General features: G+C 38.4%; 2 protein-coding genes across 2 annotated transcripts in view; one reads left to right on the forward strand and one right to left on the reverse strand.

The window, feature by feature from the left end:
• Positions 1-7,744: 7,744 nt before the first annotated feature.
• Positions 7,745-41,195, forward strand: LOC119781902 (serine/threonine-protein kinase SBK1-like). Its single transcript, XM_038282522.1, has 4 exons — positions 7,745-7,920; positions 31,736-31,962; positions 36,210-36,412; positions 39,231-41,195. The coding sequence occupies exons 2-4, from the start codon at positions 31,791-31,793 to the stop codon at positions 40,032-40,034; spliced, it is 1,179 nt and encodes a 392-aa protein (XP_038138450.1). The 5' UTR covers positions 7,745-7,920; positions 31,736-31,790; the 3' UTR covers positions 40,035-41,195.
• Positions 41,196-61,892: 20,697 nt separating this feature from the next.
• The window catches only part of si:ch211-165g14.1 (transcription factor 20), a 10,047-nt gene continuing 5,071 nt past the window's right edge, over positions 61,893-66,868 (reverse strand). Inside the window, exons 3-6 of the mRNA XM_038282538.1 lie at positions 64,756-64,849; positions 64,622-64,671; positions 64,420-64,488; positions 61,893-62,538 (exon numbers count right to left, since the gene is read on the reverse strand). Coding sequence (XP_038138466.1) covers positions 64,447-64,488; positions 64,622-64,671; positions 64,756-64,849 — 186 coding nt within the window. The 3' untranslated portion in view covers positions 61,893-62,538; positions 64,420-64,446. The remainder of the gene's footprint in view (positions 62,539-64,419; positions 64,489-64,621; positions 64,672-64,755; positions 64,850-66,868) is intronic.

The following is a 66,868-nucleotide window of genomic DNA, read 5'->3' on the forward strand; positions in this document are numbered from 1 at the left end:
GGTGTTTTTAAATATTGAACATTTATTTTGAGTTTTCATCTTCCAAACAAAGCTAAGATGCTCTATATTTATGGAGTGGATTTTGTTTTATTACTGTCGCAAGCAAAGAACATGTTTGTACATGGAACTTTGAAAAAATATAAAACAATATCTTATGGGAAAATAACATTTGGAAAGGTTTTTTTTTTTTAAGGAAAGAATAAGTCTGATAAAACAGGTTATTCACAAAACCTTTTTCAAACATTATTTCTGTATTGTTTTATTGCACAAAACATTGTTTGCAGCAATAATGGAACAAAACTTACTCCATATGTTTAACCTATTGTTATCTGTTGATACTGTCATAGTTCTTAGTTTTACTTTGCTCCATGTTTTCTTGTTTTAGTGGTTTAATTCTTATTTTGTTGTGTTTTCTGGTTGTTTTCAGGTTTTTATTTGTTGCTCTCTGCTGCCCTCTTGTGTTCTCCTCTTTCTCTAGCTCTTTTCCTGCCTGCTCTGTCCACACCTGCTCCCAATCTGCTCGTTAATCCTCTTTGTTTCACCCTCTGTTCAGTTCCTCAGTGCTGGTTCCTCATCAAGCTTCCTCCTTGTGATATTCTTCCCCCCTGATGTCGCCATGTTTTCTGGTTGGTTTAACTTTTTTCTTGTTGGATTTATTTTTGGATTTGTGGATTCCTGCTTCGTTTGTCTGTTGACCTTTTCATTAAATCTACAAGAAACTCACCTCTGCCTCCCTGCCTCTGCATTTGGGTCCTTACACCACAACCAAATCCTGACAGATGCCACCTGTGTCAGCATCTCAGAAAGTTCAGCAGCTGTACATTTACTAAGCTGATGATCTTCCCCTTTTTATTTTTGTTAAAACTCACAACTGTATGCTCCAGAGGAGAAAACTCCGGTTTTATGTGAGTATACCATATGTGTGAGATGAATAATTATAATTTGGAAGCAGCAAATGTCACCTTAGTTTGGGTTTTATGTAAAAAATCTGTTTTATTGTTGTACACTTTTAAAACCTAATCAAGCTCTTTATTGGATCACTTTCAGATCTTAATTCCTTTTGCATTAAATATAAAATTTAAAGCAATTTATAATTACACCCATTTGTACTTCAGTGATGTTTTTTTTTTAAATATAATTTCATGACCTAAATGAGACTTAATCCTGTTCTTGTACTTTAATACTACACTTGCTCCCCCTCTGTGTCTCCTTTCACACCTGTTCTCCTGTAATTACTTAGATCTAGGACATGTGTCCCAGGAGAGAAGCAGGGATAAACAGGTTTTTCAGTTCCTGTCCCAGACAGAATGAGGACCACTGTGTCTGAAACAGTTGAGACAAACATGCGCATAATTACCCCTGGAAGGAAATCTGCTGCTATGGACGAACACAAAAGAACACAAATCAATGTGCTGGTTATCAGCATTCCTTTTACGTCCCCGTCTCGTCCGAGACTCCTTCGTCTGCCTGCAGAATAGCAATCTGCTTTTGGTGACGCAGCCGCTGACTCAGTGAGCCATGAAATAAAATGATGGTCTGAGTTCAGGTTACAGAGGCAGGCGGCAGGTGAAGACGGTAGCAGAATAATCAATCCTGAGCTGGTCGATGCTGCTGCCCTTTATGCTCTCTGTGATCCAGAGGAATGATTGCATAAAGATATTTACACATTCTATAGGGTTTGTATCTATATGCACCCACACTGACACTGAATGAACAAAAAAAGAAAAATGCACAGAATGCAGCATTTCATTTTGTTTCCTGAGTATTCTTGAAGATTGATGTTGTTACAGTACATTTCTGGACTGGATCAGAACCTTGGCTCACCAGGAAACTGGAAAACTCCTGATATTTTGTAATAATTGTATAGCAGAAGATCTGCACAAAGAAAGGCAAGGTGAGTTTGTTTATACAAAACATTTAATTAGCAAAACAATTCAGACTAAAGTACATGGATAAAGAAACATAAAGCAAACAGAGGAACATACCTTGCTGCGGTCGGTAATTAAATAATTATATAAATGAACATGAATAATTAGAGAGAATAAAACGTATTAATTAAAACGATGATTATAAAAACATCCATCCATCCATCCATCCATCCATCCATCCATCCATCCATCCATCCATCCATCCATCCATCTTTTACATACTGGGCTTTGTTTTCCCCCCATGCTGCATTCAGAGACATTAAACTCTATTGGAAAAGTAAATGTAGGCTTCTGAAAAGTTTTCCTACTGTATATGCAACTCTGAATTAACTTACTCAAAGCTTTGGGATCTTAGAACAAAAACACACTTTTCACAAGTTTAGGAATGACATATTTTGATTTAGAAGTTTACCTGCTCACAGATACAAAATTGTTGTAAAATGTAATTGTTTAGTGCTGCAGAGTGCAAAAGTTTAGCTTATTCCCCTTCACAGGTTGATGATTTTGTTGATGGGGTTGCTAGTTCTCTGCGTATTGCCTTAGACAACGCAGCTCCTTTGAAAATGAAAACCGTTAAAAATAGAAAGCTTGCTCCTTGGTTTAATGCAGAGCTGCGTACTTTGAAGCAAAATGCTAGGAAACTGGAGAGAAAATATCGCTCCACAGGCCTGCGAGAGTCCTTCCTAGTCTGGAAAAATGGTTTACTGCTGTATAAGAGGACCCTTTGTAAAGCAAGAGCAGCATACTTCTCCTCATTAATAGAGGAGAATAAGAATAATCCTAGATTTCTTTTTAATACAGTTGCCAAACTCACCCAGAGCCATAGCTCTGTTGAACCGTCCATTCCACCTGCTCTTAGCAGCAATGACTTTATGGGATTCTTTATAAATAAGATTGATCTTATTAAAAATAAGATCATAAGCACTCCTCTATCCGCGATTGTACCTGAGGTAGTCATGGAATCTGAACTGGGTTTAGACTGCTTTGATCCAGTTGAACTCTCTGAATTAGCAAAATTATTGTCTTCATCTAAGCCTTCAACTTGTATGTTAGATCCAGTTCCAACCAGGTTATTTAAGGAGGTATTCCCTTTGATCTCCTCCTCCATTTTAGATGTGATTAATCTATCTCTGTTACAGGGATATGTACCTAAAGCTTTTAAGGTTGCTGTAATTAAACCTCTGCTTAAGAAACCGTCTCTTGACCCAGATGACTTGGTCAATTATAGACCTATATCCAATCTTCCTTTCTTATCCAAAATTCTTGAGAAAGTAGTTGCCAAACAAGTTTGCGATCACTTCCACCATAATGAACTTTTTGAAGAGTTTCAGTCTGGCTTTAGAGCTCATCATAGCACTGAAACAGCTCTGGTGAAAGTCACTAATGATATTCTCATGGCCTCAGATAATGGACTTGTATCTGTGCTCGTCCTGTTGGATCTTAGTGCTGCATTTGATACAGTTGACCATAATATTCTTTTAGAAAGACTTGAATATTTTGTTGGAATTAAAGGAACAGCACTAGACTGGTTTAAATCTTATCTATCTGATCGAATTCAGTTTGTTCATGTTAATGATAGATCTTCAACACGCTCAAAGGTTACCTGTGGAGTACCACAGGGATCAGTGCTAGGACCAATTCTCTTTACTTTATACATGCTCCCAATTGGTAGAATTATTAGACAGCATGGGATTAATTTCCACTGTTATGCTGATGATACCCAGCTATATCTGTCTATAAATCCAGATGAAGCTAACCCATTACATAGATTACAGGCATGTCTTGAAGACATAAAAACCTGGATGACTCTTAACTTTCTGCTTCTGAATGCAGACAAAACAGAAGTTATAGTCTTTGGACCAGAGTCTCTGAAAAAGAAACTGATTAGCCAGTCACTTCATTTGGATGGGATTAAACTGATTTCAGATAATAAAGTAAAAAATCTTGGTGTTGTTTTTGATCAGGACCTGTCATTTAAATCCCATATCAAAGAGGTTTCTAGAATTTCCTTCTTTCATCTGAGGAACATTGCAAAAATTAGAAATATCCTGTCCAGGGGTGATGCTGAGAAACTAGTCCATGCATTTGTTACTTCAAGGCTGGACTATTGTAATTCTTTACTATCAGGAAGTCCACAAACTGTAGTTAAAAGCCTTCAGCTGATCCAAAATGCTGCAGCCAGAGTTCTAATGAAAATTAAAAAGAGAGATCATATCTCGCCTATCCTGGCTTCTCTTCATTGGCTTCCTGTTAAATCAAGAATAGAATTTAAAATCCTCCTTCTCACATATAAAGCCTTAAATGGCCAAGCTCCATCTTATATCAGAGATCTGATTGTTCCTTATGTTCCTAACAGAGCACTTCGCTCTCAATCTGCAAGTTTACTAGTGGTTCCTAGAATTTCTAAAAGTAGAATGGGAGGCAGATCTTTTAGTTATCAGGCTCCTCTCCTGTGGAACCAACTACCAGTTTTAGTCCGTGAGGCAGACACCCTGTCTACTTTTAAGGCTAGGCTTAAAACTTTCCTTTTTGATAAAGCTTATAGTTAGAGTGGCTCAGGTTATCCTGAGCTATCTCTATAGTTATGCTGCTATAGGCTTAGACTTTTGGAGGACATAGGGACCCCCATTTCATCATTCTGCTTCATTCTCTCTCTGTTCTCCTATTCTGCAGAATCTGTTAGTTCAATCTCTAACCTTCTGCTCTCTCTGCTTTTCCTCAGAGTAGCTTTGCCTCGTCTGTTCCTGTTTGGCTGTGACGTCATCCTGGAAAGAAACATCAGCTGTGCTGCTTCTATCAACACCCTTGTTTATAGATGTTGGAGATCGGCCTGTTTTCCAGTGTGGTCCTGTTTCTCTGACCGTGACTGAGTGGATGTGCTCTCTTCGTCCTCTGGCATGGGAGCTGCCTTGGAGCTCGTCTGCCTGGCTGTGTGTTTCCTGGACGGGGCCGCCTTTTACAGCTGCTTTTTGTATCTCTGCTTCTGTCTCCTTGAACCCCAGTCGGCCTCGGCAGATGGCCGCTCACACTGAGCCTGGTTCTGCTGGAGGTTTCTTCCTGTTAAAAGGGAGTTTTTCCTCTCCACTGTCGCTACAAGCATGCTTAGTGTGGGGGATTGTATTTGAGTCAATGAGTCAATGCAATCAACTGGTTTTCCTTAGATAGAAAACTTTGTATCAATTTGATCTGGTTGAACTGTAAAGTGCCTTGAGATGACATGTGTTGTGAATTTGGCGCTATATAAATAAACTGAATTGAATTGAATTGAATTTAGTCATATTTAGAAATGAACCTGTTTTGCTTCCATAAATAAACTGTTGTACGAAAGAATCAAAGTGTAGGTATCAGACATTTAACTTTAAACATACTGTATATCCAAAACCAGTTCACATTCTGAGAGTGTTTTCCGTCGTCAACATTTTCACATCTAATGTTGTTTTTTTGCATGACTACAATCAATTCAGAGATCACTGTGTTGAAAATAGGCTCTAAATAAAGCAAAAAAACATTTGTTTTCTACCAGAGTGAGACTCTGGGGATTCTGCTTGCTCGGCTTTGTGCTCATATTTTTATTTCCCATCCTTTTCTCGACACAACATTCACAAATCAGATCGCTTTAACGACGAATGGAAACAAACGGATCGATCAGGAAAGGAAAACACTAATCTTTTCATACTTCAATATAGAAAATGATCATCTATGGACAACATATCATTATTTTTAATAAAAATAGCAACAAATGCAGCATGTTATGTGTTTTTTTTCTCAAGAAAGCAACAATTCACATTATGGGGATCTTAGAAAGGGAATAGTTTATGACAGTGTTTTTTTTTGTTTGTTTTTTGTTCACTTTGCATGAAAACTCATAAAATACTATATGTGTTGTAAAGTAATGACTTTAGGGGAAACAAACTCTTTTAAATTCACTTTAATGATTCTGTAATGAGCAGTGTTACTTTTGTGCTACAAGGAAATTGATTACATTTAGTTGGAAACAACCAAAAACAGTTTTCAGACTTTTCAGCCAATAATAGATTTTACTCTAGTGCGTTCCCAGAGGAGGTTTAAGGTCAAAACTCTTTTTGATTCCATAGAGAGAGAGATTTGGCTTCTCTCTATGGATGAATAATTTCTTAAATTACCTCTTTAAAAGACACAATTTCTGAACTTGGCAAATGAACTTGTTTTTTTTTTTTTTGTTTTTTTTTTTATAGCTTTATCCATCTGTGTTATGGTTTTTGTTTTCTTGTAAATTTTATTTTTTATTTATTTATTTTTTTGGTCCTGTGTATGACTTTGGTTGCTTGGAGGTGTATATATGGTTTATAAATTAATTAAAGGTTATTGATTGAAAATGCCAGTGGCAGTTCTAGACCAAATGTACCACGGGGCCAGGAGGGGGCCAGCGTGTTTTCACGGGGGCACAGAAAAGCATGAAATAAAAAAACAGGGCAAGGGGTTTAAATATATTTGCATGAAGTAAAATTTATTTTCAATTAGGTTTAATTAAAATTATATTTTATTAGGTCAATATACTTTCAGAATTTAGGAATTGTACATGTTTTTGACTTAATTTAAGTTAAAATGACCTATAAAATGTCTATAAAATCAGAATAAGAAATAAAGAAAATAAGAAAAGACAATAAATTCAGTTGTCAAAATTATTGCATTTTTTTTATTTGTTTTAAAAACATAATTTAGCAGATGAAAACTGGGATCCTATCTCAATACCACTGAATCTATCACCTTATTGTTTTTAGATAATTAGAAAAACATAATTTGTAAAGAAAAAAAATTAAATAGATCCAAAGGACCTGTCAGTAACCATGTCTATTCCAGCGCATCATAAGAATTTTTTTGAGTATTATGTCTTCAGTGCAGGGGCCATAACAGGGGCCAGGACTTGATCTACATCGGCACTGGCCCCCCATTGGCCCCTGTCTAGAACCGCCCATGGAAAATACTGTATAAAAAATGTTTTACTGTCATTTCTACTACTATTACCCAGTTGTAGCAAATCCTTACTAATCTCCCTAAAGGTTTTAATTATGCCTAAAGAATATTTGTGGGGATCAAACCTATGGAAGCAAATCGTTACCATATTTAAAACGAAAAGGCATTTCCAGAAATGCTTTTTCCTTTTAAGAATGTGGCTGCATTATTTGACTCATAAATGAAATGAGTAATCAATCATCATATTTGCATTTTAACTTTCTTCTTTAAGACTGCTGAAAGAAAGACATTTCTGGAAATGCTTTTTCATTTTCAAATTTTACATTTCAATTTGAATTTTGGTATGTATTTGCTGGGGTACATTTTGAAAAATAAATCTCAAATGTCTTTTTCTTTTTCATTTTAATTAAGTAAAAGGATGAGCAGTGTTAAAGAAGAAAATGAAAATGCAAACAGGATTATTGATTACTAATTTAATTTATGAGTCAAACAATGAAGCCACATTCTTAAAATGAAAAAGCATTTCTGAAAATGCTTTTTCATTTTAAATATGGTAACGATTTGCTTCCATACAAACCAGGTTCTTGCAACCTTCGCAGAGCACAAGTGCACTGCTCTAAAGACATGGCAAATAATCTTCAATTAAATAAATAATAAAATGTGTCAATAAAAAATTTTAATATTTGAAGATTTAAGAATATTCGTAAAATTGGATTTCCTTGTGTTAAGAAGCTCCTGATCCTAGTTTCATGTTGAAATAATAAATTCCTGATCGGTGTTTAAAGCGTCCTGCTATCAGAGGAGCGCACCGCCGCTCTGCATTCTGATTGGCTGTTCAGAGTCGGTGGGCGGGTCCGCTGGGGGACAATAGAGAGCGGCTCCTGGGAGGCTGATCTGCGGTCAGACAGTCGGTTCTCCGCTGAGGTCTCAGCCCCGATCAGCCGAAGCTGCAGCGGCTGCAGGAAGGAGCATCGTCCCCGGTCAGAGGAGCAGCAGAGAGCCGCTTGGATGGACTGACAGCCGCAGCCTGAACTGAAAGGTAGAATCAGATGTTTTTCCTCCTTTATTTACAGCTGATTAAAATGCTCCTCTGTGTCTGCAGCTGGGCTTTAAAGGACCTGCAGCTCAGGTTCTGCTTTATTTGATGCATCTCTGTCTCTCTGGGTCTTTGTGCTGCTCCAAAGCAAAGCCTCACTAAACTGATGTTTACAACCCTCCATTGTTTGGGGTCAAAGCAAAAATCCCGATTTAATCTATTTTTTCAATAATATAAATCCAATTTTGACATTAAACCATTTTGTAGCAGGAATGTAAAAGTTTGTGATGCCCCAGGTGATAAAGGAGAACAATAGATCTGCTGTAGCTCCTCCATCAGAGGCTGGATTCATGATTCTGCCCTGGAATATTCAACCAATCAACATCTATACACCTGAACTTCCCTTCTCTGCTTTCCAGAGACATGCACAGGTGCATGCAGTCCATCACTTGGAGCGGACATAATGCATGCTTTGTGTCTGCACAGCTCAGCTCTTTGTGCAGCAGTTTGTGTCTGTCTGCACACAGTGTGACAGTACTCAGCATTACACCCACCAAATGTGCAGGAATGCTCCGGTCTCACTAGATTCAGTATTTGACCAATAAGCTCAAGTTTCAGCCTTTCAGATACCACAGCTGGACGTTCTATGGGAATATAAAAGTAACTTTATTAAGATAAATATATTTGAATTTATTACAATTAAATTTATCCTAACATCTGCTGTATCAGAGCAGAATTAAAGTTTCATAAAACAGTATTTTAATGAATCTTTGTTCACTTTTCACTGTAGCTCAGCTGTAAGCTGTCCAGGCATTTTAGATTTTAATCTGAATATAATCAAATACAGCAATAATCCCCGAAAGAAAGATTAATAGTCATTTCATTTATTGGCAGCTATGAATCTGAGATTTTAGCTTTTTAATATTTAGGCAAATTTTTAGCACAGGTCTTTAAAGGGTCATAAAAGTGAGTGCTCTTCCTCTCTTGAACGACTGGCGCCCTGATTGGTGAGGCATAGACATTTTCCTCTGGAAAAATTTCTTTTTTTAACAGATATTTGATCATGTAAACAAAACAAAAAAACAAATGACTTTCGAGTAAAATAAAGGAGGTGAATGTGTTTTTATTTTTATTTTGTTTGTGCACATTTTGCAGAGATTAAATTTAAATTGTCAGCCTTTCTGGCTAGAATTTCATATAAAGAGCAGCTTCTGAATAACTGATCTGATGTATTACTCTTATATTTTCACACTTTACTGTAAGCTACACTTTTTATTAATTTCAGGCTCTAAATGTTGGGTTTTTTAGGCTTCTTTTGCTGTAAATCATGTCTTTGAGTTCATTTCTTTTACAATGTCATCACTTAGGTTTTGGACCTTTCTTTCCGTTCATCATGCCACCTTTAATCTCTTAGACACCATATATTCCCTTGGAAATAACCGATTCCTCCCTTCGGCTCAGCAGGCAGAGCAGGAAGTGTCAGAGCAGAAGAAAGAGAGTGAGATTAAAGCAAACAAAAAGGTCTACCGTCGCCTGCTGTAGTGGGGTGAGGGGGTTCACAGTGGCAGCGGCGGCTTGGCTTTAAAGCCGAGCATCCAGTGATGTGCTGCCACAAAGCCTCTGTTTGCACGCGCTGCGGGCCGAGCTGGTGGAAGCCGACTGCCTTGATGTGCTTCACAGCTCTGTGAGCGCCTGGTGTTGCCCGCTGGGTCGCCCTGCCGGGTGGGGCTAAGATTTCCATGGGAAAGATCTCCTGTGGTGGGAATAATCTCCTCTGGTTTCAGGGAATGAAATGACATTCTCACATTGGGGGATCAGCTTTAGTAAAAGATGGATCAAAAAGGGAAAACATGGAAAGCACATATATCCATCCATCTATGCATCCATTTTCTGACAGGCTTTATCCCAGCTGGGGTCGTGAGGGGTGCTGGTTCCTATCTCCAGCTGTTAATGGGCGAGAGGCGGGGTCCACCCTGGACAGGTTGCCAGTCCACCGCAGGGCAACACAGAGACAACCATTCACAGTAGAATTTAAAGAAGCCAATTAACCTAACAGTCACGTTTTTTAACCGTGGAAGGAAACCAGAGTACCCTGAGAGAACCCACACATGCTCAGGGAGAACATGCAAACTCCATGCAGAAAGACCTGGGCTGGGAATCGAACATAGAGCCTTCTTGCTGCAAGGCAGCAGTGCTATCCACTGAGCAGCCCAGCACATACAGTATATCATGAGAACATTTCCTTGAGTCGATTATTTTTTTGTTTTTGTTTTACTGGATTTGAAATGAATCGAAACTTCTTGTTCTGTCAGAACAATTTCTGCTGCTGGAGATCCACAATCCCCCTGGGTTAAATATCTTCTAACAGCTAAACTTAATTAGCCTTCAAATCATTGACCTTTTAATCCAAATGATCCCCTATTATAAGGAGTTTAGCTCTTTATGTTTTAAATGTTGATCTCAGTATTGAGGTAACTCAGACATCTACTTTGTCTTCAGGGTTTATTTGAAATATAGTAGAAATGATGGAAAATTGCTTACAGCAGCATGAAGTTTGTGGTATAATCAGCGTTTCCCACTGACTTAGTTGATTCTTTAGATTTTACTCACTGTTTGTTGAGGTTTAGGTACAAAATCCAGTCACTTGGTTGATTAAAGAGTCTGGATAATCATTCAAGAAAGCACACTGACGCCACTGGTGATAAAATCTCCCAAACTGTTGCAAAATTATCACTGCTTCAAGGTTTTTTTCCATCGATGGAGTTCCAGTGCTAAACCAGGGCCAATGCTGGTGTCTTACTTGGAAATAATCAAAGCGCTGCTTGTTTTGCACATGCTATCTGCTTTTAGCTGTGCATCGAAGCAGACTGCCTGCTCGACTGGAGCAGATGTCAGCAGTTTACACTTAGTTTTTCTGTCAGGTTGCAGGTTTCCTCACTTTAGTCAAAAACACAGCAGGTACACAAGTGATGAAAGCGATAGAGAAAAATGTGTTAGAATAGAGCTCCAGGTTATAACGAGATCTATAAGAGAAATATTTTTGTTTTTTCAGGGAGTATTCATCTTTGGACGGATGCTTGTAAATTAAAAAATAGATGCAGTTTGAAGTCATAGGGAAGCCATATTTAAATGTCAAATACTGTAATTCTAGCTTTATCGTGTACATAAATGTACTCTTTATCAGACTATATTGTCCCAAAAGTTAGAAAATTTCTATTTTTAAAAAAATCCTGTGTTATTTTTTTCATTATTCTATGCAGGCCAGGTAGTTAAACGCAAATATACATAATATATATAATGACATACATAAATTCTTCCAATCGTATCAACGGTCATCCGTCAATGTAATTTTTCTGGTCATAGCATCTTGACTCATATTTCGCAGCTGATATACACAACAGTTGAAATAAGAATCATTTACTTTACCATTGAGTCCCAGTGTTCGATACCTGGATCGGATATCGACTCCAATATCGAAATTCTCATCAAAATCAGGGCCAAATGGGTATTTTAGTTGATTTTTTTACAAGTCTGGTTAATTTTAATCAATTCTGCTTCATGAGCAGCAGAAAACCAATGGTTATCACTGTTCTACATAGAACGGTGTTTACCCACCCCCCTCCTGGGGATTCCTCGCTTAACTGCATATTGGACCTGTCCAGTTAACAACACACCTACTTTCTCTTATCAGAGAAGGCGGGCATACACTGTATGAATTTTTGGCCTCATCTCATGAGAGATTTTTTTGCTTCTTTTTTTTTTGGTTCAGCCTCAGCATGTGTCGTGTAACATACAGCAGGTAACGAGGGGCAATTAGCCTCTCACGACCGCCTCAAACATGTTTGAATTTCATTCGGCCCTTGTGAGATATTTGCTAGCAAATCCAGCTGTTGAAGCAAAGCTGTGAGCTTTATTTACCAGAACCTCGCGCTCTGTACATGTAAAAGCAGGGAGAACTCTTCTGCTTCTTCTAGACTTACGAGTCTGACCAGAGCCATCTCTCAGGGCTGAGTCTGACATGTGGGTTTTGGACGTACAGTGTTACATCTCATCAGAACATCGGGCCGTATCTAACATACAGCCCGATGTTCTGATACGCCATGAGCTGTGAACTTTTAAACCCCGTGGTTTCATTATACAGTTTAAGCTGGAGAAAAGTTAGAAAATATGGTACCGTGTATGCCTGCGCTAAGCAATGTGAGGCAGAACGCAAATGTTTCTGCACAAAGCTGAGACTAAGTGGCTCTTTTATCAGCTAATCTGCACAGTGACAGCAACCGTTCTTTTTTAAATTGTAAAAAATTGACTGTGAGGGGTCTCTGACTTTATTCAGACTTCCTAAAGAGGAGCGGCTTGATACCATAAGTCACACCTTGAAACGGGCGGCAACCACATGGGGGGGGGAGGCCGCATCGTGGAGACGGCGCATCTTTCTTCTAGGTTGGAAAAGTAGCATGAGAAAACTTAGATTTAGTGACAGACTAATACTCTGAAGAACCAAAATAAAATGACTTTGGAAGGCTTGAAAAGTTCATGGTAAAGATCTTTAAACATTGACATCAAAAGACCAGAACTGCTCTGCTTTCTTCAACTGAACCCTTTAGTGTAAAAACAGAAAGAAAATCCAATCAGCAAGCTTCTGCTGGGCAAGCTGTGACTTTCTTCTTTGCAGGAATTGAAGGAGATCCATTCCAGGTTTTTTTCCATTCCTGTTTTGGCTTATAAATCCTCATAGTGGAAATACACTGGAAAAACGATCTAGAAATAATTTTTTAAAAGTCTTAAATGATGTGTATTTACCCTTAATTTGAGTAGGAAATGCCAATGGAATGAGTATTTCTACTCTTAAAATAAGATTAGATAACAGGTACTTGAAATAAGACAATGCAATTGTGTTTTCTTATTTTAAGTGTAAATTGTCTTGCTCCATTGGTAAAATGTCTCTTTTACCTCCTCAATCCAAGAACAAATACACTTAGTTTAAGAAAAAATTACTTATCTAGATTTTGTTTTGTTTTTTCAGTGTACAGAAGTGAAAGCTTGAGAGTCTGTCTTTGAAACCATCAAAGCTAAAGGATCCAAAGTCCAGTGATCCAGATTATCCTGAACAGAAATGCTGAAAGGAAATTCCTCGGCTTTTGTTTACATTGTGATAACACAAAGACTTTAGTGATAAGAAATTTGCTTTTAAAGACATCGAAAGTCGGACATTGATTGTAAAGTGACGGCAAAGAGCGTTACTTTGAAGATCTCCCAGAAAAGGGTCAGTATGATTCCTTTCAGTCGATTATCGCGGGTTTTAGAAAGATAAACATCATATGTTGCATTAACTACTGGATCTTTAGGATCTTTAAAAAGTATTTGTTTGACCCTATATGTGTGTTAGTGTCTGCTAACAGTAATAAAAAAATGATTTTTTTTTTTTTTTTTTTTTTTTTTGTTCACCATTTGCTGCTTTATACACAGAAAATGCTGATTGCCAAACACAAAAATGAAACATTTCAATCATAGTTTGAACCGGAGGTATTTTTTTGACAGAGAAAACCTGGTTGCTTGTGTCTTATTTTCTTGTGGAGATGTTTCCTGTTGTTTGATGAAGATTTAAATCGCCACATTGTGTTTTTCAAAGCAGGAATTGAACCATATACTGTCAGAAGTGTTATATTATTTTTTATTTTAATACCATTTTGTTTAACATGTTTGCATTCTTTGACATTTTGAGGAAACAGCCAGATTTAATGAGCTTATTAAGCTAAATTCTCAGTAAAAACAGAAAGATGCTTCTTCTTTATACGGATTTCCAATTGACTTCCAAGGCTTTCTTTCTATTCATGTACAACAAAAGCCAATGTGACCCAGTGGCTCAGGTGGTCAGTTTAAAATCGACCCAGCACCATATTGAATCCCTCAAATGGATCTCTTTTTTCATTTTTTTATTAAATCAATATAAATGAGAACACAGGATACATTTACAAAGATAACATACCAACCCAAAAGCCTCCTTCCCATACTCCCTCCCCTCACACTCATTCATTCACCCGTTCATTCGTCCACAAATTACATTTTCAGAATAAACCTTTGAGAACTTCCCATCGGTTTTTTATATTTTCTGGCTTCGTTGTCGGTTTCATACGGAAGAGGATTAGGGCCACTGGAAAAAAAAAATGTTAACTGATTTTTAAATTTTATTTCAGTTTAACATAGGATAACATTAGAATTCTGAATTTAATCTCAGAATTCTGACTTTAATCACAGAATTCAGACTTTAATCACAGAATTCTGACTTTTTTTCTCAGAATTCTGACTTTTTTCTCAGAATTCTGAATTTGATCTCACAATTCTGACTTTAATCACAGAATTCAGACTTTTTTCTCAGAATTCAGACTTTTTTCTCAGAATTCTGAGAAAAAAGTCTGAATTCTGAGAAAAAAGAATCACAGAATTCAGACTTTTTTCTCAGAATTCTGACTTTTTTCTCAGAATTCCGACTTTAATCACAGAATTCCGACTTTAATCACAGAATTCTGACTTTAATCACAGAATTCCGACTTTAATCACAGAATTCTGACTTTAATCACAGAATTCCGACTTTAATCACAGAATTCCGACTTTAATCACAGAATTCTGACTTTAATCACAGAATTCTGACTTTAATCACAGAATTCTGACTTTAATCTCAGAATTCTGACTTTTCCCATACTATACTGAAATAAAATTAAAAAAATCAGTTAACTTTTTTTTTTCAGTGGCCCTAATCCTCTTCCGTAGTTTCAACCATATGACTTTCTAAAATTAAATAATGCTGAATAAATGTTTTAAAGAAATTAATACCAAGTGAAAATCTATTTTTGGCTTTAAAGATAAACCTTTTACCAGGTACAAAGATTAAATTAACTAAGTCGTGACTGTTGATAAACTCTCCCAGTAAAACAGAAACCACATCAAGCTTCATAGACACACCAATCCTTAAACACATTTTTTCAACTTCCACCCAAAATAGAGAATTAATATGATAATACCAAAACAAATGCAGGGTGGATTCAGGCTCCTGACAACAGAAACGGCAATCATCTGACTCTGTCATATTCCATAGCTTTAACATTTTTCCAGTGGGTAAGAAGTGTATATGATTATAATTTGAAAATAACAATTTTCAGTAGTTTTATATATTAATTTAAATATTTTATCCCACGGCAGCAGACAGTCAAAATAGTCCTCCAATTTATATATGTTTCTATTTATTTCAATTCCCTTTTGCCAATTAAAGTTTCTTATTGGAGGTTTACAAACATATAGTTTAGTAGTTCCATTGTTAATTATTTATTTCCATTTTTTTCCCAATTACTCCAGTGAGTTGGTTAAAAGAAAAGTTTAAACAACCATCACCATATATAATTCTTAATTCCTCACACTCCATAATTTTACAGTTTTCATTAATAATGTCATTTCAAACATGCTTTTCCAAAAGAAAGGCGCTCCATCTATTAGTATATTTGAATTCATCCATATTATTTGCTGCAAAATGTCATCTCTTTTTTCTGGTACATAGAATTGAAAACAATTTTTCCTTTATAAACCCTGCGATGTTTCCCAGCAGACTCTCTACATATGGAAAATGGGAGGGGAATTACTTGTAAATAAGGATACAATTTCTTATGATATAATATATGTTTTTTGTCCAATAGGACAAATGGCTCTTAATCTGAAAGGATTCAGCAGATATTCTTTAAATCCTGACGATGCTGAGGAACTTTCAGATATCTTTTATGCTGACCTCAATATCAACTTTCAGTAATGAGTTATGGTCTGATTTCATTCTCGCCGTTGTTTTGATGAGCTCTCGACGTGGCTGTTAATTGACTTTCTCAGCTGCAGACGACAGAGTTATAATAAAGAACAAATTAATATTCATGCACTCTTTCTGCACAGGAATTTGACTTCAAATTGAGGCACAAATGAAACATTAATGTGAGTAGAGAATAAAAATTAACTGCTTTCAAAAAAGATGGCACCTCCAGCTTTGAAGATAATTGTTCAACAGATTATCTCTAAATGGCAAAGCCTCAGCCCATCTAATCATCACTGATTAAACTGTCATTTTCTGCTGATCATTACATTTATGGGGCTGATTATACTGTGAAACTGTGATCGGTTTATGAAAAAGTATAAATGATTACAACAAAGGATAACAAAGTGGATCAAACTGTGGATGTTTAGCAAAGATTTATAAACACAACAGGTTTGAATAGACTCTCTAGTTGCTTCCTGTTGAGCTGAAAATACCTGCTAACTGTGAAAATTAAAATAAGGATTAAATGAGTCTAACTGTAAAAGTTTAGAAGTGGTTTATGTAAGATTTTATTATGCCTTTATTTTCAGGTTTGAAACCATAAACCTGTGTAGTATTACCATGCTTTACAGCGTTTGCATGTGTAGGCAGACCCTTTATGATGCTTTTTCTATTTCATTTATATCAAAGAGGCATAGTCATTTTCTATGTCTATAAAAAAAGACCAAAACCCATGATAATGATGAATTAAGGTTATATACACCACCAGCAAAGCTAAACATCCTGATGAAGGCAAAAGCCAAGTTTAAATTATTAAAGGCACACTATGCAACATTTTTCAGTTAATTAATGTGTTCCATAACTTTATGGATGATTAAATGATTCATTTCAGGTTGAACAAAGGTATTCTCGGCCGCCCTGGTGGTCTGTGGGGGAAATACTGCACTTGCAATTGCAGGAGCACCGACCCGCACCCACAGGCTCAGAAGTCTCGCGAGAGTCAGTCTTGCTTTACGGCGAGAACTGCTACACCCCCCAGTTAAAAGCATTCTCGTTGCTAGCACAGTGGCGATCTTTGTGAAGTTATGCTACGTTCACGCAGCAAAAGCAGCAAAATCGCGTCTGCTGCTTCATTTTTGCTGCTTGTACCAGTTAGTTCTGACGCGCGGCTGAAGCAGCTTTGCTGCTCTGGCTGCGCGGTGCAAAAGTGTGTCTGACGCGCGTTGGGCGGAGCTTCACTATCCTTTCTCTGCCTTGCAGCTATATTTGCTGTGATCATTTGGAATAAAGTAGTTTTAATATGTGTTTAAATGAGAAAATACACCTGAAAACGTAATCAGTGCAGTCAGTTCATCCAGATTATAATCCTGCCTTCAATATTTTTTCTGTCGGAGCCGCTCAGACCCCCACATACCAGCGGTGCGCCGACAGAAGGAATCCCATTCAGCAGCAGCCTCTGGCCGGGTCGCCTCCTCGCAGTTCACCGCGGCAGCTGGTAGGTGTTTTTCATCTAAATAATCCAAACTGCATATTCTGCCGGCAGATTTCTGCATTTTAAGTTAATTTAGGCGTCAATAAACTGTTTAAGAGGAGTGATCATCAGCGCTGTGTCTCTCTCCCTGCGTCAGATGCTTAAACGCGCCCGACGCGCTGCGCCTGCTGCTCAAAACGCGCCGCGGGACCTTTTGCTGCGCCTTGACGCGCGTCAACCATTGACTTTGCATGTAAACTCGCTGCTTCTGTCGCGCCAGCTGCGGTGTGAACGCAGCATTAGTCATTCGTTGCGTTCGCCTGTCTGCTAAGCTCAAAACAACCGCGCCTGGCTTGACGGAGAAACCTGGAGAACAGCTGTGCATATTTACGACAGTGCACTTTTACTTTCGCCCTCTGGGGGGAGCCTCGCTGGAAAATCAACACCGGTTGCATAGTGTACCTTTAAAGTCAAACATAGTGGTGGTAGTGTGATGGCTGGGGCTGCTATGCTGTTTCAGGAACAGGACAACTTCTGAAATGAATTGATGAAACCATAAAATCTGCGTTCTAAATCATGCCCCAGATATGGTATATGATCATTTATAAGAGTATTCTGCGTCTGCTCCCCTCATACCTCTGAGTATATTCAACCAAGAGTGGCTGGACTGTATTCTCTACGTTCTCAAGAGTCTTTGCTTCTGTCTGTACCTAGTGTCCGCACTGAAGCTGGAAAGACAGCTTTTCAGTACTCTGCCCCCACAGCATGGAACAATCTTCAGAAAGACTGGAAAATGAAGGATTTGATTCCAATCGGACATTTTAAACGATTGCTCAAAGGTTCGGAAATGAGATCTATGGTTTGTAACTGTTTTATGAATTTCTAATTATAGACAGATGTAATTGTAAACTGTAATGTAATTTGAAATGTAATCTCTTGCCGCTGTCTTGGCCAGGACTCCCTTGAAAAAGAGATTGTTAATCTCAATGGGACTTTTCCTGGTTAAATAAAGGAGGGAAAAAAAAATAAAAAAATGAAGGACAATCAGCCCCTAACTCGTGATCAGTCGTGAGTTTCTGTTGTCAAGATCAAGCACCCCTGGGTTATGCAGCAGGGTAAGAATCCAAAGAAAACCAGGAAGTCCACCTGAAAATGAAAGACTGGGAATGTTTCAGATGTTTTGGCCTAATCAAAGTTTTAACTATAAAAATGATGTTGGTGGCTGGGATTGACCTTGCTAAAGCTTTAGTGGGGGGAGTGGCGCCCTAGTGATTAGGGCATAGATCTTGGAATCCTGTAGCCTCGTGAGACCATCCTGATCTCGCGAGCTTTCAAGGTTTCACTCGCAGATCAGTCTGGAGACTCTCCGTTGAAGAAAATGTGGAGCCGTTCACCAAACGAACGTCCAATCAGCGTTGGCTTTGAGGCGGGTTGAGGTGTGACGCAACGAGAAGCGCGACAGTTCAGTCTAAAGAACATGGCGGCTTCAGCCGATGAAACTAGCGTTAGCGTGGCTATCGAGCAAGTTTTATTGGAATTACAGAGTATTTCTTCACTGAAAGAAGAGCAAAACACTGCTCTGGAGGCTTTTCTCAGAGGAAAAGATGTTTTTGCTCTTCTCCCGACTGGTTTCAGCAAGAGTTTGATCTATCAATTGGCTCCTCTTCGTCGTCGCTCTGTTAGTACGTCATATGCTTCGTTGATCTGATTGGTTTATTTGGCCCGTCTATCACCAACATAGGCCAATCAGCTAACCAGTATTTTCGCCCCTTCCCACATTTACTTCAACGGAAGGTTTCCAGATGGATATGCGGAGCAAATCCATCTGGCGGAGTCAGGTTAGGAATCCTGATGTTCTGAGTTCGAGCCCCACTTCCACTGACTGCCCCTCTGGGTCTCTGAGCAAAGACCCTTAACCTCTGATTTTGTCCCCTCATTTTTTCCTCTGGATGGGTTAAATGCAGAGGTAAATTTCTCTAATATGAGATCAATAAAGTTCAGTTAATTATAATTAAGCTTTAATAACATTATTGCTAATTGAGAATAATTCAGCAAAGCAGAGTGAGCCATAATTCACCCACAGTAACATGAGATACATTTATTGAATATTCTAAAACATTGAATTGTGAACAAAGAACTGAAAACTACATTAATATGTAAGGCGAATATACTCTTTCATGACATTTATTTCCATTAGATCCACGATCTTTTCATTATTTGTAATGTTTTCTGTTCCTTTCAGCCTTGATGGTTGTTAAACAATGTTATTTCTTTGGCGTTAACTGTTTGTTAGATGCCCTTTAAATCCTTGGAATGTTTTATCTGAGGCTGAACTCATTTTATGGATTTCAAACTGAACTGATCAGAGAAGAAAATCAAACAGACATCAAAATGCTTTTGCCTCTCTGTAACATATCCTTTTCTTGTTGGTTTTATCATGTAATTTTACAATCGTCAGTGTTTGAACAACAGTCACTACGGGTTTTACCTTGTTGGCTGTAGGCTGGTTGACGTCTTTCTTTGAAATGCGTTTGATAGAAGTTAAGATTTTTGCAGCAATTTGAGATAATTACAGAAAATTCAACAACAACCTTTTCTTCTCTGATAACAAATCATACCTGGGGAAGGTATGCAAATCAACAGATTGTTGATGCAAATTAACAGATTTGCATACTGTCTAACATTAACAGCGTTTGTTTTTTTCAGTTGGTTGATATAATGACCAGGCGTTTTTAGAGGATTTATCAGGTGCGGCGTTTTACAAGCCTGATCACAAAAGCGGCAGCTGGTGCTGCTCTTATTTCAAGCTGCAGGGGACCGTTGCTCAGCACATTTGTCACATTTTAGCCGCATCCCATCACATTCTCATCTACCTGGAATTGATCACAGCTCTTGCTGATGTTGCTTTTCTGAGAGAAAACAGTTTAGGGTTGTATCCTTGCAGCGGTCAGGGGCCATAAATACACTAAAACCCTGTAATATGAGCACAAAATATGTAGAAGTCAGTTTTGCTTGTTTATAAAAAGAATAGAAAAAGATATTTTACAATTAACAGTTTCGTGAAAAGAAATATATGCAATTTAAAAATGTTGTTGCATATCTGATTGTTTCATCCTTTCCAAAAAGATTTATTATAGAAGTTCTTATAAAATTAAGGTAATAAAGTTAAAAGATTTGTTTCAATCTTAACCTTTGTTTCCTTCTAATCATGTAGAGGGAAGGGGCATTAAACAATAGGGAGGAAATGATTGTTTCTTATAATGATTTGAACTGAGCTTAAACAGGAAAGGTTTGGTCTGATTAAGGCTTCATCCAAACAAAGACAAAACGCTCATTTTATCAGGAACTTGAGCCAAGTATGAATTTACTTTATATGAAAAATGTTCAATGATGCCAGAACTGATGTTGGTGCTTTGATTGAAACAGGCTAGAACAGGAATTGAGCACCCAGCACCGTATAACGACACTGTTATTATCGTTTTCTAAAGTGTGGAGCGTGAATGTTTTCTTGTGATCGAATCGTGTCGGTTTAGGGCTCAGTCGGAATACTTTAGCGAAAATGCGTCAGACGTAGTCTAGAAAAATGCCATCTGAATAGTGCTAGCTGTTAGGAAGGAGCTAGGAGGAGGAAGCAGAGGGCTTCCTAGCGCAGTTTGGAGCTCCTTTCCTACCCTGGGTAATTTTCTTACTGTTGATCGCATGAAAGGTGAAGGGATAGGAGCTAGGATCAGGAGGTAGGAGATACGAATTTAGGTTTTTGTATCGACCTAAAAATGCAGAGAGGCAGTAACCATGGAAACAGTTTTGAAATATGTTCATTCTGGGACCTGGCTTCAAAATGCTGCCTTTGTGTGCGTGATATTGGGTTGTGCTGGTGAAGATTCTCAGTCATCAAGGTCATAGTTCCTCAAAAAAAAAGTTAAGAAACAGTCCACTGGACTTGGTTTCCATGTTTGAGGATGTTTCCCATCCAGGAGGTCCCATCCATCAATTCAAAATATCAGAATAGCCCATAAACTTGTTTTGGCTTAGAAAACATGCAAATTGAACCAGAGGAACGGGTCCACCCCTTTGGAATGGGGAGTTGTTTTGGGTTCTTTGTTAGCCTGCAATAGCTGATACTGGATTATGCCTCTGAAAGGGGGGGGTAGAGGGGTTAGATCAAGTATTTCTGCGTTTAGGCCTCGTATTCGCCTGGATGAAGCCTTAGCATCAGAAAACAACAAACTACACTGGAAAAACGATCTAGTACGATCTAGATCAAGTAAAAATTTCTCAAATTATGTGTATTTACCCTTTTTTGAGTAGGTTAATGAGATGATTTGCCAAATGAATTAGTATTTTTACTCTTAAAATAAGATATTTAGATAAAATGCACTTGAAATAAGATAATGCAATTGCGTTTTCTTATTTTAAATGTAAATTGTCTTTATCCATTGGCAAAATGTCTCTTTTACCTTCTCAATTCAAGAACAAATGCACTTATTTTTAGAAAAAATGACTCATCTAGGTTTTGATTTTTTCCAATGTAAAGGTTATTATGTATTCAGGTGTAAATGTGAAGTGGTGCAAAGAGATTTGAGTGAATTAAAAGCAGCACAAAAAAGAAAAATCATAACAATCAATAGAAAGGTTTCTTACTTTAATAAGCTGCAAATTTCAGCTGTAAGCATTGAAACAAAGAAGCACAGAGGCGTGGGTGGCCTGATAAGCTAGACTGAGCTATTGGTCTTTGTTGCCTCCTGTCAACAAGTCCTCTCACTGTCAGATACCCCCCCAAGTATACCTCCTGTGGCACACAGCAGACAGGTAGCAGTATCTGGGAATTACACATGGAAGAAAGCTAGCAGTGACACAAAACAGGCTGGATGAGTTCCAGCTGTGAAGTATTTAAAATGGAACGTTTCACCAAGAAACCAGACAGCTAGGCGGTCTCATCTCCCTCCTCGGGAAGCTCCATGACGTTCTCAGGGGAGCAGCAGTGGCACCGTTGCCCTTAGAAGAAGCGCTGGGAGCTGCGATGAACAGAAGATGGATTCTAATTAGCGCTGGCTGTGACTTCTCTTATCTCCATGCTCTTTGATATGACAGCAGCTGAGAGCACATATGAAGCGAATGCTTGCACTCAGGAGCGGCGCTAAACCCAGTTAGAGGCGTGCTCTCTGCGTTCATGTCAAAGCTTCCTTCTAGTAGGTTAAAAAGAGTCAAACAAGGTGGAAATAGACAGACGGTGGCATCGCTTACAGAAAACTCGGGCAGGTAAATTACCTCTAAGTGCAGCATTTTCACACCTTTAAAACCAAACCTATACTGCAGATTAAAAATTTATATTTAGATATTACTCCAGTTTCCACATTTACTGCACAACTAAATAAATAAGTTGTCAACTTGCACTATTTGTTTTAGTCCTATTCTGTTTAAATGGTTTCAGTAGCTCCTTAATGATGCTTTCAACCTGATTGAAATGAATGATGATCTCTGCTTGTAATGAGAGCAACCAATCAGAGCCAAACGGAGCCTGATTGGTGTCAATTGGTTTTATCTCAACAGTTAAAGAGGAGAAATGACATGATCCACATGTGTTCATTATGCCTCGCAATCAACTTAAAGAGCCTGACATGGGGGGGGGGGGGGGGGGGGGGGGGGATTCACACAACTAATATAACTCCTCTGCTCCACTGTGAGAAGTAGTGATAAACTTGTATGTCTGGATAGAAACCAGTGACTAAGGATTGTAGAATATTTGAGATTCTGCTAGGATTGAAAACAACCTGATAAAAAAATAATAGCTATGGTTTGTGAAAACGTTGCTGGTCTTTAAAGGTACAGTATTCACTGTTGGTAACTCTTCAGCTAGAAAAGATGCTGTTAGCTGTCCTTGATTGCATCGTCACCGAATTTGCATATTTGGTCATGCGTTTTGGAAGTTAGAGCTACAGCACACAGACCAGACAAAAGGGGAGGGGCTTATTAAGTTAAAATTAGTTAAGCAAAGTTCGCTTTAGAGGGATGAGTCCAGTCATGATCTTCAGAGTGGCTACAGAGAAAATGTGTTCCCCCCCAAGAATAGAATAGAATAGAATAGAACAGAAAACCCCTTTATTGTCCCACAATGAGGAAATTCTGGTGTTTACACTTAGTTTTTGCCACGTTATTGAGCTGCTGGTCAGCAGAGTTAAGGAAGCGAGCCGGTAGCCTGCATATAGTTGGAGGGGCTCAGAGAGGTAAGGGTGTGCCAATCCAGAGCCATATAGGTATGATAGTTCTGACAACGCAATTGGTGACAATGGGCAACATTTTAAAGAGCAAGTTAGCCACTCTAGCATTGCAGTGTCATTAGTAAACTCTGCTAAACTACAGGAAAATAGACAACAGACAATAGAAAACTTTCCTTAAACATCCCATCATGCACCTTGCTTCTAGTTAGTGTTAAGTAATAATAAAGAATGTTTTAGACAGTTAATGTGTGTATGCACAGTTATCCATACAGTAGTAAAATGCATGCAATAAATACAAATGTAAAAAGGTAAGTATTTTTAAGATTAAATCCATTTATATTCAATACCCATTATGTTTATAGAAATTATATTTAGGTTTCTCTGCTCGTCTTTGATCACGTAAGCAAAAAAGTCACATCTATAACCATTACATTTGAGTTAACTTATACACTGCTGAAATTTTTTTTTTAAGTAAGTCATTTTTTTCTGAAAATAAGTAAGTTTTCAGAAAAATTTTTAAATGTTTATTTCCATCTCTTATTTCAAGTGCATAATATCTAATTATCTTATTTTAAGGGTAAAAATGCTCATTCCATTGGCTCCACCCCCACTGTGGTGGAGGTTTGACAGGATGACCCAAATGCAGACACAAAAGCTGAAGATTTGCAGATTTTAATAACAAATAGGGTAACAGAAGCACAAATCCAAAACTACTGAAAACCAGGAATACTCACAACAAGGGGGCAAAGATATGACGACAAATCAGCAAAGAGTGACTAAACAGGAGGAGATTAAATGGGAGAGAGAAACAAAGACCAGGCTAATTAGCAGATTGGGAGCAGGTGTGAACAGAGGAGGCAAGAAGGGAGCTAGAGAAAAGTAGACTGACATAAGAGAAAATACTCAACTCAAATACTATTAAAAATAACTAGAACACAAAAAAGGAAATAAGACCAATAAAAACTCAGAGATAAAACTTTAACAGAACCAAAACCATGAAAAATATGGAGTAAAACCTCTCAATCAATAAGCTTTTTCTTAAGGGTTCTGTATTTTGTGAAAGACTGTTCCGCAAAGCGTCTACCGCTGGCAGAACAATCTTTACGCTCATTTTATCGATTTATCCTTTTTACGATCTTTTATCCTTTAAACAGATAAAAAAGCTTTAAAATGGATCTCAAAATGCACAGAAAATCAGTGGAGTGAAATGTAAATAGAGCTGATTAGGGTTGAAACAGTCAGATTAATCAATAAATGAGATAATCAACTATTTCAGTAATCGATTAATTGTTAATTGGTGTATAGAGACTGTAAAACATGCCTTTAGCTGACGGAGCAACCCACTTAGAGCAGCAAATATATCAAAATAGTAAAAAATATGTAAACATTTTTTATTTAAGATTTAAAAAAAACTTTTTCGATTGTCAATATGCTCTAACCAGAACTCCTCAAGTGGAAAAGTTTTAGTTTACCCTTGTTTAATTTAGTAAAAAAATCTTCTTTAAGGAAACTTTGGTTGTCCAGTTATTAACTGATTAAGTGAAAAAACAATCGACAGATTAATCGATTTGCAAAATAATTGTTTGTTGCAGCCCTAGATCTGATGTTCTCAGACTCTTTTTAGTTAATAGCTGTGCTGCAGCATTTTTGAACAGTCACTAATCCCTAAATATAATCCATAATCTTGTTTGGATTCAATAAAAGGATATATTTACTGTTTCAACATGTACCTTAGTAATAAGGACTTTATTTTAGCTAACTGCCTCAGATGAATTTCAAACCTGCCCCAATTTGACTCCATCTATTTCAACTAATAGCTTTATAATTATCGTTCCAACAAACTGAGCCCAATTCTCAAGATTTATAGAAGCTTTAATCAAATACAAAAAAAAAAACATCTATCCTGTTTATAATGAAGTAGAAAGTAACATAAATTGCAGGAGTCTCTAGGTTTGAATGTCTAGTCTTTCAGAATGGAGGTCCATCAGAATTTAGTTTGAACATAATGTGCAGCAGGTATACATGCAAAAATAGTTCATGGTTATTTATCCAAAGATTAAAACCTTTTTTTATGATCTGCAGTCTATTATTTAGAAGCTTTCATGATTAAAGACCTTTTTATACAAGGAGATATAAAGACCTCTTAGTTTATGTGAAAATGTGTAAAACCTCATTAGAGATGGAGGGCTTTGATATTAGCGAGGCTTCATCTCTTTATTCGCTTGCTCGCTCTTTCATTTATTGTGTTGGTGATAGGGGTGCTTTGAACTTGGATGCAGAGTGTGCTGACTCATTAAAGAGCTTGAATTTGAATTAAAAAACATTCACAAATGCTGCATCCACAATGAGACGGTGGAGTGTGTTTGTTCATCATGGTGCAGGTGCTCCTTTTCCGTTTATTTCATCAAACACTAGCAGGCTGCCTGGTCCACACTGTTACATGGATGTTGATCTGATCAAAACCAGTTGGCTCCTATGGATTCAGCTGACTCCCCATTTATGTCTGCTTTTTTTTTCTTCTTATATTTCCATGCAACATCATATCTTCACTTGTCTATATTATATATTTTTTATATTCTGATATTTATCATCCACATATAATAAGTAGTGATACTGGGTTGTTTCTTAATTTTTCCATTCAATTGTGCTTAAAGGGTAGCCTCGTGAGACCATCCTGATCTCGCGAGCTTTCAAGGTTTCACTCGCAGATCAGTCTGGCTACTTTCCGTTAAAGAAAATTTGGAGCCGTTCACCAAACGAACGTCCAATCAGCGTTGGCTTTGAGGCGGGTTGAGGTGTGACGCAACGAGAAGCGCGACAGTTCAGTCTAAGGAACATGGCGGCTTCAGCCGATGAAACTAGCGTTAGCGTGGCTATCGAGCAAGTTTTATTGGAATTACAGAGTATTTCTTCACTGAAAGAAGAGCAAAACACTGCTCTGGAGGCTTTTCTCAGAGGAAAAGATGTTTTTGCTCTTCTCCCGACTGGTTTGGGCAAGAGTTTGATCTATCAATTGGCTTTTGCCTGGCTTGTGGTTGTGTTTTTGTCGTCGCTCTGTTAGTACATCATATGCTTCGTTGATCTGATTGGTATATTTGGCCCGTCTATCACCAACATAGGCCAATCAGCTAACCAGTATTTTCGCCCCTTCCCAAAATTACTTCAACGGAGGTTTCCAGATGGATATGCGGAGCAAATCCATCTGGCGGAGTCAGGTTACTTAAAGGGATCCAGAGCTAGTGGAACATCCATCCATCCATCCATCATCCATCCATCATCCATCCATCATCCATCCATCATCCATCCATCATCCATCCATATCTGTTACTCTTATCCCTGCTGGGGTCACAAGTGGTGCTAGGCAAGGCAAGGCAAATTTATTTGTATAGCACAATTCAGTACAAAGACAATGCGAAGTGCTTTACATGATTAAAATATAGGGAAATAAAACAGAATCAAAGCAAGTAGGAAAAAAAAAAAAAATAAATGAAATAAAATGGTGCTAAAGCCTATCTCTAGCTGTCAATGGGCAAGAGGCGGGATACAACCTGGACAGGTGACCAGTCTATCGCAGGGCAACACAGAGACAAACAGGACAAACAACCATTCACACACATCTAAGGAGAATTTAGAGAAGCAAACGTCTTTTACATATATTACGTAAGTGTGCATCTGTTGCAGTTATTTGTCTATTTACTGGACAAAAAGACAGGGTTCTGTTTATTGCTCAATTTAATGTATCCTTGCTCTGGATATGTTGTTTGTTTTTTATTGACTCTAATAGCCTTTATATTTTCCAATCTATTTTTCAAACTTTTCTGATGTTTCCTCTACTCATAATACTTCTGTTTATTGTAAATACTATTTTTATCTCTGCAAACTTACCTTAGTTTATTATTCTGCCTTCCCCTATACAGATTTTTTTTTACCATTTAATTGTTTTTCATTAATTGACAAGAATCAATTATAATTGCTCCGGTTTATTTCTTCTTCTTGTGGACAGTGGTTCTTTGGTTTGAAAGAATCTACTCTAACAGCTCTGTTTTGTATTCTATTACACCTTATGTTCAAAATGTAGGTTATTAGTAACCTGCTGCTTTCTCCTTTTCATGTCACATAAAAAGCAACTAGGTTGAGAGCTAATGATGCTTAAAAAAGTCCCCGAGCAGAAACGAAGGTGTTTAGTTATTGTTAGCTGTAATTAATTGCTGCTCTTAGGTTGGCATGTGGTTTTTTTTTCTATAAAAACAGCCACTTAAAATCAATTTACTTCTGTTTTAGACGAACAGAGACTAAAAGAGTTCAGCTCAAGAAACTGTTGAGCATTATCGCTACAAGGGGGAATGTTTGGTGCTTTTTTGGCTCAAACAATCAAGCAAAAATAGAAAAGCACCATTTCATCTGAGTGAAATCAGAAAACCGAATTAACAACAGTGATGTCCCAGCATGTTTTAAATAAACGGTTAAATAACTACAGTACAGAATCTCAACTTAACAGCAGCATCCTCGCCAAAGTCGCAGCTTTGGTGTTACGGTACTTCCTCCACCTCGAACATACTGCACATGGCTGTTCTGTTGGATGGTTTTCACACTTTACTCGAGTTCCACACATTTGCAAACCAGCCCTGCAGGCCGAAGCTGTTGCCACGGCAGGCAACGGTGGACTTAATGCACAGGACGTGGCCAGCATCCTGTCTCCTCGAACACCCTGTCATTCTTGTTAATGAGCGCCGCATGAAATCCGCTGCGCCATCAGGGCTGTGAAATCTCTCCAGTCATTCAGAGGCTGCTCAGCAGATGAGTGGAGCCTGTCTTGCTCTTCTAGCTGAAGGAGGAGGAGGAAAGTGAGACGATCTGCTGATTGTGTATGGAAATGGGAGTGATGGAGTAGAAAAACACCGGCTCTGAGTTAGACAGTGAAAGCTGAAGATCACTAATCAACAGCAAGGGTCTGCTATGCAAATATCCAAACTTTCCAACCTTGGAATTGGGTCTTAACAACGTCCCTCATGACAAAGCTTTTTATAGTCTGTGATTTTCATCCCTCAGCATCATGATGTAAGAGCATAGCTGGTTCTTGCTGTAAGGCTCACTAGGCAGATATAATAATCACTAGATTATTCTATCTGTATCAGACTATAGGATAATTCTGCATTGTCTTTATGAGAGGATTTAAAAAATTTCAGCTATGACCCTGAAAAATGATAACGCCACCGACTGCAGAACCCGCAAAAAGATATATAATTACTTTACTCTTATAGATATATATCAGGGCTCGATATTAACGATCGCCCGGGTCAAGTAGTTTTTATTTTTGGGAGAGTACAAATTTTATTGCATTTGCCCGCTGGGCAAGTGCAATGATCGCAAAAAAAATATATTTATCACTTAAAATTACTTTAAAATCAACGGTATTCGCTGAAATCCGGCGCGAATCAGACAAATTTTTTTCGACTTGGCAGGCTAAAAAACAACAAGGCTATTTTACCCTCCACCCATTTCAACCTAAAAAATTACTGAATTACAAAAAACATTTTAAATACAAACATGTTTCATTGATATACAGGTGCTGGTCATAAAATTAGAATATCATGAAAAAGTAGATTGATTTCAGTAATTCCATTTAAAAAGTGAAACTTGTATATTATATTCATACATTACATACAAACTCATATATTTCAGATGTTTATTTTGTTTAATTTTGATGATTACAAATGACAACAAATGAAAATCTCAAATTCATCATATCAGAAAATTAGAATATTGTGAAAAGGTTCAAAATTGATGGCCCCTGGTGCCACACTCTAATCAGCTAATTAACTCAAACCACCTGCAAAAGCCTTTAAATGGTCTTTCAGTCTAGTTCTATAGGCTACACAATCATGGGGAAGACTGCTGACTTGACAGTTGTCCAAAAGACGACCATCGACACCTTGCACAAGGAGGGCAAGACACAAAAGGTCATCGCTAAAGAGGCTGGCTGTTCACAGAGCTCAGTGTCCAAGCACATTAATAGAGAGGCGAAGGGAAGGAAAAGATGTGGTCGAAAAAAGTGTACAAGCAAGAGAGATAACCGCACCCTGGAGAGGATTGTGAAACAAAACCCCTTCAAAAATGTGGGGGAGATTCACAAAGAGTGGACTGCAGCTGGAGTGAGTGCTTCAAGAACCACCACACACAGACGTATGAAAGACATGGGTTTCTGCTGTCGCATTCCTTGTGTCAAGCCACTCTTGAACCACAGACAGCGTCAGAAGCGTCTTGCCTGGGCTAAAGAGAAACAGGACTGGACTGCTGGTGAGTGGTCCAAAGTCATGTTCTCTGATGAAAGTAAATTTTGCATTTCCTTTGGAAATCAAGGTCCCAGAGTCTGGAGGAAAAGAAGAGAGGCACTTCATCCACGTTGCTTGAAGTCCAGTGTAAAGTTTCCACAGTCAGTGATGGTTTGGGGTGCCATGTCATCTGCTGGTGTTGGTCCATTGTGTTTTCTGAGGTCCAGGGTCAACGCAGCCACATACCAGGAAGTTTTAGAGCACTTCATGCTTCCTGCAGCTGACCAACTTTTTGGAGATGCAGATTTCATTTTCCAACAGGACTTGGCACCTGCACACAGTGCCAAAGCTACCAGTACCTGGTTGAAGGACCATGGTATCCCTGTTCTTAATTGGCCAGCAAACTCTCCTGACCTTAACCCCATAGAAAATCTATGGGGTATTGTGAAGAAGAAGATGCAATACACCAGACCCAACAATTCAGAAGAGCTAAAAGCCACTATTAGAGCAACCTGGACTATCATAACACCTGAGCAGTGCCACAGACTGATCGACTCCATGCCACGCCGCATTGCTGCAGTAATACAGGCCAAAGGAGGCCCAACTAAATACTGAGTGCTGTACATGCTCATACTTTTCATGTTCATACTTTTCAGTTGGCCAACATTTCTATAAATCCTTTGTTTTTATTGGTCTTCAGTAATATTCTAATTTTCTGATATGATGAATTTGAGATTTTCATTTGTTGTCATTTGTAATCATCAAAATTAAACAAAATAAACATCTGAAATATATGAGTTTGTATGTAATGTATGAATATAATATACAAGTTTCACTTTTTAAATGGAATTACTGAAATCAATCTACTTTTTCATGATATTCTAATTTTATGACCAGCACCTGTATATACAAAAATGAATATTAGGAACTAGGGATGCACGATATAATCGGCCCCCTATCGGTATCGGCCTTAAAACTGAATATCGGACATCGGCCACCCCACCGATATTTAACCCGATATTTGATCAGCTTCTGAGTTTCTAAAGTCTAAAAAAATATATATATACTACTTCTTCTTCTTCCTCAAAAACTTCTTTTTTACAGACTTCTAAAGACATTTAAAAACACCATATCAATCTCTTTTACTAATGAAATATTGCTATATGTCAACGTTATGCTACGAAATCCCCCGAAAATTCAAGAAATGTTGCCATATTTTTATATGTTGATATATTGACGCGGTATCGATCTATTTTACTAACAAAATCTCACAAGAATTTGCAAAATATCACAAGAGTTTGTAACAGAACTATGAAATTTCACGAGATTTTGAAAGTAAAATATATCCCAATATCGTGCATCCCTATTAGGAACTATATTTATCAAACATTATACTGAGCAAGTAAAAATTGTTTCTGGGCAAATGAAATGTGAAAGTCACTTGCCCAAAGACCAAGTGGTAAAAACCCTTAACGTCAACCTCTGTAAATTATTATATATATTTTTTTTAAATGACATTTCATTCATTGTAAATGTATTTTTCATTATTTAATTGTGCATTATATGATTTTAATTGTATATTTAAATGTTTCAATCAATCTAACTAGAATTTACAAAAGTGAAAATTTAAAAGGTTCATTTATTTATTCAGTTACTAAACAGGCTGGGTGAGCAGGCTGGAAATATTTTTGTGTTTTTTTGATTTTAGTATTAAACTGAAGTAGAGAAGCATTTCAAAATAAAAGTGTTTAAACTAAAGACAGTTGGGTTATTTTCTATGCTTGAAGCAAAGTGTTTCTTTATCTTTTACTTTGGTTAAAATTGTTATTCCCTCAAAATATATGTACTTAAAACATTTCTATGAGCACAAGAGTTGGTAAATTATCTTTCTTTAAAGGGAACAACATAAGTCTCTAGAATTGCAGAGAGATCCATGGTTGGTATTTTCAGCTTTCTCATTAATGACGTGTTTATTGTAGACATCCAAGGCTTTGTGTGAATAAAATGCGGGTGGATACAGTTCCTAACAGTCAACCTAACTTTCCTTCCTGCTCTTCCTGTCCCACAGGACATCTGTCTCCAGACTAACTTCCCAACCCATCCTGCCCCGACGCCCAGCCACAATGAATTCGTCGCCGCACAGCTCCCACCCCTCTGTCGACATCCTGGAGGAGCTCCAGTTGATCGCTGCACAGAACCTGGAAAAACTGGACATCAACAAATACTATGAGGTCATCCGTGAGCTGGGCAAGGGCACCTACGGGAAGGTGGATCTGGTCATCCACAGAATCCGAGGTAAAGACCAGAGCTGCAGCCCGCAGAAAGCTAAATATTTTCAGCTTTTTCAGTTTATGTTTTCCAACCAAGACCAAGTGAACTAAAAGCCTCCATTGCTGCCTCTCTTAACCTGAAAGAAAATAAAAAATTATACAGATCGGATCATATCTTGTGTAGAGGTTTGTTTAATAAAATTAATTTTAAAAAACTGATTTCAAAATGAAATACTGAATAATATGTGTAACATTTCCTTACCTCCAGAAATTTATTTACCCATGAAATGAAATATTCTGCAAGACTGAAGGTTTAGGTTTTACCATTCCATTCAAAATGAAGATTTGTTATTATTTTATTTATAAGAATTAAAGACTTTGGTTACAAGCCAATTATTTATTCTGACAGTTGAACATGAGCTACATCGGTGGTCTATGATTTAACAGTTTGGTATTTAGTCTGACTTTACCCAACCTCATAATGTTAAAGGCCAAAATGGAGCCCATCTGCTCCGAACCTTTTACGATTCTTGTTAATGAAGCACGAAGGTGAAGCTTCCCTGTCAGTTTTTAATTGGCTTCAGCCTGTAATGGAGATGAAAATTGGTATTTTTCGAGTCACTAAAATGCTCACTTGACAGATGTATTAAAATAAGGAAGAACAAACCTGTGTGGTCTGCTGTCAAAGGAGCGCAGCTTTAATTATCCAACATCCAGAATCTATAAATTAAATCCAGTCAGTTTTGGTAAAAATGGGCTGACAGCCCTAATTTCTGACCTTAAATGAGTTGTTTCATTCACATTTGCTTTAGTCTTCCTTGTTTAAAAGAATCTTTAGCAACAGACTATTGCAGATTTGTAGGAAATTAAAGATACTTTTATTTAAAAAACAAAAAACCTGATTATCTAATCTTCATATGATAGGTGTAAATAAATACACAACCACCAACATTATGAAGTTACAAAGCATTTGCATTTTATTTTGCAGACCCTTTCGGGAATTAAACCTTCACTCCTCATCTCTCGATTTTAATTTAAATGACCTTTGAAATTAACATTTGTGGAAAAATACTCCCAACAGAGTCCCACAACAAGCTTTTCCTGAATTAATTTGTCCTGATTTATGCTTTAGTAGCAACAGGCTCGCAAAAGGTCTTAGAAATTAATTCAGCATTATTATGAAATATCACAGTAGAAGTTTTAATATATGTGAGAAAAGGTAATCAGTAAAACATTGAAATTATCATCTGTGGTATCATGGTTACATAAATTATAAACATGATCATACGCTGCTAAAACATATGAAGGAAACATTGTTTTATTAAAACATAAAAGCATACATATATACTATATGTGACATAAAGTGTTGAATGGTTCTGACCCACATCTTAGCGGAACAGGTTTTAATTATTTTACTGTATGAGTGGGGTGTCCGGACATCTGCTGAAAACTTTAAAGTCGTAGGGAAGTCATATTTAAATTTCAAATCATTCTGGCTTAAACATGTATATAAATGTTCTCTTTATCAGACCATATTGTCCCAAAAGTTAGAAAATTTCTATCTTAAAAAAAAAATCCTGTCTTAAAATCTGTTTAGTTTTTTTTTCCATTATTTTATGTAGGCCAGTTAGTTAAATGTCAGCCTGTACACCTAAATTCATTTTTTCAAAATCATATTTGTTTTAGTTCTAGTGCGCCTAGTGGCTAAAAGTTATTAAATTCAATTTAATTCAGTTTATTTCTACAGCGCCAATTCACAACACATCTCATCTAAGGCTCTTTACAGTTCACCAGATCATACAGTCAAATTGATTAAAAGTTTTCTATCTAAGGAAACCGAGTTGATTGCATTGACTCATTGACTCGAATACAATCCCTCACACTAAGCATGCTTGTAGCGACAGTGGAGAGGAAAAACTCCCTTTTAACAGGAAGAAACCTCCAGCAGAACCAGGCTCAGTGTGAGCGGCCTTCTGGAGAGGCTGACTGGGGTTAGCATTACTTCAAAAGACAATATAAAGTGATGAGACAAAAACTGCTTATAAATGGAATTTTTCAGTGTTATGCTGATGACGAAATACAATTTGTGCCTGTTAATCTTTTAATGAAAGGCCCCTTTATTCCACATATTAAGGTATTTTCTTTCTTAAGTTGCTTTCATGGGATAGATGTCCCACCAAAAGAGCCCTATATCAGACTTTGCAAAACTCAGAGTGTATGTTATGTTTCTGGTGTGATAACTGGACCAGGGTTCCTACAGCATAAGGCAAGTTAAATTCAAGACTTTTTAAGACTTTTTAATGCCACTTGAAATAAAAATTTAAGACCAAATTCACAAGAAACACAAGAAAAACCTGCTTGCGACAACTTAACCCAAAGGTTTATTCTAACATAAACCACTGCACTAATGTTTCAAATGTTGAAAAGCTTCCAATACAGGAAGAAAGCTAAAAACACACAAATGACAGATATATTTTAACAATTATTTAACTGAATTCACAAACCTTGTTTTAGCAGGGAACAAAACAAATCAGTTTTAAAGCCCCAACATAACCAGTGCTAAGTCTTTTTAGCAGCTATTTTTCGTTGTATGGTTTTCTTAGTATGTTTGATTTGGTGATGAGTGGAGGCGTTGCAGAGACAAGGGTGGAACTAAACTGAGAAATACCGGCTGTTTCTCTCTAACTCCATTTTGACGCTTTGTGTTTCGTGCTTCGCATGTGCGACTCCACTGCCTTAATTCCCATCGTTCCGAGCTTGAATGACTTCTTTTACAAAATCCACTGAGCCTCATGGATGTTCCCTGGTTTTAGCCATGGAGAAAACTCTTGGCTGGAGACAATTTTGGTTACATTTACACTTGCACATATTTTCCAGACAAAAAGTTAAGAGTGCATCTCCCAAATGTCCCGGCTGCAACAACGCCTTTATTGGTTCCGCTATCGGGACGGAACCAATAATGGCGAGACTTTTTTTTTTAATAACAAAAAAAAATTGTCAATTTTAACATTTTATTTAGATTACAAAAATAAATCATAATAAAAATAATAATGTTTTATAAAATTAAGACCTACGAAACTCTTATTTAAGACATTTTAATACTAATTAAGGCCTTAGTTTTATTTTGAAGAATTGAATGCCTTTTATAAATTTTTAAGGACCGGCGGGAACCCTGTGGACAAATGTTGAGCTTTTAAAAAAAGGTTGTAGGAGAATTTCTCCTCCCTGTATAAAGAAAAAGGTTCGAGAAGCATAGGACTGCGGGAACTTCAGGAACACCAAAGTAGAGATGTTTAGTGGTAATTAATGGCACAATGTCTGAAAAACCGAACAAAACAAATTAGTTCAAACACATAGTCGTTGTTCCAAAGCATGGCAGTGGAGGGCTGATGATCACAGGAGCTTTTTTTATAGCCACATGATTTGGTTTTTTGCATTCATTGACTGAATCATATGTCATCTCCAAGCCAAACTCTTTTAGACTCAAGTTATGTGAGGTGGTCTGTTGTCAGCTGCAGTCTGGCCCAGACTGGTTCAAAACACAGCAGCAGTAAACATCCAACAGCATGACTGAAAAAAGGTCAGATGTTACAGTAGCCAAGCCAGCTTCCAGACATGAACCTGATTGAATCGCTGTATTAGGTAGGACTATTAAGTCTTTCATAATCTCAGCAGGAACAGATTGCCTCTGTTGACCTTTGCTGAGTGTCTGAACCGTGTAAAATCCACAGTTCGTTTTTCAGAGCTGAGCAGGTGGTAATAGAGAGGTCCCTGATGACACACTAACTGTTGGTGCAGGGAAATTATAGGTCAGCAAGGCACTTCTCCAAGTTATTGTCTGCGATTGTTTTTCCACCATGGTCGTTTTTTCTCACTGCTTTTCCTGTCAGCTGCAGCGAGGAGAAGACGGTGCAAATCAATGCACCTAACTCCATTATGCTGCCTGATATTGCTAAAAGTTAAATGATTTCTTTCTCTTTGGTTTTTCTAATCCTACCCACAGCCGTCCTTTAGGACACTTAAAAACATCACATGACCCCCCCAATGTGAGAACAGATCACATCCTGGACCATTTGAGGATTTTAAATACACTCAGTGTAAATCTCCAGCAAATAAACATCAGGATTTAAGAGTGTGTTTGGATTTTTAATTATTCATCAAGATTTTAATTACTTTCCTTGCAAGCAATTAGGCAGCTGTGACATAAATCCCTGAGTGCTTTCACAGAGCCGAAATCAGCAGCTTACATAACTGTCCTGTCCTGGTTTCCAGGCACAAAAATGGCGCTGAAGTTCCTGAGGAAGAAGACCACCAAGCTGAAGAGCTTCCTGAGAGAGTACAGCGTCTCCCTCTACCTGTCGCCCTGTCCCTTCATCATCAACATGTACGGCATCGCCTTCGAGACGGATGACTTCTACATCTTTGCTCAGGAGTACGCACCGGGAGGGGATCTGTTCGACATTATACCACCACAGGTGAGAGCTGCTGCTCACATTTTTACAAACCGAAAAATCACAACTATCTGAGAATGATTGGTGTTCCAAAAAGTATTTTTTTTGACATATGATTCAAATATCTAACTCCTACCAAAATTAAAAATATCTTAAAATGCAATATTTAGCAGGAATTAGAAAGTCCTGTAAACTATCCTGATTTAGATCTAGGTGTTCAGGCCAAAAATAGACAACTAAGGCCCCGTCCACACGAAGTCGAACCCTGGCCTAAACGCACAAATTTTTCACCAAACCAGCCTCTCATCCAAACGAAGCCGGCGTTTCGGGGGTCTGTAAACGATCTTTTTTTTATTCAGCCTTCAGAGTGGGAAGATTTCGAAACGCCGTTTTCGCGTTTCCATCTTTACGCTCTAACCGCATATTTTTTTTTACACGCATGCGTCATAGCGTCGCCTCTAAACACGCATGCGCGACACATCACAACAACAATGGCGCCGTTGCTGCTAATGCTACTCACCCTGCTGTCGGGCTTACAACACAATCTTCTTCTTCTGGAATATCTCCAGGAAGAACAGAGCAATATAGACGACATAGTTCAGCACCTGAATTTGACTGAACCACGAAAATAGACCCGCAGGGCAACCATGTATAAATATTAGTGCGCATGCCCAACATTTCGTCGCTTATTTTTGCTTTGGCACCACAGCGCCACTTACAGACCTGGCATACATTTTGCAGCGTTTTCATGCATTCGTGTGGACGCTCACATTTATTTTACGTCTCCCTCTTTACGGCAAACGTTTTGGAAAATATCAGCGTTTCGTGTTCGTTTTGACTTCGTGTGGACGGGGCCTAAAAATCAAGCTTTTGATAGCCATTGCATTGACCTAAAAGTATGGCTAATTAACCCTTTTTTCTCTTAGACACTTTTGTCACTCATAAAGTTTGGGATTAAGTTCTCTCTTTCTAATGGTTCAGTTTTTGCAGATCTTCTAATTAGTCTCTTGGGTTGAAGATCCAACACGTTTCGGAAAATAATGTCCAGACGTTTACCCAGATCCTAAAACTTTGTTAGGGATGTTGAAAAGAGACACTGTTATTTTCATATTTGGCAGCCCAATGCTCTCGAAAGGGATGGGTTAAATGCAGTTAAATTTCTCCGATACGAAAGGCCTGAGTTTAGGGTTTCCATCAGAGGATATGCATAATCAAGTAGCGACTGTTCGAAAGATTTTAAACCAAAACTATGGTGAAACACACATTGAATGTCATTAATGTCTCTGTTAAGACTAAAGCTAAATCCAAATTGCTCAAATCAGTAACGCTAGAACAGAAATGTATCAATGGTGGCCATATTAAATTCTAACTGAATAGTGGTCACAGTTAGGAACTAGCTAGGACAAAGAAGCAGTCTCCTTCCTCGCGCCGATGCAGTTAACATAAGGAGCTACTTGCGTCTTTAGCCGCCATTAGGAGAAATAGGCTTTTACAGCATGTATACCCTGTGCGGTTTTCCCCCTGTTCTAGCCGGCTCCAGGATGGGCATGTTCAGCACAAGCTGTAACACCACACTACACGAGGAAGGAGAAAACACTCCCATTTACAACGTTATCAACATGAGCTAAATCCAGGGATGTCTCTAGATTTTTACAGTTGAGAACCCGTGTCAGCAAGAGCTGCTGCTCGCTCGCCATGCTTTCCGCGCAGTTCTGTCCACATAGTTAAAAATGTTCCTAGGTGCTCCTCACAGAGGGGCATGAAGGCCCAAAATGACGCGATTTGGCCGTGTGGACCTCGTCAAGCATAAATAAAGCTTAAAGCTAAAGGCTGTCTGGATTCAGCAGTCTGGAGCTCCTTATTGACCCTGAATAATGTTCTTCAGGTTGACCCTGCAAAATGTTAAAGGATAGGAATTAGGAACAGGATGTAGGAGCTACAATTTGAGGTATTTGGATTTCGTGTAAGTCTAGTTAGTTATATATATATATATATATATATATATATATATATATATATATATATATATATATAGATATATATATATATATATATATATATATATATATATATATATATATATAGATATATATATATATATAGATATATATTAGGGATGCAGCGGTTTATGAAAACCGTCCAAATCGTTCGGTTCGACTGTCTCGGTTCGGTTCGCGTGTGTTGCGTTCGGTTCATGCGCTGGTCCTTTTTCTCATAGGCGAAGCGTTTACACTCCAGAGCAGAAGGTGGCGGTACTGCGACTAAAGCCAACCACCAGTAGTAAACAAGAAGAAGAAGAAGCGAAGCAGCGTAGCCGGGTGTAGCAGAAAAAAATCAGTTGTTGTGGAGAATTGTGTGGGTATGGCGAGTGGGAAAGAACAGGAGTTGGAAGACGTGCCAGCAGCACTTTATAGGTCTGCTGTATGGGACCACTTTGCATTTAGAGTGACCTACGATGACGGCGGAAAGAAAGTTGCGGATAAAAGTGCAACAGTGTGCAAGCATTGTGTTGTTTATGCTAACAGCAACACGACCAACATGTCAGCTTAGAGATTTTCCTAACAATAAAAAAAAAAACCATGACCATGAAACCATGAACCGAACCGAATCGTGGATTTTGTGAACCGTTCCACCACTAATATATATATATATAGTTATATGATAAGAAGGAGCAAACATGCTTTTCTATGATATCCACTCAAAACGTATTCCTTATTTGTTTTGTTTTTTGATATTGTTAGATCTTGTGACACTAGATATGGTCACATTGTCAATGGCGACACAGACCACAGCTCCGTCTGTTTTCCGTTCTGTTTTGTGACCTCATGCTCTCTCTGTCCAGGTTGGACTCCCCGAGGCCGTGGCCAAGCGCTGCGTCCACCAGGTGGCCATTGCCCTGGACTACCTGCACTGCAAGAAGCTCGTCCATAGAGACATCAAACCCGAGAACGTCCTCATCTTCGACACAGAATGCAGGAAGGTCAAGTTGTCAGACTTTGGGATGACGCGTCGTGCAGGCTCTCCGGTGAAGCGAGTAAGTGGAACCATCCCGTACACGGCGCCTGAGCTGTGTGACACCTCACGCCACGAAGGCTTCTGCGTGGACTACAGCACGGATGTGTGGGCATTCGGAGTGCTGCTGTTCTGCATGCTGACAGGAAACTTCCCCTGGGAGAAGGCCATACCGAACGACGCCTTCTACGAAGAGTTCGTCCGCTGGCAGCGTCGCCGGACGGGAACGGTGCCGACGCAGTGGCGCCGTTTCACAGATGAAGCTTTGCGAATGTTTCGCAGGCTCCTCTCCATCGAGCAGCAGCGCCGCTGCTCCGTCAAAGAGGTCTTCAGCTACTTTAACCAGTACTGGATGTTGGACACGGAAAACGGGAACGGCAGTGCGGTATCAGCCAACACGCCCGCTGTAGAAATAAGCTCTTCCTCTTCTGAGGAGGACGTATTGGTGGACAGACTGAAGCAGCAGAGCCTATCGCCTGCATGCATGGCGACGAAGGGAAGCTTCATGATGGACAGCCACTTCTCCTCCTCAAATGGCTCGCCGTCCTCCACTAGTGGGTACGAGCGGGTCAACAGAGACAACAACGAAAGGGGACGCATCTTGGTGACCACGCCCATTGAGATCTGCGTTTAGACGCGTTCTGCTGCTATCTGCTGAAGTTGTCGCTGACATTGAAGATTTCTTCAAGGCGAGGAAGCAAATCTGAAGCGCAGAGAGGGAGGTCAGCGGCGGGAAATGACCGACAGCCTGTTGTAGCTTCACTGCGGATCTTATCATTTCCGATGAAGGATATATCTGAGGAAATGAGCCGTGTGACAATCAAACTGTAGCCTCTGTCTGTGGTTCGTAGTTCAGTCACCGGAGCACTGAGTGAACTCTCTAATCAAGAAAAGCAAAAACCATGAAGGTTTTAAAATAAACACAAAAACAAGACGCCATATATGTTTGAAAAGAATGTGATCGGCTTTGTGTATAAAAGCAACCGTGACTCGTGTTTATCGTCTAGAAGCGTTTCCATGTTTCTGTGAAGTGAGTTTTTATTTATGTCGAATTAATATATTTAGAAGTTGTTTTGTCAGGTGGCAGAGCTGATCTCTATCTGCTATTAAAAATTAGGGGAAAACTTAAGTTTGGTAGAAAGCTTAGAGGAAGCTGGGCTCGTCTGTCATGTTTTTCTTTAGCCGCCATCATGACGTTTCATTAAATTAGATGTTTGGTATGTGGGATGTTTCTATGTGATCACACTTTTCTCCTCCTCCGCCAGTCCTCCATGGTAATGAGCTCTGGGACACTTTCTAAACATTGTTATCTTTTGGGAATTTAATTGACAGAGCGAAAGGTACATTTCCTTTTAGCAAATTAAATCGCAGTTTTGTGATAATGTCTTATTATCCTCTGCTTTAATGAGAAGCAAAAGAACATTGAAAAACTTTGGTTATTTGGATTCAGGGTTTTTTTTCTGACAGAAGAATAAAAGGTTGCCTCTTACCTCGCAGCAGATTTATTTGTAAATTCTGTGAAAAATAGGACAGGAAAGGAGATTTGGACTAAAAGAAAAAGCTAGTAGCTAACTGTCCTTGCAGCATTTTTTTTTTTCTTTCTTCCGGGTTTCATAAAGAGCTTACAGCCTCATCCAAAACAGACATTGATAGAAAACAGAATCTGTGGGACGATGGGATAAAGTTCTTGGGAAATCTGTTTTCTTTTTGTCCATGTGTTGGTGTTTCTTGCATGAAATGACATTATTGTGAAAAAACATTTCCTGAAATAAAAAAAAAACCCAAATAAAAACAACCTCTCATCTTTGTTGCTTACTTTAACCTTTAAACCTTTAATAATTTTACACCGGGCATATTGAGTTTGTCTACTATTACATAGTGTTGCACGGATACTGATACCAGTATCGGGCGGGGCCCCGATCCAGCACTAAAATGGCGGTATCGGCGAGAACCAACAAATAGGGCACCGATACCATTTTGAGAGCCAAAAGTTTATTCAACTATTGTCACCCATTCCACGTAGGCAATACATGTTCTACTGCCCAGCAAACACACACATTTGGGGCCCAAATGGGGCATAGCAGGGCTAATATTAGGGGCCCATTTGGGAACCCCAACTGGCACCCAACTAATTTTGTCCTCAGTTTCCATGGTGGCCCCAAGAGTGTTTGCCCAGTTGGGTTTATGATGGGCCTTGGATGGGCCCTACATTGTGCCTAGCCAGCGATCACATGTGGGAGCTAAATGGGTAAAACTGGGTTTAATATGTGGGGCCTGCTCGGGCTACCCACCTGGGACCCAGCTGTTTTTGTCCTCAGTTTCCATGGTGGCCCCAAGTGTGTTTGCCCAGATGGGTTTGTGATGGGCATTGAATGGGCCCCAGCTTATATCCTGACAAACACAGGTGGTGTCCAGATGGGTGGAAGCAAGGCTGATATTTGGGGCCCATTTGGATTCCCCACATGGGACCCGTCTATTTTTATCCTTTTTAAAATTGACCTCCATTCCCCAAAGGTGCCTATGATGGGATTTGGATGGATCTCATGTGAAAACATGGATTCACTTTGTATTAGTCTTTTTCCTGCTTCACGAAGGTAGGCAACAGCTTGACAAAGCCATGATGGCAATTATTTTACATCCAAGCAGTATGCAGTTTTTCATATATATACTCCCAAGGTGGACAAAAGTAGCGTTTCAAGGACGCGCTCAAAGACTCATTGAAGGCCTTCAACATCGACCACAACACATCGGAGCAGGCAGCTCAAGACAGAGGAATGTGGCGATCTGCTGTCCACAAAAGCGCCAAAGCTTGCGAGGCAAACCGGATCACTGTGGCTGTAGAGGGTAGGCAAGCCAGGAAGATCAGAGCTGCCAATCCTGTACCAGATGCAACCGTTCCCTGTCCGCACTTCCCAAGAGTTTTCCATGCGCAGATTGGCCTGACCAGCCACCTGCGTACTCATAGACTCTAACTTCCCCGACAGTGGTGTTGGATGTTAGCCTGACTTAGTCCTACTCAATTCTAGTCAGAATGAGTCTGATGCTGCTCCATAGAGCTGTGATTATGGGGCGTGTTTCTAATGAACCAGGAAAAAAAAATGCCTCTGCACTCAATTGGATAGACCTACAACCAATAAGAGCAACGGAGTGCGTGACGTATGTTAAGCGACGCATAGTTGTTGTCAACAAAAATCAAAGCGTGCAGTTGCACGCCTATAATAAGAAGATGAGCCTTGATCGCGTTTCTCTGTTCCTCTTTTAAAATTAATTTGCTGTCGATATCTTCTAGAACAGACCTAATAGCAGAATCTAAACACATCAACTCTCCAGCGGCAGCCATTGTTGTTGTTGTCACCCAAGCGTGCTTTGTTGACGCGGTTGATTACGTTACTGTTGATCATCTGTCAATCATCGTATAAAGCCCGCCCTGACAGTTAGATTACTCCGAGATAAAAGCAAATAGCACTTTGACCACAATTTAACATTAGAATAGCAATCCAAAATAGTTAAAAGCTCAAAAAACTTCATTTTACATTATATATATCAAGCTGATCGGGTGAAGCCCATCCATCCATCCATCCATCCATTTTCTATCACTCTTATTCCAAGCGGGGGTCGCAAGGCGTGCTGGTGCCTATCTCCAGCTGTATACGGGCGAGAGCCAGGGTACACCCTGGACAGGTCGCCAGTCCATCGCAGGGCTTGGATGAATCCAATAAATAAAAAAATTCAGCAGATGTCTTAAGAAAACACTACAAAAACATATGTTCTTACTCTCTTGCTGTTCCTGTATCAAATATGAAATGGTGGATTTTGACAAACAAGATGTGAAAGCAGCAGCTATAAGTACATCCTGCTGCGCCGCCATGTTAATTTTGGTTTGGTTGCAGGCTTAGCACCTCTGCAGGTATAAACCACAGTACTCTAATGTGATTGGCTGTGGTTGGGTCAGTCTTGAAAGGTGAAGCAGGAGCAGATGGACTCAGAAATACAGCGAGAATTCAGCCCAAAGGTGAGGTTAGAATCTTCAAATGACAAGCCATCTATCTAATCCCTCTTAGAATTACTGACTAACTTTTAACATGTTTTAATTGTTAATTTTACAGTTCATCTCCCAGTCTTTAAGGTAGGAAGGCCTTCTTGCAATCACTCTGTTTCGTTCCCTCCATACAGATTCAAGCAGGACTTCAGCTTGGTCACTCTAAAATGTTATTACTTTCAGTCTAAGAAACCATGTCGATAAAAATAAAACTTTTAAATCTGATGCTTTGTTTTCCCGCCGCTCAATCAACCAGCATCCGAGCTGTAGAAAGTGTAGAATGAGAACAGATAAAGGGGCTTCTGTGTTGCATTTTTTCCTTGTTCCTCTTATTGTGATATTTCTGGTGAAAGCAAAGATTCCCTCCCTGTGAAGTCAGCGTTCTCCCAGCAGTTCGCTCAGATGATAAAAACATCAGAGGAGATAATGCCACCATGCCCTGTTAGTCCACAGGCATTTCTCTCCGTTCATTAAAAATAAAACGAGGCAAACAGAATAGCAGAGCTGGACTGCAGGACTTTGAAGTTCGAAATGATTGATGTGGCGACTTGATGGTAGATTTTCATTGCTTTTCTTTCTGTGCACTTGAAGCCAACATATTCACTTCTACGTCAGAATTTAAACATTACAAAGCAACATAATATATTTTGAGCAACAAATTGTTGAGATATAATTCCTTTTTACTTTAAAAAGCTTCAATATTCTTCAAATTATTACACAAAACTAATGATTTTTTGTTATACTACGGCATAAAATAAAAGCCAAAACACTGTGAAGTCAAACTCAGGTTTTAGAGTAAACATTTCCTGTATTACATCATCCATTAAGACACGTTTAGGGTGGCATGTAACGCACAGCTTCAGATTTAAAACCTTGCTAGAAGCTAAATTACATAAGACTCCCACCCAAGTAGATTCAGATCCAAAGTTACAGTTTAAAAAACAACCGTACATCATCAGACCTACCAGTCTGAAGGCTTTTAATGCAGATGTACAGCATCTATAAATGGATGCCCTCTGCACACTAATAGAAGAAGCAGGGTGAGTCTTTTGCTGTCAGTTCAATAAAACAGAGTCTGTTTACTCAGATCTGAAGGAGGGAGGAAGAACGAATCCCGTGCAGTTTAGCTGGGGAGAGAAACATCAAGCAACGCTGCCTGTTCAGCATGGTAATTAGAGCTGAGACCTTCATTCGCTGATCTCTGCGTTTCTCTGAAGCAGCATTTCTGTTTCTAAGAGCAAGGAGTCGCTGATGATCATGCTCCTGTAAAAAAGCAAAACAAAGCCTGATGAATTGGCTGTTTTAGGAAAAATAATAGATAAATATTAGGAAATGTTGAACATAAAATCAACTTTTATTAATTGTTTACACGTTTTTATATTGTTATTATGGTTTCTGATGAGAGAACAATCGAAGTAGAATCAGAGTAAAACGCTGATGATTTCCTTGGTCAATAAAACTACAAATCCAAGAAGGTTATGATCTGCAAGAGGACTGTTCTCCCTGCTTCCCTCTGGGAAGAGGCTTTGCAGCATTCGATGCAGATCGAATGATTCTGCAACAGCTTCTTCCCCACTGCAATCAGACAGCTGAACTGTTGAAAAAACTCTAAATAATGTCATACACTCTGTATCAAACTGACAACAAACCAAAACATAATCCATAACTGCACAATATATATATTTTTTTTTAATGTTCTGGACTTCCATATTAATTCTTTTTTTTTTTACACCATGTTTTTTCTCCCACACTCTGTTTACATTTGATCACTGATGCACTTTAAGAAATGGAAAAGTCATGAAAGCTGTACAAAACAAATGTTGTATAGACTGTGTCTTAGAGACAGCTGCTGAATGATATCAAGAATGTCCAGGAGTGGATCAGAGTCTTTCTGTTAAATGCTGTATAAATGCATTTCTTCTTTATCATGCACTTCCTCTTCAACGCTCTGCTGTAGTTCACATTGAGGAGCAACAACTAGCAAACAGCAACAAGGTGCTTATGGAAGCAAATCGTTACCATATTTAAAATGAAAAAGCATATTCAGAAATGCTTTTTCATTTTAAGAATGTGGCTGCATTGTTTGGCTCATAAATGAAATTAGTAATCAATCATCATTTTTGAATTTGAATTTTCTTCTTCAAGACTGCTCATCCTTTTACTTAATTAAAAGAAAAAGACATTTGAGGTTTATTTTTCAAAATGTACCCCAGCAAAAACATACCAAAATTCAATTTAAAATGTAAAATTTAAAAATGAAAAAGCATTTCCAGAAATGCATTTTAAGAATGTGGCTGCATTGTATGTATTTGCTGGGGTAAATTTTGAAAAATAAATCTCAAATGACTTTTTCTTTTTCATTTTAATTAAGTAAAAGGATGAGCAGTGTTAAAGAAGAAAATGAAAATGCAAACAGGATGATTGATTACTAATTTCATTTATGAGTCAAACAATGCAGCCACATTCTTAAAATGAAAAAGCATTTCTGAAAATGATTTTTCATTTTAAATATGGTAACGATTTGCTTCCATAGGTGCTTGCATCTTTGACTGGTTTCGATTTCAGCATCGCTTTGTGCTGAGCCGCCCATAAAAGCAGCTGAGTTGTGCTGCCAAACAGCGAGGCAGGGCCGTTATCAGGGGCTCATCGCTCCTAAGAGCAGAGATAATTCTGCACCTCGACAGAAATATGTCAGCAAAGTTAAATGAATGTCACCGTAAAGGTTTTTGAAACAATTCAATTTAGAGCTCAAATATGAAAGATACCTGGATCCAGATGAAATTGGTGGGTTATCTCAGACTGCAGCAGCTGCATCTCTCCCTAATAAAAGATGTATATATAGAAGACGTTCTGTGCAGCTGCTTCGGTATCAAAGCTGAGCCTGTGGCTGCAAGGCTGCTCAAGCAGGAGAGAAAATAGAAGGAAACACCAGGATGCCGCCGTAGGTCAGCAGAGCAGCTGGATAATGATGCTGCTGAGCGGAGGTGTAAAATGCTTCCACATATAGACTTTCCAGCTGCGACAGGTTGGACTATTTCCACTGAAGTGATTGTGGTTTAAAAAAGCAGCGATCCGTCTGTGTTGACTTGGAAAAGATTTAAACTTACACAGATTTCTGACACAGCAGCTCGGGGCTGAGAAAATCATATGTTTGGATTTGATTTAAAGGTTGCACCGAGAACTTTATCATTCAAACAATTGATTAAAAAACACAAAACATCTTAAATGGGGCAGAGTAAAAGTATTAATGTTTCTAAAGAACTAAAGTATATAAATAATTGTTTTTATAAATTTTGACATATGTAGCCTAAATAGTTGCTCCTGGTTATGATGTCAACATGAAAGGATTCTGCACCAATAGGAATAGTAGGTTGAAAGACACAAACACAAAGCTCAGGTGTTACCAGAGGTCCGTTTCAAGAAGCAGGTTTAATGAAAACAGTTTCTAAACCTGAAATCAGGGAAACTGAGTTTTCACAAAGAGAGTTTCCTCAACCATTTTTTGGGTCACCATAGTAACGTCCTCCCCAGAGCTGACCTGGTCAGGAGCAGTGGGTAGCACTGCTGCTTTGCAGCAAGAAGGTTCCGGGTTCGATTCCCGGCATGGGGTCTTTCTGCATGGAGTTTGCATGTTGTCCTTGTGCATGAGTGGGTTCTCTCCAGGTACCCCGGCTTCCTCCCACAGTCCAGACACAAGAATGTTAGGTTAATTGGCTTCTCTAAATTGTCCTTAGGTGTGAGTGCGTGTCTTTGTCTGGCTACCTGTCCAGGTGTACTCCACCTCTTGCCTGTAGAGAAATAGGCACCAGTTCCCAGTGATGGGCAGTAGCGTCGCTACATGTAGCGAAGCTAGTAGTTTAACTACACTTTCCAGTAGCTTGACCGTAGCGTCGCTGCTTTATTTATCAAGTAACTTTCCTGTAGCGACGTTATTGTTTTGATCCAGTAGCGACGTAGCGTCCACAAACGCTACAAAATCCAGGGCAAAACTAAGAAATGAAACCAGGTTTTCTATTTTGAAACAACAATCAGCCACAAGCTACTGTAAATAGCAGTTTCAGCTGACGCTCTTGTAAGTGGCGTAGTAGCACAGGCACACTCAGTAGGGTTAAACAAGCGCACCCTTTCAGAGGCTGTCGTTCTATTGGCTGGAAAGGTTGCTAGGCAACGATCCAACTGCAGTCTGAGAGAGCAAAACAAATCCGCAAGCAGAGCCTACGGGTTTGCGAGCGTAACAGAGCGCGGTTTATGCGCGAAGAGAAGGAGGCAAGCGAGAGGAGAAAATATCTGTGCAAGAAGCATTAAATCTGAGAGAAGAAACACAGAGAGAAGAGAATTTGAGAGAGAGCGCATGTTTTGAGTGTGAGCATTATAAGTTTTGAGAGCAAGAAGATGAAATTCTTTTCTCAAATTGAAGTTATGTGCTCTTGCATTATGGCAGGATAATTCTCCCATATCTATGTGCCACTAAGATACTCTAATTAGAGAGCAGTAGTGAAACTTCCATATTGTATTTTCATGGCCTAGTTTACCTGACAGGATGTTTACATAAATCTGTTTTTAGGCTGTGCACAGATAAGATTTTTTATGGAGGAACAGCTCTACCGTATATAAAATAAATACATAAATAAATAAACGCTCAATAAATAAATAAATAAGCCTTCAATTAATTGCCTCCAAAAATACAATGAATAAATATGTAGGTAGAAATTAAATTAAATGGTGAGACATATATATATGTATCTCTTAAATAGCTTCTTTATTTTTTCACCTTATTTTGTAAACAGTTTTGTTTGTTACTTGAATCAACTGTTTAATTTAGGTCTTTTGTAGGGTTTTGTTTTCCCTAGAGATGTCCATTGATTGCAAACTCATAGCCATGTCTCGATGTGTAGAACACTACACAGTACCTTTAATTTGGTTCTAATAACAGCAGATTGTTTACTAGTTTGTCTACTAGTAATTACTTTAGTTTTTATTTTAATATGCTGATCATAAAGCAATGTTTACACTGTGATATGTCATTGGCTGATCTTTAATAAATGTTTTAACCAGTGTATCAGACTCATTTTGAATTGAAATTAGGTTGGTACAACATTAAGTAGCTTCTGATGTAGTTAAGCTACTTTTAACACATTAGTGTAACTTAGCTTGCTATAATTCTTTAGGTGGTAGCTTTTGTGTAGTGAAGCTTAATTTATTGTTGAGTAGCTGATAGCTTAGCTCACTACACTGGACAAGTAGCTTGCCCAACACTGCCAGTTCCACGTAGACCCTAAGAGGGACTAAGTGGAAAAATGGATGGATGGAAAAATAATTACTTTAGGATTGATTCAGTGATAATAACCTACTGTGCCTATACTGGCACAATCTGAAGCCCTGGTACTGATAAATGTTAATAACTACCATTTATTGGGATAATAAAGGGAACAATAGGGTTTTAAATTGTTAAGAGTATGAGGTATGTGGTGTCACACAGTGGCTGAAGTCACATTCTCCTTCCAATACTGAGGGAAGCCATTCTATGCTTCAGCTAATTACAGTGAGCAAACAGAGGAAAATCAGCCAGCAGAGGACACAGGGAAGGTCTGCATGCTGACTTGTTCAGCCTATATTTTCCTTTCTCTGAAATGAGGATTTGCAGATTTTACCCACCTCCTTTATTTGTCTTACTCTTTTATTATGGCGCAGGCATTGCACTATTATTATTCAAGCGGCAACACATCTTCAGAATATTTTTTTTTAGTGAAGAAGATAAAAAAAAATAAGAAAAATAGGCTTTAAACTACCACAACAGACGTGCATCCCTTTAGTCATGTACAAAAAAAAAAAAATTTGAGGTCAAAAACCACCAAAATGTAAGTAATTAGTTTTTGTTGTACAAGATGGATACACGGCAATTGAGGTATTTTTTTATACAAAACTAAAAGGATAAACTAAAGGGATTAATGGGTATCGACTATGGGTATGCTGGTCCGACTGGGTGTGCTCATCTGACAGAACACTGATTAGATTCTTAGAATATTATAAAAAAAAAAAAAAATAGGTATTTTTAGGTATTTACAACGAAGTGTGTTTAGCAAAACACAGAGAGCGGACTAAAATCCTAGAGGCCACTAAAATTGAAGAATTTCTGATAAAACTGCAAACAGGTAGAGGGAATAAGAAAATTATTAGCCATTTATACAAGTTATTTATAGATATGGATCCAAACATAACTCTACAGACCAAAGAAAGATGGGAAAGCGAAATGAATATAGATATACAGCAAGACAAATGGGAAGAAATATGTACTGCAGCGCATCAAGTCACTAACTTTAATACATGACGAGAATTTAGGTGGAAGATAATAATACGTTTCTTTAGTACACCAGCGGTCATATCTAAAATAGGGTCCATACACTCAGATAACTGCTGGAGAAGTTGTTGGGTCACACGTCGGCAACCATACTCATATATTCTGGACATGTCCTGAATTGAGAAAACTGTGGGACGAGATATTTGAGGCCCTCAGAAAGGAATTTCAGAAAACCTTTAACAAAGACCCTGAGATGGTACTTTTTGGATTATTACCAAAACACGTTACTGGAAGAGGAAAAAAAATACCTTCTACAAATATTACTGATTGCAGCTCTTAAATGCATCACAGTTAAATGGTTGAAGCCCGACCCGCCAACATACAAAATGTGGATTGAAAAGGTCTGGGAAATCTATTATATGGAACAAATAACTTATTGCTTGAGGCTTCAAAAAGACAGATTTGTTAATAGGTGGAAACCACCAAGCCATGACCATATTAATGCAGCAAAACTTTTTTTGTTCTCTCATTGTATTCTATTTAATTTCTATTGTAATTTTTTATATTTACTTATTATTTTCTATTTCATTTGTATTCCATTGGTGCTGCTTATTTAATTACTAACTATATTTATGTTTGTAAGTTACTTATGTTTAACCATGTGACCTAGCCTAACTTGTTGTACCGGTATATACTTTCAAAGTTTTGTTCTTTTTTAACTTTACCATATAGAGCAGCAGCCTGAATATAGGCTTGTATGTATGTCTGTGTAAGTTGCAAAAATTTAAATAAAAATTAAGTGGAAAAAAAAAAAAAGTAGATTTTTTTTAGTAAGTTCATGAACTTTCTAAAAACGAATTATATTCACTCATTACACACAGACTGATACATTTCAAGCGTTTATTTCTTTATTTCGGATGATTATACCCAATAACTGACGAAAAATCCAAGGTCAGTATCTCAGAAATTGAATTATTGTCCATCTATCTTCTCCTGCTTAGTCTCGTCAGGGTCGCGGTGAGGCCGGTGCCTTTTTCTGGCAGTCTATGGGCGAGAGGCGGAGTACACCTTGACCAGTTCGCCAGTGTGCTGCAGGGCAAAACAAAGACACACACAGATATGCAACCATGCACACACTCAAGCCAATTAAAGTAACAGTCATGGTTTTGGATGTGGGAAGAGGCTGGAGTACCTGGAGAGAACCCACGCATGCTCAGGGAGAAAATGCAAACCCCATGCAAAAAGACAGCGGGCTGGGAATCGAACCCAGAACCTTATTGCTGCAAAGCAACAGTGTTATCCACTGTGACGCTGTGCAGCCCGAGCTAAATAACAAAACACCTGCAAAGACCTTTAAATGATCTCAGTCTGGTTTTGTTGTCACACATTGATGGGAAAGACTGCTGAATTCAAAGTTGTCCAAAAGATGACCTCTGACACCTTTTTACAAGGAGAGCAAGACACAAAAAAAATCATCACTAAAGAGTCTGTCTGTTCATGGAGCTCTGAGTCCTATAACTATCGATAACCGCATCCTGGAGAGGAATGTGAAACAAGACGAGAAAAGGTTCACAAAGAGTGAATCCCCACGCACAGATGTCTGCAAGACACGTTTCAGCTTTCTTAGATCTTTAATATGAAGCATCAGAAGCATCTCACCTGGGCGAGGCACAAAAAGGATTGGACTGCTGCCGAGCGGTCCAATCCTGTGCTCTGATGAAAGTGACTTTTGCATTTTCCTTTTGAAATCAAGGTCTAGAGGAAGAGAGGCATAGAAACCATGTTACCTCAGGTCCAGTGTGAAGTTTCCAGTCAGTGATGGTTTGTGGTTTCGTGTCATTTGCTGCACCAAGGTGTTTTCTGAGGTCCAAGGTCACCTCAGCCATCTACCAGGTTTCAGAGCACTTCATGCTTCCTGCAGCTGAGCAACGTTATGGAGATTCAGATTTCATCTCTAAAAAGACTCGGTACCTGCACAGGACCAGAGCTAGCAGTACTTGGTTAAAGGCACTGTAGAGGATTTTTTAAAAGATCTACCCTCTCCACTTAAAAAAAATGCATGTGCAAGAGCGTGCACAAGCCCATTTCTCCTCGTGCACGCCCGTTTAAAATGTGCTGTTCTCATAGGTCAAACAAACTTACTGGGTCCACATACTATATAGTGGACTTTATAGCAAACTCAGTTAACTGACCGCTTGGACAGATGATCACTGCTTTTTGCTTCATTGGTCACGTAACTCCTCTTTCACTGTGCGGTGCCTGCGCCATCTTTGTTATGTCAGGTAGTGTCAGCCAGTAGCAACAGTAGGTCGCTGTGACAGTAGATCCAAAGATTGCTATGTGAGGAGAGCTCTCCACGCAAAGCATTCTGGGACATATCTGCCCCTTCTGAGGCCTTTCTTTTCTTCTCATACACTTCTTGGACACTCGGCCATTTTCAAAGAATCACGGTGAGAAAGGTGAGCTTAAATGACTGTCTGAAATCGTAGCTCATCATAGATCTACGCCTCGAAGTGTGCACATAAAAAGATAGCTGATTGGGAACAAGCATATAGGGCGGCCTTATGTAAACATGTCACCAGAATGATTGACAATTAGGAGGACCATTTATTAAGATGATCCACCCGGCAATAAAAGATCGTCCTCTATACCAGCGGGGGGGGGGGGGGGGGGGGGGGGGGGGGGGGGGGGCTGTGCTGGGGGATCAAGTAAAATGATACGACTGGCATACAAATCAAATACAAATACCATGGGCGTAGGTTTGCATAGGGACCATAGGGACATGTCCCTACCAAAGTTTTGAACCGACCTAATTGTCCCTACCAATAATTCGATGTGAACAACGTGTTTATAATTTACAGCAGTAGTTGTTGCAGCAGTGGCTTCTTTTCCTCTCGCAGCTCCTCTGCCTGGTCTCTCCTGTCCCTTTCACGCAGCAGCGCATGGAACTGCTGCGCTGTTTAACTCAACTCTCATTGGTTGTTCTGCCTTAAGTTCCGCCTTCTCTCTCTCTGATTGGCTGTTTTCCAATCCTCGTGTGCTTGGATTACAACATTGAAAATTTATTAACACTAGAATGCAGCGGTTACTGCAATTAATATTAGGCTACAAAACTAGTCCCAATAAAAAAAAAATGAATATCATGTTCACTAAAAAACAAAAACCTTTTTTTTTTTTTTATAAAACGAAATATTCTGAGTCAGCCAGGAGTTCTGAAGACTGCTGGAAAAATGGGCAAATAAAGGCTGTAAGCCATCAACATTTCTGATTCTTAGCCACAGCCAACAAAAAAAGAAAATGTGGGGATTTCCTTTTTACCGATATTTAGTTGATATTACCGTTTTTATTTTTTTTGTTTTTATTTTTACAATTTTGATATAACTGATCTAAGTGGGTTGCTCTGTGGGGAAAGGCACATTTTACATTTATATTACTGTATGTTTTAAAGTCTCTATACTCCAGTTAATGATGAATCACTCACTAAATTAGTTGACGATTATTGAAATAATCTATTAATATGATTCATTTTTTTCAGCCCCAGATGAAATACATGAAATTGGTTAGACAGAGTACCTAAAGCCCAGATGTTCAACTTTTATTGTGAAGTTAATATTTTAATGAATGTATTATTTTGCTTGATACAGAGAGAGAATAGTAGGTACAAATATTAGAGTGGGGTTTAACTCTGCACAATTCTATATCTTCAAAAGAAAATACTGTATTTACCTTCTCTCTTAGTCGTTCAAATGAAACCGTTTTCAAAGTGGAAAACAGTCCTAATTCCACATTCATCAGAGCCGCTGATACTTCAAACATTGATAAACAGCATCTAATGAGTGTAGAGCTTATAACATTTTTATTAATGGAGCAAAATGTTGCTTTTCTCTTTTAACAATGAATTCCTCTTATCAGTACGGATGCTCACATCGAGCATAAAAAAGGGCATGCATATTGCATAGCACCAATGACACCAGACCAATAGTGTCCCTACCAAAGTTCAAATCAAACCTACGCCCTTGACAAATACAGCATAAAAATACAAAAACAAGCCGGTCCCATCTAGGCGTAATCGGAGACAATGACAGACAAGTGTGCTCCTGATTTCCAGTCTGCTCCGTAGCTTTGTTTTGGTCGCTGTAACCGCAGAAAATCCCGCTTCACAAAGATAGGATGTTATAGATAGGATGAGTCTTGAACTGAATTAACCTGTGTCAAGAGGCACAGATGCACCGACTGATGTAATTGGGAGAGAATACTGCAATTTTTTATATTTTTCAAAATAAAACATCACTCAGACTCTCATCGTCGATAAATTATATATATATTAGTGCTGTCAATCGATTACATTTTTTAAATCGCGATTAATCGCATCAATGCCTAAATTAACTCACGATTAATCGCATTTTAATCACACATTTTTTTTCTGATTGACAATCATTTAAATACTCTCGATGACATACAAAAAATACATACAGGCTAGGTTTGTGCCAATGTTCTTTTTTTAAATGAGAACAGGTCACAGATACTGATTTATGCCATAGAAACATATGGCAAGAAGATGGGGAGGCATGTAGCAAAAAATAACAAATATGTAGCCAAAAAAAAGGCCCTGAAAACAGGCTGATGTAAAAGACAGTCTTTACAGCTAATACAGTCTTTTGAACAAAGACAAGCATTTTACCCATTTTACCCTAAATGTAGTACAGTTAACATTAGATGTCAATTAACCAAGATAATAATGAACAATTTTCAATCAATACATCAAAATCAATAGACCGACATCACTAGATCGAGGTAGTCTATGCTCTAGAAAGTTACTTTTCAGCCTCTTAACAAAAATGAGAACACACACACGATACCGACCTGTGGCGTACACAGACAGCAAGAGTGCCGTAGCAGATTCCATTTCACCTCAGTAATCAGTTTTCTCAGCGTATTTCAGGTTGCTACTAGTTACCAGACACTCAACTTGTTTGTTGGTGGTGGGGCTTAAAGAAAAGGCACTAGCGTCACTCAGTGTATGAGCTTCTTTTTTCCTTGAGGAGCTCCGCTCTCGAAGCCTATGAGAAATGCATAGACTGGGGGAAAATAGCCCCGCCTTCCCGCAGGCTGCAGCGGGATGTACTTGGAAAATTGTACCATAAAACCACATAGCGTTGATCTCACGTTAAAAAAATTATCGCCGTTAAAATGGCCTCGCGTTAACGCGATAATAACGCGATAATTTTGACAGCACTAATATATATATATATATATATATATATATATACACTTTTTTCTGTGCAGCCCGGTACCAAATGACTGACGGACCGGTACCAGTCCGCGGCCCGGTGGTTGGGGACCGCTGCTCTATACCTTTAAGGATCAAAGCATCCCTGTCCTAAGCTGGTCAGCGTACTTGCCTGCCCCTTAACCCCACAGATAATCTCTCAGGTATTGTGAAAAAGGAACATGAAGCACCTAAAGATGTAGCTGAGCTGAAGGCCACAGTCAGAGCAACCTGAGCAGTCAGACTTATTGACCGCGCTGCAATGCTGCAGATACCAGGCAAAGGGAGCCCAAACTAGATACCACATGCTCAGATGTCTTAGTTGGCCGATTCTTTTTCTGTGTTGGTATAAAGTCATTTTAATTTTCCGATACATTGAATTTTTATTTATTTATTTTTTTTATTCATCAGTCAAACTCATCTTTATTAAAATAAATAAATAAATACTTAAAATACCCCAATCTGTATTAAATGAAAATATATATATTAACAAGTTTCCATTTTTTTACAGCCTGGGGATCCACAATGAGAAAAGCTAAGGTGATCTAGTGGCTCAAAGATCAGAACCAGCCAAGGAAGAGGATTCTGGGTTCTTGTTTGAACACTGTGGTGATATTTTATTTGCTGAAAAACAGGTTAAATCCTCACAGTTAGCTGCTGTTTGGTCAAACATGCAGACTTCCTCACAGCAATAAGACATTCTGCTACAATGTGGGAGCAGTAAGGACTCTGAATCCATTCACAAACCTTACAGAAGGTACCAAATGCAATGCAGATAAAAATAAACATAAATAAAAATAATATGCAACTTATGACAAGGACACAGATTTTCTTTTATTTGTTTTTATTAAATAGAATTTATCTTTATACTCAAATAACAGAAAGTGCAGGCATGAATCCAAACCTTAAGACCATTTACCTTTAAATCCTAACAACAGTTTACTCCAACTTAATCAGAAACACAAACATTCACAACGATGGACAGTTAAAGCTGCACTAGGCATCTTCAGCTCTGCACACGGATCTATTCAGACTATAGGAAGGTCGGTTTAGCCAAATCACGACTGAGGAGGGAGGGAAAAAAACAGCCGTCAGACTTTTTTTTGGGTCATTTTTAGAGCTGCTGTTTGCAAAGTGTGAGGTGGGAGCTGAAGGGTCCAAAAACAACAGCATGCTAATTGCTGCATGGCGGCTGCTTAGCAACACCATCAACTAGCTTCTAGGGAGGCAGTTTAGATATTTTAGAAACCCCAAAGATGGAGTATCATTAACTCTGAAAGCATCTTAATCAACTGGAAAACAGACAAGTTTTCAGGCTTAGACAACTGAGTCACTTATTTGAGGAAATGCTTTAGCGGCAGGAATGTATAGGTAATTGATGACGTTTAAACCAAACCTATAAGGAAATGAGTTTATTCTGTATTGAAATGGATTGTTTGAATTTCTTTTTTTTTAATTAGTATTAGATGGAAGATTACCCCAACAGGATTATGGAATTATTAATGGACCCTCTGGTAAAGCAGCCCTCTTCTTTAACAAAACAACAACATCTCATAGTAAACCTCTATGGTTAAAATTTACATTTTAAAGGAAAAGTCCGGTCAGCGAGGAATAATCAATGGATCATTATTTATACCTAATATTAACAAGTTCGCAGTTATTTAATGGATTTAGCATTAATAATTAAAAACATTTGACAATTTTCGCTGTGATCATTGAGTTCGGGAGCGGCCATTTTTGCCCAAATATAGTAGCCCCTCCCTCCTGCCATCTTCCAGCAGTGACGTCACGGTGCGGTAAGCCTAGCGCCATTCTCCCCGCTTTCCAAGCAAAATCAATGGGAACTACTAGACACATCTGCAATCAACAACAATTACTGAAGATTTCCAGAGGACTTCACCATTGAAATTCACCAGAGCTATAGTGAAACTGACAATGCCCACGTGCATGGCAGCTGGATGCTGGAATACATCGGGTAAAAGGGAAATAAAGAGTTATTCCACCTTTCTGATTCCTGATCCTCCACGGACGGGTTGGTCGTTGGATCGCCAACTTGAAGAGGGAGGATTTGCCATCGAACTTCTGCCCAAAGAAAAAACACGTACACTGCAAAAATGATCTAGAAATAAGTCAAAACGTCTTAAATTAAATGTATTTACCCTTAATTTGAGTAGGTAAATAAGATGATCTGCCAATGGAATGAGGAAATTTACTCTTAAAATAAGATTAGATAATATGCACTTGAAATAAGACAATACATATTTTTTTCATATTTTAAATGTAAATTGTCTTATTCCATTGGCAAAGTGTCTCACTTACCCCCTAAATTCAAGAAAAAATGCACTTATTTGAAGAAAAAATGACTTATGTAGATTTAAATTTTTTTTTTTCCAGTGTAATATGTAGCCAACATTTGGAAGAAGAATGTTTTCAAGATGACTTGGATAATAGCACGTTGTGACAAACACCAGATACAGCACTGGGACTTGATCAACAGCCGATACCGCACCGTGACGTCACAAACCAGTAGGTGGCAGTAGTGTTCTTTGACAAACATGGATGCCTCCAGTAAAGCACATTCAGATGAGAATTACTCTTTATTAAAAACACTGATCATTTATTGAACAGTTTGTAATAATTTCATATTTAAAGTATTTTCAGAAGTTTGAATCCTGAATATTTGCGGACTTTTCCTTTAAACATTTTATTTGTGCAAATTGAACACCATGAGCTCCCCGATGCTCCTTCACTGCCCCTCTTGCTTTTTATGCTCCTGTAGATTCAGTGTGGATCTGTTTCTGTGCACTAATGTTAACTTTTCACTTGGAGGTTGGAAGCAACCAGAGAAAGGTACACCACCTGTGATCGGCTACTTTTCAGGAAATCCCACCTCTTGAGGCAGCACCGTTTCCTTTTTAGTCGCGGCTTGCAACATTAGCAAAGCTTCTTTGGGCTAATTGCTGTTTTTTCTTCAAGAGTTATATTCCGCCTCTATGTCGAACTGTCGTCTCTTTGATCAACTGAAAAGTTTATTGGAAAAAAAATGCTGGAGACAGAAGGAAAAAAATGCTTAACAGCAGCTGGAACTGATTGTATCCTAAATATAAACAATGAAGCTAAAGCTAGCTTAGCTCATACAAGGTTGGGAAGTTAATTTTTCTAGATTACATCATTCAACCACTTTTTAATTGTTTAATAGAACAGCAGTTAAAAGGCCTGTACTTAAATGGCGCTTTGGTCAAGTCAGAAGACTTCACCCATTCACTCAAGCCCCCGTCACACTTTGACGATTTAGCCAGAGTACGCCTGACTACAACAAATCTGGCAAAAAACGCTGCCATACATTGGATAAGTTATGATGGTTGACATACCATAAGTGTAAATTAAGTTACGTTAAGTGTAACTTACTCATAAGTGGTGGCGTCTAGCTTATCCAAAACCTTGCCAAACTGATGCGTAACTTATCAAGAACTTCTCTCCAACGCATATCAACGTATCTGACGTGTTCCAGATGATCGCTGGACATCTTTCCAACTTCCAGCTACAGTTTAATGGCGTATTGGCAGCATTTTGGCATAAAATAAAAGGGGGTTCGCAGGAGGAAACCGTCAGTTCTACTCCAGACTTCATCCCCATCATAGGGTGAGTGAGAAGATGGGTGTGATTAATCCTCCCTGCGTTCACGCCATCGGCCACGACCAACATACTTCCTAGCAGAAAGACGCTGAATCTGCTGCGACTGCAAACCTTGTTTCTTTTTCTTTTTATTCTTTTTTTTGGACGAGCCGTGAACAGCAGCTGGGTTAATACCGCGATCAAGGCCATATTTTTATGCAGATGGGGCGCCTCCCGGACGCCTGAGGGGGGCAGCTTTAACTGCGTTATGCATCAGTTAGGATGTCGTTGGACATAAGATCTGGACTTGTTATAAATACGTTATGTATACGCCAAAAATTGGAAAAAATACATAGAAAGTTCAGCGTATGCCAGCTGGTCAAATCGGCAAGGTGTGACAGGGCCCTCACAAACTGATGGTGGTAAACTACATTGTAGCCACAGCTGATCTGGGGCTCACTGATAGACGCAAGGCTGCCCAACACTGACACCACTGGGCGCTTTGACCACCATCAGTAGGCAATGCAGGTGACGTGTCTTGCCCAAGGACACAACGACACTGAAAGCCGACAACCATCAGGTTGCAGGGCAAACTCGCATAAAGATGCTTTGCTAGGGTTACTAGCCGCAGCCAGGAGGAAAACAATACTGTCTCAAGAGGCGGAATTTCTTGAAAAGTAGCCAATCACAAGCAGTTTCATTTTAAGACTGCACTGCAAAAAATGGAAATCTAAATAAGTAAATTTTGCTCAAATTAAGTGCATTTTTTCTTGAATTGAGGAGGTAAGTGAGACACTTTGCCAATGGAACAAGACAATTTACATTTAAAATAAGAAAAATACAATTGCTTTGTCTTATTTCAAGTGTATATTATCTAAATATATTATTTTAAGAGTAAAAATACTCATTCCATTGGCAAATCATCTTATTTACCTGCAAATTAAGGGTAAATACACTTAATTTAAGACATTTTTTTACTTATTTCTAGATGTTTTTTGCAGTGTGAGACCAAAACAGACTTCTACCTTCTGAAACTCTGACCTGAAAAACAGCACAACAGTAAATGTCATTTTATTGAATGTGGAAACTTTTGTCATGTTGTTTATTCTGCAACTTATTTACATAAGTCTGTGGTCCCTCTACAGTTAGCTTTAGCCGCTGGGAGTTACTGGTTTAGTTTCATGCGAACCATTTCCTGAATTAAAATACATGATCAAATGAGGCTTGTTTTACCTTTGGAAATAGCCTTTAAGTGGGTTTTTAAAAATGTTTCATTATGCCCTTTATTTCTTAAATCTTTTTAATGTTTTCCTGGTGTTATATTCTAATAGTAAAAAAGTCACTGAAAAAAAATGAACTTTTCAATATCCTTCATATTTACTGAATGGGTGTTCAGAATATGAGCTTTTATTGGTCCAACACTGAAATTCTAAACTGGCTGAAAACGTTGACATTAGGAAGCGAGACTGAATGTAAGCTACTGACTACTGCTACCTACTTCACCAAACCTTCCTGGAAAAAATTTGATCTCACTCTAAAATAGTGATGCAGAAAAACAACGGGGCAGCTTTGATCTTTCTGACGTCTGATTAGATTATTTTCTGGTTCATTAAATACATAAAAACTGACCCCACCCAACACAAACCCCTCCCCCTTTATTTCCTGTTTATCATCAACACAAAGCATGCTCACTCACCTCTTAAAATTTTATTAATTTAACAAAGTTTACACCTTAAATTCAGTTATATTCAGCAGATGAGCCAAATACAGATTTCTGAATAGATTAAGCTAAAAATTCTCAATTAATTTAATCCCAAATCACATCCGTCTAAAAAAAAGTCACTAATATGTGACAATTTTTCCGCTCATAAGGCGAATCATTAGATAACTGAGATTTTTTTTTTAACTTCTCTTCAGGACTTAAATAATTCTGGCATCATTTTCAGTTATTTAAACAAACAGCAAACCTGCAAAGAGTTTTAAATTATTCATATGAAGAAAACCCAAAACGTTATAAAAAGAAATTATAATTGCTTCTATTTTGGATTAGCCTAGAGCTCAAAGCTTTAATCGTAGTGAAAACCACCAACATATTCCGGTTGAGAAGCCGGTGTCTACCTTTCAGTAAAGCTGTGCTCGTTTTAAAATAGTAAAAAAAAAAAAAACTCCTTATAATAAAAGAAGTTTAGTTTGAGTTTCCAGTTTCATTCCCTCAATAATCACCAAACACTTAAAGAGCCGCTTGCCATCAAGTTTCCACATCCAGTGAGCGGAAAATCAACCTAAATAAACATTTTATGCCCGAATGAACTTAAAGGATAATTCCGTTTTTTAACACTTTTAGCCCATTTTCTGTAGTGTCCAGGATCAAATCGAATGATCGACACCAAAATTTTGACAATTGCTCCTGTCTCTGCTTTTTGGCTCAAGCAGAATCCCCCCCTGGCTGCTTCAGAATGGCTTCCATAGAGCATGTCCGATAATGTTCTTAAAACAACCTTAAACGTTATTTTTTTAAAATATGCTACTGACCGGGTCGTCAGCGCTGTTCAATGACGTTCCAAAAAAAGTTTCGTGAAGAAAAACCGTTCCTGTCTTGTTTTATTTAGCATTTTGTAAATCCCAGAACTATTTTTTCCGATACATCACAACCGCTTATAAACTTCCGCTTCCCGTTCGAATCTGAAGCGTTGCACACTCCAGACCACTAGTTGGCGACGGTATCCTCTACCGTCAAACTCAAAGTCCAATATGTCCTCCTCAAGAATCCACCTTTCGTATTCCATTTTCAGAGTTTTTTCAAGTGTTTAACAGAGACGTTAGCACCTCGACGTCGGAGTACACAGAGTGAAGCATAAACACTTGGGCCTTGCGAAAAGACTACAACTAAGCGTAAACAGGCCCCCTTTCCGTTTCCGGTGGCGGAGGGATATTGACTATTGCAACAGAACTCAATGGGATTTACAAAATGCTAAATAAAACACTACAGGAACGTTTTTTCTTTACGAAACTTTTTTTGGGACGTCATTGAACAGCGCTGACGACCCGGTGAGTAGCATATTTTAAAAAAAGAACGTTTAAGGTTGTTTTAAGGACATTATCTGACATGCACTATGGAAGCCATTCTAAAGCAGCCAGGGGGGGATTCTGCATGAGCCAAATAGCAGAGACAGGAGCAATTGTCAAAATTTTGGTGTCGATCATTCGATTTCATCCTGGACACTACAGAAAATGGGCTAAAAGTGTTAAAAACCGGAATTCTCCTTTAAGGTATTAGTAAACAAGGACAGAAGGATTTTCTATATTCAGACATTAACTCTAAATAATTTTACAGATTAACTGTAGCTTAGTGCAGCTTTATATCAGATTTAAATAATTTTAGTAGAAAAAGAAGGAACAGGTTTAAATAACTAATAGAAAACTATAGTATAAAGTGCAATGCAGCAAAGGTCAGCTGCGCATGCAACCAGAAGGGAAATACATACAACCAAAGCATTAAAAGGAATAAAAAAGTTGTACAAAAAACTTGTAGAAAAGTGGCCTCTTGCATGAGACGTGTTCTATGCAAGAGGTCGATAAAACTCTGATATAACATCTATGTTCAGTTATTAAAATGTAGTTGTTAGCAGCTAGTCGAAGGAAGAATCTCCAAGAAAAGGAACAAATGCAAACACCTGTAGTCAATGTGAGTGAGTGTGCGAAACATTAAAGAACACGAAGGGAAGAAAACAAAAGGGGGAATACGTGAAAATAAATTAAGTGGACCCTGAATCAGTCGTGACAAGTGAAGCCGGGAAGCCTTACTGAAAGGTCCGGCCTCCATCCGAAATTCTGCTCGAGTTCATTAGAATTAGAAAAGTGTGAAAAGGTGAAGCCGCGCAGCTGTAGTCACACCCTGAGGAGATCAGTGGAGCGTTCTGGAAGGGAGGATAGAAGAACAGAAAAAACAAGCAGGTCAGGGAAACTTACAGCATAACTCATGTTTCTAAGGTAGGATGTCTGGATTAGTGCATAAGGAGCGACTTTATCAGGGTTGGTTCCAACACAGGAAAGCAGCACCTGAAAATCTCCTGTAAGGAGCTACTGTATCTAACAGTCTCTGTAAAAAGATTTCTGCAGAAATGAGACAACATCCATGAAGGAAGCAAAACAAGTTTATATATATATATATATTATTTTAAATATAATTCTTTCAATTCCTTTCTGTGTTATGTGGCGCCCTCTGCTGGCCAGTCAGAGCAGGGTTCTATAGAACTATGATTAATTGGAGTAATTTGCCATTAAGAGTTTAAATTAAAATTTGTTTTTGATTGGGCTCTATTGGGCCGATTGGACCATGATTTGACCCAGCATGCCTCAGAGAGTCATAGAGGTTATGATTACATGTACAGTTTACAGTAAAGATAAACTGCTGCCTATCAGTGAAATGCTGTTTGTAAAAAAAAATTATAATAAATAAAAATTATGTCATTAGATTACTGATCCAGCAAATGTTTCACCTCTTAATGAGCTTTTTTTTTTAACTGAAGTCTTACAATAACAGCCTCTTGATAAGTTCTCTGATCAAGAATCTGATGCTGCCCCCTTGTGCCTGCATAAGGAACTGCAGCCATAATCGCTGGACATCTTTAGTTGAAGCCGAGATTTTAAAAAGCAACCAAAATATCAAGTTATTTTTGTTTTTATAATATTTAAGAAAAAAGGCGACCTGAAAGGATGAAAATAATTTTAAAAGTAAAATAAATATATTAGAAAGAAGCAAGAACTAATTTTAATTGAGACTGAAGAAACCGTGAGAGAAAATATGTTTCATTTAATGAATAAAAGATACATTTATTCATTAAATGAAAAGTGCTGCCTAGTGGTACAGTGGGTAGCACGGCTGCCTTGCAGCAAGATGGTTTTGTGTTGAATTCCTTGCCTTTCTGCATGGAGTTTGCATGTTCTCCCTGTGAATGTGTGGGTTCTCTCTGGGTACTCCGGCTTCCTCCAACAGTCCAAAAACATGACTCTTAGGTTATTCGGCTTCTCTAAATTCTCCTTCATTTCTAATTCTGGGAGATTTCTGTCCTGTTTGTCTCTGTGTTGCCCTGCGATGGACTGGTTACCTGTCCAGGATGGACCCCGCCTCTCGCCCGTGGACAGGTGGAGATAGGCGCCAGCACCCCTCGTGACCCCACTCCGGATAAGCGTGAGGAAAACAGGATGGATGGATGGATAAATTGACATTCGGAAAATTATTTCAAAGGGGATAAAGATACAAAAAGTATAATTTCACCCTCAAATCTTTTTTTTTTTTTTTGGCAACCCAGAGCTGTCAACTTGACTCTGACCAATAGGAACACAGACTCAACCATGACACATTTTCAGCATCGAGGGAAAAATCCTGAATCAAGAGCAAAGACTTTTGAGAGATATTTTATTTTTGAGTGAAAATGTTTTCACTCTCCTTGAAAAAATAAAAAGAAACAATATTGGAGAGTAAAAACAAATTTTGGGGGAGCTTTAATAACCTGGAAATTATTTTTCCAAATGTCAATTTATCTTTTATTTCACCTTGTTTCTTACATTTAATAAAAACATAAAAAAAATAACTCCATACCAGAAGCACTGACATGAAAATTGCTAACAACTAAGATTTATCTTTTTGCTTTACCTGATCTATTTTTTTTTATTAGGTTTCAGCAAACACCTCATTTAGTTTAGCTAGATTTAGCTACTTTGAAATAAAAAATAAGCAGTTCCTACAATTTTCCGATTTTAGCTAATAAAGCCTTAAAAAGAGAGAAGGAGCAAACCTCCAAGGCCCCCGCATGTCTTTAGTGTCATGTCTTGTCTTGTCTGGCAGCAGGTGGGAAAGTTTTGTTCTGTTTCACAAAGAAAATAAAAAAAAATATTATATAAACCATTTTTTTAACAAAGCGGTGGTCTGACATTTAAATAAATGCTTTATAAAGCTTTACTGTATTACTGTGTCCTGTTCTAGCAAATTCTGTTTACCTTATGTTCCGGACATCTCATTGAGAAGTTCTCCTCATTTAGGATGCAGCCTGAGAAACACACCATGAACCAACATGTTAGCAGAGCAGTAAAGGAACAACGATTTAATGATGATAATATATCAGGTGTTTTACCTGACTGAATAGCACATGTGTAGTGATAATTTCTCAGGCAGCCCTTCAGAAAACAACCCATTATTGCACCCGTCTGATGGCAGGTTGAACAAATCTGAGAAAACATGTAGAAATTAAAGATTAAATGGATAAAATAAAAATAATAATTAGTCTGATTAAAAACACATTCTTATACTGCAGACAAATAAAGGAAACTGGAATGAAAACCTATAAAATGAACAGCGAGATGAAATCCCAGTAGGGATGTAAACAATTTGGGATTAGTTTTGATTAATGGTTTATACGATTAAAACTAGTTCCATCCAATTAATGTGTGCAAAAGGAATTTTTTAGGGCTGTAATGTTACCACTGTCCACACGAGGGAGCTGTTCATTCTTAAGTGGAGCCTGACTGAGAAGAAATGCCAGGTCAGAGAAATAAAACAGCAGAAACAACAATCAATCCAGAGTTTGGTCTGGATTATTTACACCTTAAATCAGTGGTCTTCAAAGTTTTCCAGGCTAGGGACCCCAAACTGATGGCGAGATGGAGCGGGGACCCCCTATTTATTATATATATTGTATGACATTGTGTTATATCCAACTGATCCTATAGTCACTCTATTACAGATGGAGTAATGTAGTAAAAGTAATTTCTCCCTGGGATTATTAAAGTATTTCTGATTCTGATTCCTGGTTACGGAAGAGGATTAGGGCCAGTGAAAAAAAAAAAAAAAAGTTAACTGATTTTTAAATTTTATTTCGGTTTAGTATGGGAAAATAGTCAGAATTCTGACTTTTTTCTCAGAATTCTGACTTTTTTTTTTTTTTTTCCAGTGGCCCTAATCCTCTTCCGTACCTGGTTGATGGCACAGGTATTGTGAATGAAACGGTGCCCTGGTTGAAAGAGCTCCTGTGTGTCGCTGAATGTGTGGATTGATGACTGAAAGACATCAATGTGTTGAATTCATGTTAATGTGGATTTAAAGACATTTCAATTAGTGGAAAAAATTGCAGGAGGGAATAGAAAACAAAAGTCTAATTAGCCAAAACTTTCGCAAACCCATGCAGTACCTCCGTTGACCCCTAGGGGTCGCGGACCCCCGTTGAAGACCTCTGCCTTAAAGATTCAGAATGAAGTTAATATGATTGAAACGGACATGATAGCAAGTAGTTATGTAGAGGAGAAAGATTTTACCTTATAGCACGAGCAAAGTTAAAACTTTGGTCTTAACTTGTCTTTAAGGGAAACCAGAACTCTCGTTTAAAAGATGTTTGCAGCATAAAATCTCTCCAGTACTGAATGCTGGATTCCACTAAAAACAAAGAGCTTTACCACAGCTAATGTCCACTTTACTCAAACATATACCGACAGCGTATCAGAGCGACATACTCCCTGCCTATAAATTAGTTATACATCTCTGTACATTGGAAATATATGTATTACATGTTTTATTCATCTGATTTTTATAAAGTAACCCAGGATGAAAACCAAAGAAAAGTTAGAGGAAATGTTGGCTAATCGTCATCACAGATGCCACAAGATTTAGAAATCATTTCCTGTTATTTTGCAGATCCAGCATTTAACACTTAGTTATGCACCTTTGCTTTCTGAATTTCCCTTTACCAACATGAGAAGTTTCTGTTCCTCCACCATCAGTTTCAGCTTTGCTTTGGAGGAGAAAAAATGAAGGTTACGCCCCACAGGTTTGTCAACGTGATCAAAGTGAATTTTAGCTGTAAAAACATCTGTTAGTGTTAGAAATGATGCTGCCGTTAGCATAAACTTTCTCCTCCTTCTTTATAGGAGTGCTAGGGTTTTATTTTTGACAGTAGGGGTGTAAATAATAATCGTTTTGAATCGATGCATCGATCCAATAGCCGACAATCTGATGCATGGATACATCTGCAAGAGTATCGATTCATGTTTTTTTTTCCTCCGGTCTATTTTTATCCATTTGCTCCTGGACGTAATTCTCCCTCCCGTGCTGCGGTGGCGCTAAACCGATTTTGCCCTCCTACCTCGCTTCCTGGTTATTCTCTTACAGCAGTGTGTTGCAGTGAGCTTGACATAGACATTTTTGATTTATGCTCAATATTGAAGCGTGGTCTGAGCTACACGCTGTGGGTCTAT

The sequence above is a fragment of the Cyprinodon tularosa genome, unplaced genomic scaffold (assembly GCF_016077235.1).
Source record: "Cyprinodon tularosa strain WSP-4 unplaced genomic scaffold, ASM1607723v1 ctg104, whole genome shotgun sequence".
NCBI lineage: Eukaryota > Metazoa > Chordata > Actinopteri > Cyprinodontiformes > Cyprinodontidae > Cyprinodon > Cyprinodon tularosa.

Coding starts and splice junctions, on each gene's coding strand:
- LOC119781902 (XM_038282522.1), top strand. CDS start 31,791: ATGAATTCGTCGCCGCACAGCTCCCACCCCTCTGTCGACATCCTGGAG. Junction 31,963..36,209: donor GGTCATCCACAGAATCCGAG/GTAAAGACCAGA, acceptor CCTGGTTTCCAG/GCACAAAAATGGCGCTGAAG. Junction 36,413..39,230: donor TCGACATTATACCACCACAG/GTGAGAGCTGCT, acceptor CTCTCTGTCCAG/GTTGGACTCCCCGAGGCCGT.